Here is a 72,089-nt window from a genome sequence, read left to right as displayed (position 1 = left end):
CGCATATATTCATGGCTTAATATAACATTTGTTACTAAGCTGCACACATTTTCTTAATTTGGTACCTAAGCTTTTCTTTTTAGTTTTTAGTTTGATACCTAAACTTCACACTTTTTTCCTCATATGATGCCTAAACTTTTTTTATCCAATTTAGCACTTGAACTAGACACTTTTCCTAATTTGGTACCTGAGCCTTTTGGGTCCAATTTGGTATCTAAACTTGTCAAGCTAAAACTACTACAATATATTAACATTGTTATTTTTTAATGAGGTAGCAAAAATGACTATTGTATGATCAACATGTGACAACTTACATGGATTTTTTTTTTATTTTTTTTATGTTCAATTACTTTCAATTTAATTTATTTCAATTTTTTTTAAATTTAATATAATGAACCTATTTTATTTTTGGTTTTTAAAACTCTTGTTTTCTTCTTCAACATCCATTTGTTAAGCATACGTCAAAATACAAGTTTTGATCATGGATTTCCTTTAATACTAAAGATTTTTGTGGAATTGAGGGCTTTGCGAATACCATGTCATGCTTTAAGTATGTAGTCCCTCTTGAATCATTCCTACTATTAACAATCAAAGAAGTCTCAACTCCAAAGAAAAGTAAAATTCAAGCATATTGTGTAACACCCCTCGCCTGTATCCGATGCCGGGACAGGGTTCGAGGTGTCACCTAACTTAACTCAAGCATACGCATGTAAAACTGGGCTATAAAATTTTTATCAATTTAAAACTTCTCATTTCATACTTAATCTGTCCCTTAATAGGACTTACGAGACCCAAAACATACATTCAAGATGGTTGAAGTTTAAACTGAGAACTTAAGAAAAACTTGGAAAAGTTCATGCCTTAGGGTTCCACACGCTCGTGTGACTCGAGACACGCCCATGCCCTTAGCCCGTGTGCAACACTGACTTTAGGGCACGGCCATGACACACGTCCGTGTAGCCTACCCGTGGACAATACTGACTTATAGACACAGCTATGGCACATGCTCGTGTGGCCTACCCGTGGACAATACTGACTTAAAAGTTTAAGTGCAGGGGACGCACGGCCATAGCACACACTTAATGGGGTGAGCCGTGTGTCATACACGGCCTAGACACATGCCCGTGTGTCTTGCCCGTGTGGACAAACTAGGCTATCTTCCAAGCCATTTTGCACAACCTACACAAGATCATTTCAATATACTAATTCCATCCCAAAAGACATCAATTCATTCATAGAAGGAACATCACATACATTTACCAAAATAAATAATAGCCATTATCTAGGCTTAATACAAAATAAAATGCTTTTATCTTAAGCCAATATACATAAATAATTTCTCATTAATACAACTTCCTATTCTAGCCCTATACATGCCACAATCAAAAATATAAATCCAACTATACCGAGTATTACGGCTGATAGTGTGATCGATATCTCTGACTTCAAGGGATCCTTGAAAAATTTGGCAGTACTGAAAGAAAAGAGAAAGGAAAGAAAGTAAGCATAACTTGACTTACTCATTACCGTCCATTCAAGTCACATTTTCTAATTGAGATCATTACACATGTATACCAAAATAGGTACCTGTAACACTCAAAACATTATCATACTTTTCTGATTAAATCTCTTTCTTAACTCTTAAGGTTGAACTTTTTGGAATGCTATCGGATATTCTATAAGCCTCAAACATGGGTTAAGTTGCCGATGCCATGTCCCAGACATGGTCTTACACTGGGTATCTTCATTGAGGCTGATGCCATGTCCTAGACATGGTCTTACACTAGCTCTCGTGTGTAAGTGCGGATGCATGTCCCAGACATGTCTTACACTACCACGAAGCTTAGCCGATGCATGTCCCGGACACGTCTTACACTGGCTACCATCATTGAGGCCGATGCATGTCCCAGACACATCTTAAACTAGCCCTCGTCTCAATACCGATGCCATGTCCCAGACATGGTCTTACACTGGCTCTCACATAACCCAATGTTATGGCATGAACATCCGGTTTGTTCCCTGGGGTTCTCACTGGATCTTTCTACTTTCTCAATCATAAATATGCATACTCAGTTCAAAATCTAGAAATTCATACTATATCAAAATCAATAACAATCGAATACATGCATTTAACAATATAGTTGTATTATTTACATACAACTTACCTCGATTTACAAAAAGTACTTGACTAGACGGCTTAATCGGATTGCTTGGCTTTGCCCCGATCTAGGCTCGGTTTTCATAAATCTTGATCTATAATAGCAAAAATGTACTCATTTAGTCATTAATTACAATTAGTCATTCATAATTTCACATATTTGGTAAACTGACCATTTTGCCCCTAGAACTTTACAAAATGACCATTTTACCCCTATGCTCAAAAATCGATTTTTATCAAATTTCTTCATATTTCAAGTCTATCCAAACTCTTTTTACTCTTATAGCAGCCCCAAAACCTCACTATTTCACACACTTGCAACTTATTTTGCAACTTATGCAAAATTGTCCCTTTAGGTGTTTTCATGCCAACACCTTTCACAAAAGTTGTTTAGAACTCTTCTAAGATTTAGTTTCTTCCATAAAATTTCATGAAACAACATAAACTCTCTCATGTAAAATCCCTAGACTTATCACCACTTTTCAAAATAGTCCTCTCATATGAAAGCTCATGAAACAAGCATGCCAAAAATGTAAAAATCATCAAGAAAGTCATGAAGATCACTTACATTATGAGAGGAATAAATTTATGAAATTTTGAGAGCTTGAAACCCCTATTTTTTCTGGTATAATCGGCCAAAGAAGAAGAAATGGGATGAAAGAGATGAAGGCTAGGCAACTTAGGTATTATTTTTTCATAGGATTATGTCATCAAGTCACCTAACATTGTCTTTTTGACTAAATTTGCTTCCTATGGCCGGCCACCTTTCTTATAGGGGTCAAATTACTCTTTAAAATCCCCTATTTTTAGTTCTCTAGGTATTTAACTCTTTTGGGTGCTAAAAAGTAACTTTTACCTTTTATGCGATTTAGTCCTTTTTCGCAATCGGGCTCACAAACGTTAAAATTGACTAACCAAATTTTTCATGCACTATTATAAACATGTTATAACCTCATAATTGTAATGAAATAAATTTTCTAACTTTGGATTTGTGGTCCCGAGACCACTATTTTGACTAGGCCCTAAATCGGACTGTTACATATTGTTTAATAAAATAGAGGAAAATCCAAATAAATGTAATCATTCTTGCCATTAAATTCGATGTCATCTGCTACATATCAGTTATACATTAGCTATTTTTGTTGCTCATAAAAATAATTAACACCTTAGGTGTTTTAAGGTACTTTGTATAACATTTGACAAGTTTAGGTACCAAATTGGATAAAAAAAGTTTAGGTACCAAATTAAGACAAAGTGTCAAGTTTAGGTACCAAATTAGACAAAAAAAAAACTCAAGTACCAGATTAGGAAAAAAGTATCAAGCTTATGTGTAATACCCCTACCCGTATTCATTGTCGGAATAGGGTACGAGGCATTACCGGAGTTTACGAATTAATTTTTTTTTTATATTCAATATAACCCTTTTATAAATATCTAACCTTCCCTGTAATATTAAATCGAGACCAATCCACATCAACCAAATCAATTCAACATATTTTCATGATAGATTCATGCATTTATATAAGATAACGTCATCACATATCTATAACCAGGTTTGTTAACCATACTAATGGCTAACTTTACATTCATTTCACGTTAACATTTACTTTGTTAGCTTATACATGCCACTGATTTCCAAAATAAAGTTTCTTTATATACCGAAATCCTGAGGTTGACAGTGTGATGTGTCTCTGACCAAATCCGACCTCCGAGCTCTTAACACTACAAAACAGGGAAAAAGGAAACGGGGTAAGCACTTTGTGCTTAGTAAGCTCATGTAACAAGAATTATACTTACCTAATATTTTCAATACAATATAATAAACATTCATATATCCATTCAATGCATTATTACCCTAACATGCACAAACTCAACATTCAAGTTAGTACAATAATTTCCATGTATCAATAATATATACCATGATTGATGAGCTCTTCAATACCATGATTTCCATTTCCTTGTTATTTTTCCATATTTATCCCGTTGAATTTATCGAAATTTCGATGGATTTTCAGAGGTACACTTTTAGTGTACAATTTCGGGTCCGTCAATTCATATTCATGTGCGACATTTCCATTTCGAGAGCACACTCCTTGAACCTCAACCTTGCGGCGGATTACGATCGAGCTAAATCCGCAATATAAACTCATAGAGTATTGTCGGGATTACCGGTCAAGCTAAATCCTGCAACGACAATTACTCTAATGAGCTTGATCTGAATTACCAGTCGAGCTAAATTCAGACCCTAATTCGGATTACCCGTTCGGGCTAAATCCATTTTACACATATTCTTCGGAGGGCTATATCAGATAGGATCACCCGTCCGGCTAGATCCTTTTTACCGTCAATTCCTTTTCGAGATCCATCAAATTTTCCTTTCATTCAACCGGATTTCTTCCCATTTTATCAAATATATCAATGTTTCATTAATTTTCATACAATGAACACTCAAATCATATTCTCATCAATAACATACAATCTCAAGCATTTAGAATATAATTCAAGTTACACGAACTTACCTTGATACTTGTTTGTAAACAAAAAAATCTATTAATCCCGAACTTTTCCTTTCCTTGATCTAGCTTCAGATTTTAATCTTCTGGATTTAAATAAATAAATTTAATTATCAATTTAATACATTTCATGTTCATATGCAACATTCTCTATAATTCAACTATTATTTATAGTTCATTCAAAGCTGTCTACTTGAGTCATAGTCACTAAATTATTTATAACTTGAGCTACGGAACTCCAAATTAAGATCCGTTAATTTTACCTGAAACTAGACTCACATATATATTTACCATAAAGTTTTCAGAATTTTTGGTTTATCCAATCAGTACAGTTTATTCTTCAAACTAACCCCTGTTCTGTTGTCTAACAGTTCTGACCCTTCTTCACTAAAAATAAATTATCTCTTTATACAGAATTCAAATGATGTTCTTGTTTGTTTCTATTAAAAATAGACTCATTCATAATTCTAGACATATAAATTTAAGTCCCTAATTATTTTTATTCATTTTTTATAATTTTCAAATTCAGAACAGGGGAACCCGAATTCATTCCGACCTTGTCTCACAAAATTCATTATATCTCAAAATTTACAAATCCACTGCTTACAATATTTCTTCTATGAGAAACTAGACTCAATAAGATTTAATTCCATATTTTGTTCATCTTCTAATTCGATTCCTACAATTTTTGGTGATTTTTCAAAGTTAGTCTACTGCTGCTGTCCAAACTGTTTTAGTGCAAGCTGTTTATTACCATTTTTCCCCTAAGCTTTTAATAAATGATAATTTCGTCCCTACTCAATTAGCCTATCAATTGAGCTGATTTTTCTCAATTAACATTTTATTCTATCACCTTAAACTAGTTTACAACCTTTAGGAATCAGAATTTCAGCAATAGACTTTAATTCCAAACATTTTCACAATTAGGTCCCAAAAATCAATTTCCATTGAAATTGCCTAATAAAATCATCTCATAAACAAATTAAAGCTTTAATTTCATTCTATTTCATCATAAAATTACAGCACTCAACCATGGTGACTTTAAATTTCATCCATGAAATCAAAAAATAATGAATTTAATAGTAGGATCTAGTTGTAAAAGTCTTAGAAACACAAAAATTACAAGAAAAAGGCAAGGATTAACTCACTTGGTGCAAAAATTATGAAATACCAGCTTAGAGAACCCTCCTATGGCGTTTTTAGCTGCTGGAATTGAAGAGAAATGAAGAGAAATCTAGATATTTCCTATTTAGTCCTAGTTTTACTTAGTTAATTTTGCAATATTCCAATTTTACCCTTAATTTATCAATTTTCTGCTGATTTCATACCCTTGCCGTCCAGCCCAAATAACTTTTGGGTCTAATTGCCTTTATATCCTTCCTCATTAGACTAATAAGCTATTTAATCACTCTAGCAACTTTTACACCTATTACAATTCAGTCCTTTTCATTTAATTGACTACCCAAACATTAAAATTTCCTAACAAAATTTTAATACCACATTAATAACATTTCATAAATATTTATAAAATTATTTTTGACTCGGTTTTACGAGATAGAGGTCCCGATACCTTATTTTACCTAATTTCTTCAATAATTTCTTTTCTAACTAATCACTAAATTGATAAAATTTTCCTATCAATATTTTCATCGCTTTTCCTATCATATAAATTTTCAAGCAAAAATATTGAAATAAATTTCTCTTTAAATCGGATTTGTGGTTCTGAAACCACCGTTCGATAACATTGAATTTACGCCATTACAACTCTCCCCTTTTAAGGATTTTCGTCCTCGAAAATCTTACCGATAAAGAGGTTTGGGTATTGTTTCCTCATTGCCTCCTCCGGTTCCCATGTTGCTTCCTCAATCCCGTGCTTTTGCCACAATACTTTCACCAAATTTATCTTTTTATTTCTAAGCTCTTTTGTCTCCGTGCCAATATCTTGACCGGTTCTTCACTGTAAGTCATATCCGGTTGAATCTCTACTTCTGTCGAAGAAATAACATGTGAAGGATCTGATCGATATCGTCGTAACATAGATACATGAAAAACATTACGGATTCTATCAAGTTCCGGTGGTAATGCCAATCGATAAGCGACCGGTCCAATTCTTTTATGATTTCATAGGGCAGATAAATCTTGGACTCAATTTACCCTTTCGATCGAATCGAAGAACTTTCTTCCAAGGAGACACTTTCGAAATACCTTGTCACCGACTTGAAATTTAATCTCTTTTCGCTTAAGGTCGGCATATGATTTTTGACGATCGGAAGTCGCTTTTAGACTATCTCGAATAACCTTTACTTTTCTTACATTTCCGGATCAAATCAACCCCATGTATCTTCCTTTCATCGAGCTCATCCAATATAACGGTGTTCTACATTTTCTACCATACAAAGCTTCATACGGAGCCATTTTAATACTAGACCGATAAGCATTATTGTAAGCAAATTCAATCAAAGGTAGATACCTCTCCCAATTACCTTCAAACTCTAGTATACAACATCGAGACATATCTTCCAATACTTGAATTACACGCTCAGTTTAACCATCTGTCTGAGGATGAAATGCAGTGCTAAAATACAACTGAATACCCAAGGCTTCTTGCAATTTGTCCCATAAACGAGACGTAAATCGGGGATCTCTATCTGATATAATAGAGACAGGCACTCCATGTAACCTGACAATCTCAGATATGTACAGTTCAGCTAGTTTGTCTAAAGAATAATCCATACGTACCGGAATAAAGTGAGCTGACTTTGTTAATCGATCAACAATCACCCAAATAGTATCTTTTTTCCTCAGAGACAAAGGTAGCCCCGATACAAAATCCATAGTGATTCTTTCCCATTTCCATTCCGGTATAGTAATTGGCTGAAGTAACCCCGAAGGTACCTGATGTTCAGCTTTAACTTGTTGACATATTAAACACCTTGATACAAACTCAGAGATATCACGTTTCATTCCGACCACCAAGACATCTTTTTCAGATCATTATACATTTTATTACTCCCGGATGTACAAACATAGTACTACTGTGGGCCTCGAGTAGAATCTTACAGTATGAGCTCAATTACGAGGTACACATACCTACCTCGAATAATAAACAATCATCGAACCAATCAAATTCGAATCATTACGACTCACACTGTGCCCGTTTAACTCAGTAACTTCTCATCATTCTTCCGAGCTTCACATATTTGCTGTAAAATGTCGGTTTAGCTCTCAATTCAGCTAGGATTGAACCATCATCATCAATGATAACCGGGTATTCATAGCTCGTAAAAAGCAAAGAGATTTCGGCTCAAAGCATCAGCTACAACATTAGCCTTACCGGATGGTAATCAATAATCAAATCATAGTCCTTTATCGGTTCAAGCCACTGCTACATCTCAAATTCAAATCTTTCGTGTCATCAAATATTTCAAGCTTTTATGATCGGTATAAATATGACATTTCTCACCGTACAAGTAATGCCGCCATATCTTGGTATAAATACAATAGCGACTAATTCAAGATCATGTCTTGGGTAATTTCTTTCATGTGGTTTAAGTTGTCTTGAAGCATAGGATATTACTTTACCTTCTTGCATCAAAACACAACCTAAACCATTTAATGAGGCATCACTTGTAAATAACAAATTCCTTACCCGTTCAGTTTGCACTAATACTGAGTGCTTTCGTTAATAGGTCTTTCAATCGGTTGAAACTTTGTTGACATTCATCATCCACTCGAACTTTACATCTTTACGCAATAATCGAGTCATTGGAGAAGCTATCATAGAGAATCCTGTACAAATCTCCGATAATAACCACTAAACCCAAGAAACTTCTAACTTCGGATACATTCTTGGTGGACTCAATTGACAATAGCTGAGATTTTACTTGGATCTACCACGATGCCTTCTGGCGAATACAATGTGTCCAAGAAAACTCACTTCTCGAAGCCAAAATTCACATTCTTGAATTTAGCATACAACTACTTCTCTCGTAGAATTTGCAACACAATTCTCAAATGTTCTGCATGTTCTTCTTCATCCCGAGAATAAACCAAAATATCATCAATGAATACTACTACAAATCTGTCTAAGTACGGTCTGAATATCCGGTTCATCAAATCCATGAATCTGCAGTGCATTAGTTAGCCCAAACGGCATAACTAGAAACTCATAATGCCCGCACGGTTCTAAAGGCATTTTTTTGGCACATCTGACTCCTTTACCCGTAACTGATAATAACCTGATCGAAGATCAATCTTTGAAAACATAGTAGCACCTTTCAGCTGATCAAATAAATCATCAATCCGGGGTAACGGGTACTTATTCTTTATGGTTACTTTATTAAGCTACCGGTAGTCGATACACAATCTCAAAGACCCATATTTCTTTTTCACAAACAGAACCGGAGCACCCCAAGGTGAATGACTCGGTCGAACAAAACCCCTGTCAACAAGCTCTTGCAATTGGGTCTTTAACTCTTTTAATTCTATAGGAGCCATCCGGTACGGAGCTATGGAGATCGGAGTAGTTTCCGGAATCAAATCTATAGAAAATTTCACTTCTCTTTATGGTGGCAATCCTGGTAATTCTTCTGGAAACACATCAGAAAATTCACATACCACTGGAACTGCCTGTATCTTTGACTCAGATACCTTGGTGTCAAGTACATAAGCCAAGTAAGCATCATACCCCTTTTTGACATACCTCTGTGCTGTCATTACTGAAATCATATCAGATAACCCCTTTGTCTGATCAGATTTAACCCGGAGCAACTCACCATTCTGATATTTTAGCACAATATATTTTTGTTTACAATTTACTACCGCATCATGCTGGGTTAACCAATCCATACCCAATATCACGTCAAATTCATCAAATGGCGGTAACATCAAATCACCGGAAACAATAACCTCTTACCATCGGTGGACAATTTTTACAAATTTTATCCACTAACACAGACTGGCCCAGGGGGTTTGAGACTTTAACCACAAATTCAGTAGGTTCAACAGATAAATTTTTAACAATTGTAAGTTTAACACATATATGAATGCGTAGAACCAGGATCAATCAATGCAGTAATATCAGTATCAAGTAAAGAAAATGTACCAGTAATAACATCGGGTGCTGAAGCATCTTCTCTGGCACGAATGGCATATGTCCTAGTAGGTGCTCGTACCTCAAGCCTACCTATAGTATCTTTTGTAGCTCCTCGACTACCACTGACATTACCGGATGGTCGAGGTGGTCTGCCCCTCGAAACTAGATTACTCGGCTTCGATATATGTTCAACTTCTTTTTCAACCCTTTCTGGACAATCTCTGAGGAAATAGTCAAAAGAACCACATCGGTAACAAGCCCCACTCTTAAATCGGCATTCACCACAATGAGCTTTATTACAGTACTGGCATCTCAGTTTAGGAGTGCCAACACTGCCAACACTGGTCACTGATGGAGTAGAAGGCCTTGGATTAGTGCGTTGAGAACCTCGTTCTTTGCCCGAATACCCAATGGCTGAAGTAGAACGGTCCTGATATTTCTTCAATTTCTTTGAAGCAGAAAACTAGGATTTTCCCATCGGTCTTTTACTAAAAATTTGAGCTTCCCTCTCAGCCTGTTTCTTTTCTTTGCTCAATTCTTCTGCTTTATAAGCTCTCTCTGCCAATGTAGCAAACTCTCGAATTTCAAGAATTCGATCAAGAACTTAATGTCTTCATTCAACCCTTCTTGAATCGTTTACACATTTCAACTTCGATTGTACCCATTCTCGAGCATATTTACTCAATCGAACAAATTCTCTTTCATATTCAGAATCTTGATCTATTGCCTGTTTGACTTAAGAAATTCTTTTCTTTTACGGTCAAGGAACCTCTGGTGATATATTTTTTTTCGAACTCGATGCGAAAGAATTCCCATGTAATTTCTTCTTTCGGAACAACTGAAGCTTTAATATTCCACCAATGGTAATTTGTATCTTTTAGCAGTGAGACGGCACATTTCAGACATTCTTCTGGTGTACAAGATAATTCTTCCAGAACCCGAGTAGTATTTTCTAACGAATTCAGCCCGTTCGAATCATCATCAACTCGCTTCAAAATTCTTCTTTATATTTTCGAATTTTATCTCTGGAGCTTTCCTTTTACGATGATTCAAGTACCTATACCTTGTGGGATCTCGGGAACCAAAGAAGGAGCGGGAGGGGAGCTTGAACTTGCTGCACTCTGAGGTTAGTTCTTAAGTATTGATTAAACCATTCATTCATCATTTGAAAGAAGGCTGTTTTTGCCTCCTCCCCTCGACCCTCTGTCTCGGGCCTTCTACTGCTAGTTTCTTCTCTTTGTACTGAAGCCGGAGCATGACTCCCAGCTTCCTCAGATTGAGCTCAGTCGGATGACATTACTATAAGAAAAACACATTTTAAATGGTCAAGAGATATCACACTATCAATAATAATTAAATGGCATGTATAGCTAATCCCGTATTTGCTACATAGGTCCTAGAACCGGCTAAACCGTAGCTCTGATACCAATAAATGTAATACCCCTACCCGTATTCATTGCCGGAATAGGGTACGAGGCATTACCGGAGTTTACGAATTAATTTTTTTTTTATATTCAATATAGCCCTTTTATAAATATCTAACCTTCCCTGTAATATTAAATCGAGACCAATCCACATCAACCAAATCAATTTAACATATTTTCATGATAGATTCATGCATTTATATAAGATAACGTCATCACATATATATAACCAGGTTTGTTAACCATACTAATGGCTAACTTTACATTCATTTCACGTTAACATTTACTTTGTTAGCTTATACATGCCATTGATTTCCAAAATAAAGTTTCTTTATATACCGAAATCCACGAGGTTGACAGATGTGATGTGTCTCCACCAAATCCGACCTCAGAGCTCTTAACACTACAAAACAGGGGAAAAAAAAGGGGTAAGCACTTTGTGCTTAGTAAGCTCATGTAACAAGAATTATACTTACCTAATATTTTCAATACAATATAATAAACATTCATATATCCATTCAATGCATTATTACCCTAACATGCACAAACTCAACATTCAAGTTAGTACAATAATTTCCATGTATCAATAATATATACCATGATTGATGAGCTCTTCAATACCATGATTTCCATTTCCTTGTTATTTTTCCATATTTATCCCGTTGAATTTATCGAAATTTCGATGGATTTTCAGAGGTACACTTTTAGTGTACAATTTCGGGTCCGTCAATTCATATTCATGTGTGCACATTTCCATTTCAGAGAGCACACTCCCTGAACCTCAACCTTGCGGTGGGATTACCGGTCGAGCTAAATCCTGCAATATAAACTCATAGAGTATTGTCGGGATTACCGGTCCGGCTAAATCCCACAACGACAATTACTCTAATGAGCTTGGATCTGAATTACCATCCGAAGCTAAATTCAGACCCTAATTCGGATTACCCGTCCGGGCTAAATCCATTTTACACATATTCTTCGGAGGGCTATATCAGATAGGATCACCGTCCTGGCTAGATCCTTTTACCGTCAATTCCTTTTCGAGATCCATCGAATTTTCCTTTCATTCAACCGGATTTCTTCCCATTTTATCAAATATATCAATGTTTCATTAATTTTCATACAATGAACACTCAAATCATATTCTCATCAATAACATACAATCTCAAGCATTTCGAATATAATTCAAGTTACGAACTTACCTTGATACTTGTTTGTAAACAGTAAAAATCTATTAATCCCGAACTTTTCCTTTCCTCGATCTAGCTTCGTATTTTAATCTTCGGATTTAAATAAATAAATTTAATTATCAATTTAATACATTTCATGTTTATATGCAACATTCTCTATAATTCAACTATTATTTATAGTTCATTCAAAGCTGTCTACTTGAGTCATAGTCACTAAATTATTTATAACTTGAGCTACGGAACTCCAAATTAAGATCCGTTAATTTTACCTGAAACTAGACTCATATATATTTTACCATAAAGTTTTCAGAATTTTTGGTTTATCCAATCAGTACAGTTTATTCTTCAAACTAACCCCTGTTCTGTTGTCTAACAGTTCTGACCCTTCTTCACTAAAAATAAATTATCTCTTTATACAGAATTCAAATGATGTTCTTGTTTGTTTCTATTAAAAATAGACTCATTCATAATTCTAGACATATAAATTTAAGTCCCTAATTATTTTTATTCATTTTTTTATAATTTTTCAAATTCAGAACAGGGGAACCCGAATTCATTCCGACCTTGTCTCACAAAATTCATTATATATCAAAATTTACAAATCCATTGCTTACAATATTTCTTCTATGAGAAACTAGACTCAATAAGATTTAATTCCATATTTTGTTCATCTTTTAATTCGATTCCTACAATTTTTGGTGATTTTTCAAAGTTAGTCTACTGCTGCTGTCCAAACTGTTTTAGTGCAAGCTGTTTATTACCATTTTTCCCCTAAGCTTTTAATAAATGATAATTTCGTCCCTACTCAATTAGCCTATCAATTGAGCTGATTTTTCTCAATTAACATTTTATTCTATCACCTTAAACTAGTTTACAACCTTTAGGAATCAGAATTTCAGCAATAGACTTTAATTCCAAACATTTTCACAATTAGGTCCCAAAAATCAATTTCCATTGAAATTGCCTAATAAAATCATCTCATAAACAAATTAAAGATTTAATTTCATTCTATTTCATCATAAAATTACAGCACTCAACCATGGTGACTTTAAATTTCATCCATGAAATCAAAAACTAATGAATTTAATAGTAGGATCTAGTTGTAAAAGTCTTAGAAACACAAAATTACAAGAAAAGGCAAGGATTAACTCACTTGGTGCAAAAATTATGAAATACCAGCTTAGAGAACCCTCCTATGGCGTTTTTAGCTGCTGGAATTGAAGAGAAATGAAGAGAAATCTAGATATTTCCTATTTAGTCCTAGTTTTACTTAGTTAATTTTGCAATATTCCAATTTTACCCTTAATTTATCAATTTTTCTGCTGATTTCATACCCTTGCCGTCCAGCCCAAATAACTTTTGGGTCTAATTGCCTTTTATATCCTTTCTCATTAGACTAATAAGCTATTTAATCACTCTAGCAACTTTTACACCTATTACAATTCAGTCCTTTTCATTTAATTGACTACCCAAACATTAAAATTTCCTAACGAAATTTTAATACCACATTAATAACATTTCATAAATATTTATAAAATTATTCTTGACTCGATTTTACGAGATAGAGGTCCCGATACCTTATTTTACCCAATTTCTTCAATAATTTCTTTTTCTAACTAATCACTAAATTGATAAAATTTTCCTATCAATATTTTCATACGATTTTCCTATCATATAAATTTTCAAGCAAAAATATTGAAATAAATTTCTCTTTAAATCGGATTTGTGGTTACGAAACCATTGTTCCGATAACATTGAATTTACGCTATTACATTATGTGTTGAATTGGACAAAAAAAAAGCTTAGGTACCAAATTGAGAAAAATTATCAAGTTCTAGTGCTAAATGTTATAGTAAGCCATATCTTCATACAAAGAAACATGATCATATTGAATGTTTGCAAAAGAGTCTTTGCTTGACTTTATATTAAAATCATTATCTCTTTAATAAGTAGAATACACTAGGATTCATGAAAACTAATCTTACTTGATCCATTCTCCTTGGAAGATCCACTACTCAAAATCCCCAATAATAAATAAGTAAATAATCAAGACAAGTTGGTCAAACATGCTAACAGATAAGATAAGTTATATGTCCTGTCAACTTTTTCTTAAGTTACGCCTAGTGGTGTAGCATGTAGTTATAACTTACACCAATATATATAAATAAAAATAAGCATTTTTTTAGCATGTATAAAAAAATGTACTATAAAAAAAATTTCCCTATATATTTGAATCAAATGAATCATGAATTAGTTGTATTTATATGGTTAAAGCTATTGTTATATTGTCTTAAATCATAAAAGTACCACTAAAGTTTACTGTTCAACATCCGATTTGTTTATTTTGTGTGCAAGTATAGGTGGATTTCGAAGTTCCAAGAAGTGAATCAACATCCAATATGCAGCCTTCAACTTAACAATGTTTTTATAGTTATTTTTGTCTTCGATAAACGACATATACCTAGGTTTTGAGTCAGCTTGATATAGTAAATGGTCAATTTAGAAGTTTTGATTGTAAATGTTAAATTAAACTTGGGATATGACTTATTTTGTGTGACTAGAGTTGGCATATTAGTTGAAATGAATCAAATATGCAATTGTTTTAAGTGTTCTGAATTGGTACCATATGGACCTTTTGGAAACAGCGAGTGATGTCGCGATGTCAAGCTCGCAATGTCACAACGAGGACAAGTTGGTAAGTTGCGTCACGACCTTAAACCCCCGAAGTCACAAGTCAACTCGATAGTTTGAAATGCTTACATTTTAGTCCTAATTTGATCCTAAGCTATTAAAATAGCTTTCATAAACTCGTATACATATGATTATATATTATATTTTAATGATGTTTTGAACTTTTATAATTCCTTCCCAACAACGCTAGCTACCAGAACGCGTATCTCATTTCATGCCCACAATCCCAACTATTGCTCATCTGCATGCGTAATATATGTATTATACGGAGGAGGAATTAACTTTCATTAGTGTAAACTTAACTTAATTTTACATAATTGCAAAACTTTTTATACATTTATATTTATTTTATTTCATATTTTATTAAACTTAGATTACATAAGTCGAGTTTTAAAAAGTTATAAGGCTATAACTATTTATTCGATAAAAGAAATTTCAACCATAAGTATATATTAAAATTAATAACATCCAAAAATGTCCGATTGATTTAAAAGTTTACATAATTTATAGTTAAATTAAATTATAAATCATTTAAAAATTATACAAATATATAAAATGAAATTATGTTTACAGTGGGTTGCTTACGTAGAAAACTTGGAAAGAATATTCTTTGAAGCACACAATCTTTTTCAGCTAAATGGTTTTGGGCTAATACTTGATTGTCTCCATTTATCTCATTCACGAGCGAGATCATGAAATGATGGGAGAGGGCCGAAGGGGACCAGAATCATTGTAAAATTTATCCTGTGATAGCAACTTCAGAATATGTAAATGAAATTGCGTATATTTTTTCAACTTTTATTTTCTCTTAATATATAATCCTTATGTCGTCATATGTGCGTATGCATGAATTTTGTATAGCATAGAAGCTTGTGTATAAATTTTTGGATAAATCACATTATAAGTTATTCACCTATGTTTAAGTTTTTTCTTAGTTGCTTAACTTTTAAAATTTTCAAAATAATTACCTATCTAATCAAATTTGTTTTTGGTCTATTCTCGTTAAGCTTTTGATATAAATTTAGACCTTAATTTTTACATATTATATCAATTTGATCATGATTTTAAAAGAATTAACCCTCAACATTATAAATTATTTCAATTTAATCCTAATTTTAAATTAATAATAATATATAAATTTTTGGAGCCTGATGAAAGCAGCATAGGAAGATGAAGCTTGATGAACTTGGTTTCTTACCTGATTCAATTGGTTTTTAGTGCTCTGAATATTTTTTGGTTTGGTGGGATAATTCAATCTTCAAATCTGTCTATTTCTAATCTGATCGATTCAATTGGTCAATTTGATCCAACTTTAACATGAATAAAAAAAACAATTACTAATGCTCACAGAAGCAACAAATAAAAAAAAATCAATAAGAAAGCATAACACAAGTAATTCCTAAGAGTAAAATGGCAAGTGAGCAAAAATCAGGATAAGAAAGAAAGCTCAGTAAAATAGAATAAGATAAACAAGCCGTTTCTGGAAATTCCCTTTTGTTCCGCCTCCCTACCCATTATTTGCCAAACTCAATCTCAGCTAATTCCAATTATATATATCTAACCCCAGATTCAATTTCGACTAATGTTCTCATCTTCTTCACTGCCAACCATTTCTACAGTTTTGAATCTAATAATCGATTTGGATTCAAACCTCAATTCCAATTTGGTTTTCCTTGGGTCTGATGGCCCATTATCAATAGGCCTAGTTACTAACCTTGAACTCCGTCTTTATGGCCATTAAGGTTTATCACTGCTCTGTTTACCTGGAAAAAAACCTCAAATTGAACAAAACCCTTTCTCTTCCCCAACCTACTCCTTTTTACAAGGATACAGATATCGACAATCCTTCTGAACCTCCCAAAAGGACGATGTGATATTACTCACGAAGACTGTAGTCACCCTTTAGAATCTAAGGGCAATCCCAAGCCCAGTCCAGAATACCAATGTATAAAGTTGGTATTTCCCTCTTGCTCAATGGCTTAACTGGTTCTTCCTTTTTTTAATGCTCAGCTGCAGTTGGGTTCAAATGGATGCTTAACTCTAACACAAATGGAATCCAAGTCTCCACAATGCTGGCTAAACACCTACACTTTAAGAAAAAGGTACTGTTGACAATCCAACAACAAGAAGTTAAGAAAGGGAAGTGATGTGATTATAAGATTTCTCACTCTTTCCTTTTCGGAGGAACTTTCAGGCATCGATGAATCCAATATCAACTGAGCTTCACTAATCATTAATGCTTTAGCAGCGCCCATTTTACCCTAAGTGCATGCTATACTTGGTAATCTCTATTTTCATGTTCCTAATTAAGGATCCCATGATGCAAAATACAGCTAAAACACGTATGGTAATAAAAAGTTTAGGTGTGGAGATTGTTCACTTTATTTCTTAACTATGTGGTTAGAAGTTTGATCTTGTTTACAAGAATGAAGCACATATTTTATCAACCTGTCTATCTTTTCAAAGTAAAGCCGGAGCGAAAGAATTAGTCAGTGACAAAAATAACACTATAAAATAAATATTGAATACAAATATACATAAGATATACTCAATTCTCCTTTAATGTATAATCATATCATCAACTTTTTCCCGAGTATTCCAATGATATACGTCCCAACCATGAATAAGGTTCATATAATAATAGTAATTAATGACATAAAGACCTCTATCTATTGAAGCAGACCTTTAAAGCGAGAAGCAAAGATGTATCAACAAAAGTCAACCAAAATAATAAAAAATTACCCTAAGCTTTGATCCAACTCGTGCCAACAATGATCTTTTTATCCACAACTTTCTCAGTGTATGAAAAACGGATTGTGATAGTGGTCAAGCTCTCGCTGCAAATCATAGCATATTATGTCATTGAAAACTTTGTTTAGAGTGCAAGATACACTACATAAATCATCAACCGCCAAGAAGGATTAATTACACATTCCAATAGTTACATGGATGAGGGATCTATATAATACAAAAGTTGCCACTGATTGAGGCACAACAGCATTCAAGAGAATAAGAAGAAGGGGGCAAAAGAAAGAAAGAAAGAATGATGAATGTCAACAGGCTGGAGCACAAGGTAAGCAAAACCTAAACCACGACCGGAAAAAAATTTGCCAGCAAAAAGCACGCACACCCAAACACCACACGCACATATAAAGGCATGCAAACCAAATTTAACTCGTAACTGTAGTACATAGAATACATCGCATCCGAGGATCTCTGGCCTCGCTACCATTGTCATCCTCCTCCTCATCGTGCTCGTACTCATATAACCCCTCAAAGGTGACTCCAGTCCCTTTTTTGTTGGTGCTATTAGTTTCAGTAGAATCCATCAAACAAGTCGTGTGATAAGCATGGCAGCAAAAGAACACGACGACTGATGCATTTTGTATCGAGAAAGGATCAAAACACATGCAACATTTTTCCACCTCCCCTTGTTTTAGACTTAACCTCCATTTTTCCCCTCGTTTTGTGAAGCTCTACTTGCGTCCCTCTTAGATCGAGCATCATCTTCTTCATTGCTCAAGCAAACTGCTCATTTCGCTTCATTGTAGTATTTAATCGACGTATTAACACAATCAGCCTGTGTATATATATATATCACATTTACACCAATGTCGGGTTTCTCAAATCAGAATTCAAGTATTACAACAATCACTGCATGCATTGATTTGGTGACTCAGTTTTCTGATTCATCATCTTAGTTTGCATAAAGAAATAATTTGGCAACAAATTTGATAATAAAACTGGTGTCATTATGGTTAATTAAGAAAAGAAAAAACACGAGATGCAAGGCCCTTGGAGGCATTAGAAAGGCCCTTTCCTTTTCCACAATATGGTATGGATCTTTTCTGTTCCTGTAGGGATAAAGAAAAGTTAAAAGAAAGGGATGGTACACAAAGAAAGTAAGCTACTCTACCCCAAATGCTTAAACGACAGTAAAGTCGGTTTGTTAAAATCAACTGCCTTGACCCAAGTATGAACTAGACCACCTTCACAGTTTTTCAAGTCCTGGGGGAGGATTTAGAAAATACTAGAGATTAAAAATCGATCCGAAATGATACTATTTGGGTGGTTATATTTTATAAATTAAAAACTGCTTTCTATACTTTATTTAATTTATAATTAATTTTTTAATTATAATAAGATAAATGTTTTATATTTAAAATAATAAAAGTAACATAACAGTATTTTATAAAAAATTATTTTTCAAGATATTACATAATAGTTATTGATTATTTTTATTTATTTTTTGCTAAGCTGATTATATTTTATTTACTTAAAATTTTATGGTTTTTATAGAAATATTTATGAAAATTTTAAAATTTATCAATTAATATTCAAAAATTATAAAACAACCCTATTTTATCAAAATAAAATCTAAATTAAACCTCAAAATCTAAAATTAATATGAAACAATGCAGAATCATACTGAATAAAATAAAATTTTTATAAACAATTCAAAAATCTAAAAGACATGATACAGCCCAGCCAAACTCAGGAGCCGAATCCTAGACTTATGAACTCATTTCCTCCTTTTATCTAAATTTTCCTTTTATAAATAATAATAAAAGAAAGGTACACTATTTGGATAATCAAGTTTTAGCATGTTTTGGTTATCATTTTTTAATTAATTTAGTCATTCTTGTTTAAGTGACTAGAATATGAAATTAATTCAATTGGAATGACTAAATTAACCAAATAAAAATTTGATAATTAAAATAGGGATAAAAACTTTAAATTGAATTTCTTTATATATTAACCAAATAAAAATTCGATAATTAAAATATGGATAAAAAATTTAAATTGAATTTCTTTATATAATTATTTTTAAATGATGATATTTAATAAATTTAATATTTAAAGTTGCCATAATTTTCAAAATTATGGATTAAATTATAAATTAAGATCTAAATATTATATTTAAATTGATGAAGATTAAACTAATAGAAAATTCTTATTGAAACTACACCTTATTTGTGAATAAAATAGAAACATTTCAAAATTTGAAATAATTAATTTAAATTTTTGTTGAGGCAAAATGAGCGGAAAATAATTGAGTAGCACTTGGTAGTGTCAATTGCATGCCATCACTGAAGTGGTTTAAAACTTGCTTTATTTGGTTCTTTGAACTTGGTTATGTGCTATTATTTTCAAGATACTTTGGTTCATCTATGAAAACTAATACTTGAAGTTTGAAGATTGGATTCGAGTGAATCAATTAAATCCTTTGAATGTGAAGACTTGATTGAGATAGTGCTGTTGATTTTAGAGAGCGTATCTTCAAGTGATTTTGTTTTGATTATTCTTGATGTATTAGTTATTTTCAATGAGTTACTTTGTATTCAACTATATTCTATGTTAGCAAGCCAAAATTGATATATGCTTTGAGGCTTGTCTAGGTTATGTGATGAGAGCTTATTGAGTGCATTCTAATTTGTTTATTGAGGAGCATTTTTGTAAGAGAGTGCAAAATGTTGGTGAAGTGTTTACTGCCTAAGTTTGTAAAGGAATGATCTGAAGGTGAGTGTTTTAGTTTTTAGGTACAAAGGTGAGATCTCAATACTTGGGGAGTGATAAAGTATGATTTACTTGTTGTATTTGTGATAAAATAGTGAAATTACTCACTAAGCTAGCTAGGCTCTATAGACTTAGGGAAATCAAACTGCGCAAACAAACCTCTGTGTTATTTCTGTTTTGTTTGCATAGTTTTTTGTGATGTTAAACCGTAGTGATCAGTACATACTAACACTTCCATTAAATTTTCATTTTGAGCAAATAAACAAATTAAGATAACAAATAATTTAAAATCACCAGTAAAATTAATATAACCTCCCCAGCCTGGCCCAAAAGTTATGACCGGATTTTGAAGGTCACATCGACTGTCGAAATGGCCCAGAAGAATCAAGTGAACTCTCATTAACTTATTTTCAAAGCATTCGCTCATTTTTTAGAAGATCGTAATGGGCATTTCTTTTTGCCAAGTTCAATTAAAATTCCAATTAAAAGATTCACTTTAAGTTTAAAAACATATTACATATTTAACCATTATTTGTTATTCAAAGTTTCCAAAAATCCAGTTTTGTAATGGAAAAATCAGTGTTCACAATTTGTTAATAAAACCATAATTACTAACTTTAATGACCAATTATTAATACAGTCAATTATTTAACTTATCAAAGTCTTAACGTTCATGCATGCAATAACTAAATATATCCCAAAATCTAAACTCATGCCACAATTCATAAAAATTAATTATTACAAACCAATTAAATAAAAAAATAAAATAATTTATTTAATAAAAACCTAGATGAGACCTCCAAATTGCCGAATTTGAGCCTTAACCTTGTGGACAACTTGAAAAATCTAAAACTAACGGGATGAGCTTAAAAAGCCCGTGTGAGTCTTAATCAAAGACAAACAAAGTATGTAAAACTTACAAATCATGCAAGAAACTCATTTAACAATTGAGAACAAAAGCTAAGAGATTATCGGTAATCAAAGTAGTACACAGAATTCACAGAATCATGATGCCTTCAATCGTTTTGCATAAGCATGCTAAAGAATGACAATACAATAAGGTTTTACCCATCCATCAGCTACACACAATGAGTTCCTCTTAACCCGTCTACCAAATCACCAAAATAATTAGGAGTTATAGCTTAGTGTGGATAAACCACCAATAACAGTTTGTAGACAAGCTATCGGTAATGTGGATGAGCCACCAGATATGCAGATAAATTGTGAATAACAAATTGCGGTAAACCACCAATAATGCAAACAAGCTGTCAATAAGATGCAGATTATGTTGTCAATGATGTGGTCAAGCCTCCAATATCCAATACCTCCTACAATACTCCGGTGCAATGCACTAACAACAATATTGCGGACTTTAAATGCTACAAAAACTCCATAGAACTCTTCTATCATCCATCAATCCCAATTCTCATGCAATGCAATATGATATGCCATGAATGAAACACAATCTTGCATGACAAAAATAGTTATAGTGCAAAACAATGGCATGTTTAACATGTTTTCGATAAAAATTTCAGTGTATGACTTGTACACTTTTAATCAATCAATCAATGGCATCCATAACATGTAACAAACAGACAATATACAATATAGTCAGGGCATACTTAATATTCAATTCAAGCAGTGTCACATAGAGTCTCATGTTATACATGCATCTAATGAATATTAACAATTTTCATAATATACAATGCAGTGCACGTCACAAACACAAATGATCAACCTTAATAATAACAAACCATCTGTCAATCACATATGACAATTTCACATTCAGGCGATCCTAAATAGGGCCTTTAACATTTGGCCAAATTAGACAAAAAGTACTCACATTCACAATTCACATTTAACTAAGTCCCACACCTAAATTACACAAGTCCGCAGTGCCAATTGTGAATCCGCCATTTCCCATGACTCAAAACGAACGAATCTAAACACACACATGGACAAGTCAATGTTAGAATCAGCCTAAAACACCTTTATGGGGTTCGTCCAATCAATACGACATAAGCGACACTTTGGATCCAACTTCGGTAGATCAACTTACACTTTTTCGCTACTAAACAAAAATGTGAATTAGATTTGTCATCATTGCTGACCAAAGGAGTTTAGATTTGATCCTTCAACATAAAAATCATAAAAAATCATATGATACTAATGAAAATCGGCCATAATATAACATAATAGAGGAGAAAAATGACACAATATTTAACCAAAAAATAACACTTACGCTTCTCGAAGACTAGATCTATGATGACGATTTAAATGAAATCGAATGCGCACTAAAACAACAAGGTAATAGGCTTTTTAAACAAGGAAAAAGTGAAAAAAATGACAACAAGGATGTGCAACAAATGGAAAGAAAAACAACAACCAAAACAATGGTGCTCCAAGGGTAGCAACGCTTCCAACGGCGGCAACAAAGGGACTGATTTAGGATCGGCATAAGGAAGGATTTTCGGTAGCAATAGGGATGACTTTTAGAGGCTGGAAACAGTAATAAATTTGCTGTAAAAACATCATTAATAATTGACAACAGAAGAAAAAGAAAGGAGAGGGAAAATGGAACAAACAAGTACCATTATGAGTAGAGGAGAATGGTGACAATAGAGGTTTAATGGCATCAAGAAGAGGCTGATTTTGGGCGACACAAAGGAGGGTTTTAAGGCTTAATGATTAAAAATATTAGTAATATGGTTGGAAAAATGGCAGCAAAAATAATAGGCAAAGTGACGACACAACAATGGAGAGAGACACAATGTTTGGGGCGGCATTCAAAGCTCAACTGAATAAGAATGATGCGAGGGAATCGAACTTGGGTTTCAAAGATGAACTCACTAACTCTTAACCACCAGACCAATAACTCATTTTTTCCATAATTGTTGAAACATAACTTTAAAAGTTGGAACAAGTAAACTTCTAGTTTACTAACTCAATTTCTTCTAACCTAATTTTTGGGATGTGATAACTAACCTTTAAAAGTTTGTGTTTATTTTGTAGGTCATAATATCTTTTATAAAAGGCTTGATGACAAATTTGGCCACTAACGTTTACATGTTTTGTCAGAATAGTTCTAATTGTATTTTTGAGCCTTTTTCGGCCATCGATGTTTGTTTAGTTTTCAAACTATTTTTTCTAATAGATTTGATGAAAGTACTGTTAAAAAAATTAACGGGGATGATGTGGAATATTTTTAATAAGGCGTAATTTATTACATAGGTAACCCAATAAGATAATTACATGTGAAAAATAATAAAATAAATAAATCATGTAACACCCCTCGCCCGTATCCGACTCCAAAGTAGGGTTCGAGGTGCTACCTGAATTAAACAATAATTAACGAACAAAATTGAGTGATAAATCTGTATTTCAATTTAAAATTTCTCAAATTTCATCTTTAAGTTCCTAATATAGACCTACAAGGCCCAAAATATGCTTAGGAAATGATTTGGGACTAAACCGGAAACTTTGGAAACTTTTCCTTGAGAATAGGGGCACACGTCCGTGTGCCTTGGGACATGCCCGTGTGGCCTGCCCGTGGGGCTCCCATGGCCGTGGGGCCAGCCCGTGGGCAGATCTTCACACGGCTGTGGGATTAGCCCGTGGACAATTCTGACTTTGCCACACGGCCTGGGCACACGCCTATGTGACTTGGCCGTGTGAAAATCTCATTTTTCACCATTTTAAAGCTATTTTCACATATCAAACACACTAGATCATGCCCAAAACATTGACTTATAAAATCTTGATCAAATAACATTCATCTATCCATTTTCTATACTTAAACACAACTATACACTAATAGAATCCAACCAATCAATTATTTCAAACCAAAACATGTATATTTCATTTTCTAACATAAAACATCACATTCAACATGCTTTGCATACTTAATCATTCACACAATTACATTATCAAATCAACTCCTATACATGCCTTATAAATCAAAAAGTTATTTAACAAAATCTACCGGAGTAAATTTGGATAGTGTGATCCTTGATGTAGATCCGATCCTTCGTATGTATATAAGTCAATCTACAAAACAAATATCATACACAACTAAGCTTATAAAAGCTTAGTAAGCTCATAGGCATAAAAACACAAATCTTACCAAATATTGAACACAATTATATATCTATTAGTTTAACTAATTCATCCTACAAATCACAATTTCATTAATAAACTCCTTTGCATAATTTCCATGTTGCTATTCACAAATTTAACTCCTTTAGGCCCATTTCTCATTTATTTCCATTTTCAAATTGGGGAACAATAAGGGAATTGAGTGCTTTATTATCACATTGCCATAGTAAACTATGGACTTTCACATTGTCACACATCACACACAGAAGCCATAGCCCTGGCATAGTCTTACACGGATCACATATCATACCGATGCCATATCCCAGATATGGTCTTATACGAAATCACATTATCACATCACACCGATGCCATAGCCCAGCTATGGTCTTATACAGGAACACGAATCACATTGTACCGATGCCATAACCTAGCTATGGTCTTATACGGAAGCACATATCACATCTTTTCCGTTAATTCATTATGGTCATAAAATGAAAGCACTCAAACCATTGTTACAACTAATTTGTTCTTTTAGTTACACATTATTCATTAGTTAATACAATTTGATAGTATTCATCTACAATAAAATACTTTAACAATCATAAGATTTTCATATCAAAAATTGAACTTTGCCATATGAACTTACCTGGGCTAATTTGCAAAAGTCGTAGAAATTCAGGGACTATTCTTAAATTTTCTCCTTTCCACGATTCACTTTGTTTTCTTGATCTATAATTATAAAATCATTCCTTCATTAGCATCTATTTCAATTCCATTCTATTTCACAATTTATGCCCTTAAATTTTTTAAATTACGTAATTACCCCAAACTTTTCAATTTTTACAATTTAGTCCCTGCTCAATTCATTCATCAATTAAACTAATTCCTTTCAAATATCATTTTATCTAAACTCTACAAACAACTTCACAGTCTTTGACATTCCAAGCTTCAACACAAAACCCTAATTTCAACAACTTTCACAATTAGGTCCTAAAATTAATTTCTATGAAAATCTCTTCACAAAATCCTCATATAATAAAATTAAAACTTCAATTCCATGATAATTTATCATAAAATTTCAGATCTTACTCATAGTAACTTTCTAAAATATTCATAAAAGCAAAAACTAATGAATTAGATATTAGGACCTAGTTGTAAAAGTCTCAAAATCACAAAAATGACAAGAAATAATCAAGAATTGAGCTTACATGTAATAAAATATGAAATACAAACTTAAAAGAACCCTTAAATGGTGTTTTTTCTGGAGAAGATGAAGAAAAATGAAGAAAACTCTAGATTTTATCTAATATATCATATTTTACAATTTAATTTTTACCCTATTTCCAATTTTGCCCCTTGTTCATACTTGATTGTTATTTTTCCTGCACACTCATGCCGTCTAGCCCAACAATAGGTGTTTAATTGCCTATTTAGTCCTTTAATTATTACTAGAGTTATTTAATCACATTTCATAATTTTACACTTAATTCAATTTAGTCCTTTTTACCCAATTGACTATCGAAACCTTAAAATTTCTTGACGAAACTTTAATACTAACTTACTAACACTCCATAAATATTTCTAAAAATACTTATGGCTCTGTTCATGAATTTGAGGTCTCGATACCTCATTTTTATCTTATTTAATCTACACATTTCTTTTAATTCATAATTTCACTAATTCAAAATTATTTCTAAAACCACACTTAGCATTTACTTACTAATATCTAAACTCACATATCAGATTTAGTGATCTCGAATCACTGTTCCGATATCACTGAAATTTGGGCCATTACAAATCATACATGAAATTAAAAAAAATAAATCTTAATTTAAAGAAAATAAAAGTAATTATCTAGAAAAAGGTTTTGAAATGAATTCATACATTTGCTTACTAAAAGGTTTCAAAAGATAATTAATAAATCAAACTGAAAATCTTGAATGTGTGCATTCATTTTGAAACTTTTTAGATAATTACGTTTATTTTCTTTAAATTAAGATTTATTTTTAATTTCATTAATTAATTAATTATTTTATTATTTTCTAATGTAATTACTATATTAAGTTATCTAAGTAATAAATTACATCTTATTAAAAATATTTTATGTATGAAATTCCATATCATCCTGTTAATTTTTAATAGTACTTTCATCAAATCTATTAAAAAGTAATTTGAAAAAAAGAATAAAGATTAATAATAAAAAATACTCAAAAATATAATTTAGGCTATTTTAACAAAAACATGTAATTGTTAATAACCAAATTTATGATTAAGCATTTATAAAATCTATAAAAGGTTTTAACGATGATAAGTACAAAGAGTAGCGAATGTAAAATAGCTGCCATTAATATTGAAAGCTTTAAAACAAAGTGTTTCAAAGTGAAAAGATGACAGAAATAGATAGGCCAACAAATAAAGTGCTTTGACACTACAAGCCACTAGACAGCAGCCAAAGCTTTGGCAAAGGTCACGAGCAATAGGGTGGGGGCATGTTCTTTGAACTTTCCATTCCAATGGAGTACATGCATCATGTCTCTATGCTTTTGTCCAATATTTAAACTTCCCATGTCTCTATGCGATGGAGTATACTACATCAAATTCAATCATATTTATTAATCAATTACTGTACATTATTTATTTATTTATAACTTTTTGCCTTTGAAGAGTAATTGTTTTTAGTAAGGCACATTTTTATAAAAAAATCAAATCATATTTATAAATCACCTATAATTATATTAACGATTAATCGTAGTTTATTTTTTGAATTTGTCCAAAAGTACTTAGATGATATCGAAAAAGTTTTTTTATACTCCTGTAAAATGTCTTACTAATTTTTTTTTCCATAAGACATTTTCCAAATTGATAAGGCTCTATTCACTATAATACCTCCATACTTGACCCGAGCATCGGGTCAAAGCATCGGGATGTTACACTCTCTACTACATTCTTCACTTATCAAATATTTTCTTATAAACTTTCATAAATTTTCAATTTAGCCTATTTTTGTCATAAAAGTTCAACATTCACTAATTGATCATATTAAACTAATTTTCTTTCTCGTTACACTTTAATCACATAATTTATGTCAATATCTTGTTTCACATATCAAATTTCTATGTATTTCACTTCTATTATTTCATCCACATATTTTCTCAAGTTTACAATTAGTCATTGTCATCATAAAAAAATCCATATTTTTCCACAATTTCACTTTTACAATACTTTATGCATATTTCATCGTCTCATAACACATTCATTAAACTTTTATCATAATTTCCTTATTCACATATTCACACTTAAACTTTTTACTTTTTTCAATTTAGTACCTATTTCCATGTAATTTTTCACCATATAAGCACTTTAATCAAATAATTCATTACAATATCTTATTTCACATAACAAATTTTCATGCATGTAATTTCTTTTGTTTCAATTATAAATTTCATAAAGTTTACAATTTAATCCTTAACATCATGAAGATTCATTATTTACTATAGTTTCACATTAACATGACTTTGTAATGAATTCACTACTTATCATAAATCTCAAATATATGCTTGTTTCATTGAAAATAACTTTTATGAAATATTTTCAAGAAATTTGTCACACAACAGAAAATATTTTACACAAATTCATCCAAACACCAAAAAATATTAGCTTTTCCAAAAAAGTAAGTAATTAGTCATTTTCCAGAAATTATTTTCTAGAATCCATTTTCAGTGCAACAAATGAAGACTTAGTTGGTACCTGAATTTATATTCTGTCGTACACATTACCCAATTTGTTAACAACGTTAATTTTTTAAGGGTTAACATGTAGTTTGCCTATTGAACTTGTCCAAAAATGCCTAATTGGTACCTGAACTTGTCCAAAATATTATACTTCTTAAATTAATTTACATTTTTTATTGATTTTTAATTTATTTTAGTTTATGTCATCCACATGTCATACTGAGAGGCTACCACGTGTCACTATAGGATTGGCCATCAGTACCATGTCAGCACAAACTAACGGCGTTAATGTAGGGGTACCAACCTTAGTGAAAAAATACAAGTTCCAGGTACCAATTAGGTAAAGAAAAAGTTCAAATATCAATTAAGTACTTTTAAGCAAATTCAAAAAGCAAACTACCTTTATATTAACAACTCTTCCACATTATCTAAATTAATATATAGTAGCCAACATTAACTCAATGAGCTATTGATTAATAAATTGATTAGGTGAGTGTTAGATGAGGTTATAAACTGATTATGAAAAAGAAAATACTAGACAAGGTGGAACCAGGTCATTCTAATTTTGAGTTGGTTGATAAAATGATATGGAGGATATTGTAGAGTCTTAATATGCCTAACAAAATCAAGCACATTGTTTGGAGGTTATGTACTAACTCTCTTATTATTAATGAGCTCTTCAAAACAAAAATATCTAATAGTTTTATTTGCCCAATTTGCAATATAGAAGAAGGAAAAGGTGTTGAGCATATGGTTTTGAGGTGTGATCCAACAAGTGGTGTTTGGTTTGGAGGATGACATGGATTAAAGGTTGTGAAGGATAATATGGTGCATTTTATAATACCAACAGTAAAGAGCAATAATATGTGATAAAATTAATATGGCTATAGTTTGCTTGTACATAGGGTAAGGGAGGTGTGAATTTGTTCATGTTACTAAAGAATTAAATGTAATTGGAACTATAAGTAGGCTTAAGAAGTCCATGAATGAAATCTTGAATATGAGAGAGAAAGCACCTAAAAACAGGTTTAGGCAACTAAGGCTGCTGAGGTGGATCAAGTAAGTTAATCTCTGCTTGAGGAAAGTTAGGCCAAAATTAATTGTGATGGTGCATACAAAAGGCCTATCAAAAGAGAGGTCATTGGGTTGTAGAAAGGTATGTTTTGAAGGAAGTGATGATTGAAGAAAGAAATAGGTTTATGTGGAAGATGCATTGCTATACGAAATTTTTTTTAACATCTGTTATTGGGATGTAATTCTAACATGATAGTGGAGGAATTTAAAAAGTAGCTTTCTAATAGAAAATGGAGTATTAGTCCTATTTTGGATAACTTCGATTGCTTGAAGAAGAAATGTGCACAAGTGTGTATTTCTCTTGTCAGAAGATTTTCTAACAAAGTTGTTGATTTACTAGTAAAATGCAACAAGGATAGATTAGAGCTTGAAGGCTAGGTTAACAAATGTCCATCCTCGATGATGCTCATTCTCAATAAGGATGATCTTCCGTGTCCTCATTGAAGTGACAGTATTTGTCTAGTCTAATTATGAAGTTGTAGTATTTCATTACCCTCTGTAAACTTTTAGTATAGCTTGATTATTTTTCTTGATTAGAAGTTTGTACATTGACTAGTGATTTCATTTGAATACAATTGATACTAATTGGTTAAAGACAATGAAATGTTTCTTGTCCAAATAAATTATGCTTTATGATGTTTGAAGGGTATAATAAAAATTAATATTTGTATATCATTCTAAAAGCTACTTCCGTAAAATGATTTGAAATTTTTAACTTAAAATTAAGGACAAAAAACCCAGATCTGACTTATAAGGATGGATTTTTTACCCTTAAATGTCAAGTTTGAGGCAGGCTGGGAGGATTTTCAAATATGTTTTTTTAGGTTTAGGTTGGGGACAGATTTTGATGAAATTAGTACTACCATGCCCAAAATTTTTTTACCCTAATACCTCATTTGTAATTTTATAACTAATTTTATATATTTTAATCATTTTTAACTTTTGTAAAATTTTATAACATTTTAACTTTTAAAATATAGTTTAGTTAGCCATTTTAATTTTCATTTGATTTTATAATGTATATTTTATTTAATTTTTAAGAATTAAAATATAAAAATTATTTAATGTTTTAAGAAGAATAGACTAAAATTTAGAGATTTTTTTATTGAATTCAAATATTAAAATTTTAAATAAAATCAAGGTCAAGGATGAGAGATGCTATCCCTACCTAAAATTAACCCTTAAAGATGTAATTAATATGCCTTTAAATATCCTCAATATATATACATTCAATTCATTACCAATGGAATAAAAAATTCACAAATAGTGTTCATAAAGAAATAAAGAAGCTTATGAAAAAGATGAAAGTGAGTTTTGTTTTATTCCTGAAATGAGCATTTATTTATACACATAAACTATTAACAAAACTCCTAAATAAGAGAAGTTACTTTAAATAAATTCAAAGTTTAAAAAGAAGTCTAAGTGTAATATGACTTGGTTAGCCAGTATGCCCCCTCGAGTTTGAGGTTGTAGAGCAACACCTAGCTTGTTGAAGTTACGCATGATGGCAATTTTAGGTAGTGCTTTGGTACATGTGTCATCAATTTGATCAGTCGTAGAAATATGAGTGGCATCCAAAAATTTTTTTGAACATGATCATGTATGAAATGTAAATCCACCTCAAAATATTTTATTTTACTATGCAAAACTAGGTGTTGACTATAAGATGTTGCACCTTGATAGCCACAAAACGTTTTTGGAGGATGAGATAGTGGAAAGTTGAGCTCTTTTGTCAATTTCATAACAAAGAGTTTTAGAGGTAGCAATTGTGATTTCTCAATATTTAGCTTTAGTGGAGGACTGGGCAATGGTAGGTTGTTTCTTTGAGGACCAACTTATTATGTTTGGACCAAAATAAAGAATAAAACCAGTTGCCGAATTACGGTTAGTATGATTACTTGCCCAATCAGTGTTTAAGCACATATAAAGATTTGGATCCAAATGGCGAATGAATCGAAAACTATAGCTGGAGGTTTGTTTCAAGTATCGAAGAGTGTGTTTCATTGCTTTCCAATGTACGAATGATGGAGCATGCATAAACTAAGAAAGTTTGTTCATATTAAACAAATATAAAGTCTTGTAAATGAAAGATATTGGAGTTTACCAATAGTTCTTCGATATATAATGGCATTAGTAGTGTAATGACTCAATTTTGACTAGTATTAAAAAACGCGATTTCAAAGTCGAGTTCCATAAATCGAGTTAGTAAAATTATGGATAGAAGAGCTTATGTATTTAGTACAATAATATATTATAGAATTATCGAATTATTAAATCGAGGAAGTCGTTAATTATAGTACAAGGACTAAATTGCAAAAGTGAAATCGTAGTTAGGTTTTAATTTAGAAAATGCTTGAGGGTCTAATTAGTAATTATGCAAAGGATATAATGATTATTTAACCATTAATGTTTCATGAGTTAGTGGATGGAACAATCTACTCAATCCATTTCCACTATGTATAATAAATAATGATAATTCATTTAGTTAATTAATACTAGTGTCTTATTTAAGTTTAATTATTGCATTAATCTAAGTATATATAACAAGTGAGTGGGAGAGAGAAGAGAATATTAATTCTTCTTTCCCAATTTTTCGTCCAAGCTTAAGAAAAAGAAAGAAAGAAATTCTAAGTTTCCACAACCATTCGGGCATCAAATTGAATAAGGCAATTAAGCTTTTTCTTTGTGATTTTTATATATATTTGATCATCTAAGCTTAGTCTCACATACCGATGTTTTAGATTTCCAAATTGCTAAGTTAAATACAAGTTGCTATTAATGGATAATTGATAAGATTAAACTTGGTAGAGATAAATTTATGAATTATGAGTTCAGAATATGTTAGGACTAATTTAGAAAGTGGTGAAAGGTGTTGGATTTGATTAGAAATTTAACTAAGCTTGTTAGTTAATTTTATGGCATTAGGGACTAAATTGAAAACAATGTAAGCTATTAAAAAATATGTTATAGATTGAAAGCTTGGGGTTCCTAATGAAAGAATATGAAATTGGATTTTGAGTTGATATTAAATATCGAAAGATACGAACATTTTGACTATTAAGGCAGTGACTAAACTAAATAAGATGTAATTTATGTTCAATTGATGTGTTTTCTTATGATTGTGTAAAACTAATATCATGTTTACAATTAGATTTGTTATACGTAGACGAAGTTGGTTTGTCAACAGATAAAGGGAAAGCGAAAGCCGTCGAGGATTAGCGATATCAATTTGTACTTTCATAAATTGTTTTTTCTTTTTTGTGAATTTAATTAAGCAGCTAAGCTTATTGAATTGTAGTGATGATGGCACGATGAATGTGTTTGACTATTCCATGTCGAATTTTAGTATAAATGGTAAATTGATAGGTAAGTATATACAAAATCCACTACGATATTATGATGTTTGATTATTATGTTATCTTGATGAGAAGTAAGTGGCATAATATGTGTTTATTGAATTTATGTTAATGAATGATCATGAGAAAAATGATATATGGTGATTTGATAATACAAACTATATTACTTGTAACTACTATATTAATTTTCGTAATCGCCCTATTAAACGATGCTAGACATAGTCAGGGTAGAGTTGACATGCTATAGGATTTGTATATGCTATTGGTGGGAACATTCTAGCCCTACGGTGCAATTCATTCTATAGAGCATTAAAGAGATTAGTGCATTTATGCCAAATCAACACTTGGTACTTATTTTAGAGTGTTAAAGGTTAAATTTGTGTACCAGTACTCGTGTCTACATCTAGTTAATAGGGGTAAAAATAAAAGTTTAATATTCCATCATGATTCTGAAAAATGACAAGTTAATCTGATTTGTTGATAAAATGTCGTTCTGATCCTAATAATTGAATACTATTATGATCCTATTTATAAAAGGTTATTCTGAGCTTAATATATGGTAACAATCATGTTGAATTGATTATGAAATAAATTTGGTTAATGAAATTGATATAATGAAATAATGTCATTATATTATTAATACTTTGATTTAATGTACTAGTTATATGCTTATTATCTTAATAGTTTTATGATATGAATTCAAATTATGTTAGTACCACTGAGTATACAACACTCAACTTATGGATTTGCTTGTTTTCATGCATAGGCTTTATATAAGTGTTCGAGGAGGTTGGAAATCCGTCAGCATCCAAATCTCCAACTCTTAGCTCAACCAATCCTCATAATAATCTTATTTTGATTAGTTTATGTATGACATGTACCTAGGTTGAGTATTTTGAAAGTCTTTATAATGTTTTAAGTTATGAATACGTTATGGTGGATGTGTTGGTAATGTGGTGGACTTATATGCTTAATTTGGTTGGTTAAAAGTATGTTTTAGCTTGTTTTGCTATCCTATCATAATTGAGATAAATTGATGCTTCAATGCCATGACCATAAGTGGTTAGAATATGGTTTCATAAGTTAAATGAGTATGCAATAGTGAGTTATAATAAAACCATGATTTAAAAGACCATTAGGCATCATTTTTATGCTTGTGATTTTGCATTTTAGACCATTTGGTATGTTAGTCTCGAGACACTTTGGTCACGTCTTGAGACACTATGAAGAAAAATGACCAGATCATGCATTTATGTGTAGAAGTCTTGAGACATGTTGACAGGTAGGTCTCAAAACATGTACTTCATGGTCTCCAGACCAGTAAAAATTAAACCTAAATTAGTTTTTCCTTGTTTTAGGTATTGAGACAAATACCTTGTCTTGAGACATCCTAACATCGAAGCTAAAATTAAAAAAACATGGAAGGCATGTCTTGAGACTGGTATCAAGAAATGAAAAGCTTAGTATTGAAACATTAGCCTTGTGTTTTAAGACATAATTACTTCAAAGCATAAATAGTAAATAAGGAAGATCAATTTTAAGATAAGATTCTATTGTCTCGAAACACGTTACTGAATTTTGGTATTTTGAGTTGGATTCAAGTCTAATCTGAGTTTGAACTCATGTAACTCTAAGATTCAATAATTAAAGATATTCAACATTTATAATGCATGTATGTGGTAATGAATAATGATTAATTTGATATGATTGCAAATTTCAAATTAAATTCGTAATAAATGAAGTGAGTTAGTCTGAGTTGCTTCAGCAATGTAATATGATGTTACACTTTCGAATTCGACAGTTAGGTTGAGTATGGAATGTCACAAGTAGGGTCAGATTCATCTTGAAATTTGTAATGATGAGATAAGTGTAATGCCCCAAAAATTTATATATTGGTTTTGTCAAATTATGGTATAAATGTGTATCTGCTTCAGTGGTTATGTATTCTGGGTGTATATGTGAGGTCCCAAGTTCAAGCCTTAATTGAGTTAAATTTTGCTATTTTATGAATAAAGCCCTATCTCTGTTCAGTAGATTTTTATTCAATTATTTATGAAAACATGTCAAAATGGGTTTGCTGGTCTAGTGGTTAAGTAGAGTATTGGTGTGCTGAAGGTCCTGTGTTCAAATCTTTATATAGGCAATGGATAGTATTTTTGCTCCTAATTTTAGCTAAAGTTGTGCTGAACTAGGGTTCTGAGTAGTGGTTGTGTAGTAGGAATTGAGGGAGAGATATTAGGGATTTTGTGTGTGGTAAGTAGTGGGGAGTAATCTGATAGATTTCTGTTCACTTTTTTTTCCCCTAAAAAAACTATTTTTCCCTTTCTTTTTGGCGTTGGTGCTTCCCTTTTGCTGCCAAATTTCCTCCTGATTTTTCCCTCATCTTTTCCTTTTTCGATTATTTTCTTTCAATCCCGTTGTACTTTGTGGACTACACACATTCGGTAAGTTTAGTTTGGCTAAAATTTAATTAGGTTTGGTTAAGTGTTAAGAAGGGTTCGTTTGGTGTTTAGGAGACAATCAAAGGGCTAGAGATCTTTAATTGATGTTTCAAGTCTGCGAAATCCCCACTGTTCAACCAAAGGTAATGTTTTTGTTAGTTTAATTTTTGATCATCTCGTGTGTTTTCATTTGAGTATGGATATAAGTGACTAAATTGGTGATTCATTGGTCAAATGTAGGTTCTGGTGGTGTTGGAGTTGCATGTGCTGCAAAATCGAGACAGGTGTGTACTCGATAACTCAGAAAACGAGATTCAACAAAAGTCGAAAAAGCATTCTGTCAACGTCACATGGGCATGTGGTTGCTCGTATGGTAGGCTATATGGAGGGACATGGCCGTGTGATCGACGAGCCAGGCCGTGCGCGTAAGGCACGACCATGTGATGGCCAGGTAGGCCGTGCGCGTCCACACGGGTAGTCCACACTGGCATGTGGGATTCTGGGCCAGGTCATGCAACCTATACGGCCAAGGCTAATTTAGGCCGTGTTGGCCCACACGGGCAGGCTACATGGGTGTATGAGCCTATGTTTCTAAAAAGTTTCCTAAGTTTGCACGGGTCGTCCAAGTCGACTGTAAACCTACTATAGGGTCAGTAAGCATTACTTAGACCCCTAATTGTGTGAACTGTCTATACGACATCTGAACTGAACATGTATACTGATATGAATGTATTGACTGTTAACTGCATAATAACATGACATCTCTTGTATGTTGCATTGCATCGGGGTGGGTTGATGATATTTGGAGGAAGTGTTCTAAAAGACTCTTAAGCTGGTTATTTGGCAGCTCATTTTCAAATTTCTGATTGTGTGTCACATTTAGGTACAGCATGGTGTGTAAGGATGGGTGGGTATTTTAAACCCCACATGGTGTGTAAGGATGGTCGGAGATGGTGTGTAGAGGCTAGTGGGTAGGATTTTGATTTCTGATTTCTATTATCGCATACTGTATCTGAGATGGGCCGAGGCCATATTTATATTTGAGACTGTATCTAATTGGGCTAAGACCCAAACTGAATCTGTAATGGGCTCAGGTCCAGACTGTATTTGACTGTATTCTGATTGTATCTGTATGCATGTTTTCTGTGGGGATTACACACTAAGTTTACGAAAACTCACCTTTTTTCTGTTGATCTGTACAGGTAATCCTTAGTCTTAGATGGACCGATACGGTGAAGGACTCGACTGTGACCACCACTGTTTCGTGCTACTTTAATTCAGTTTTTGAATTTACATTATTTTTGGGTATTGTTGTGTAATTTTGGGACTTTGTACCGATTGGTTTTTAAATTTTGGATTTTTAACTGCATTACGATTTTATTACAGCTAGAAGGTAAAAACTCGATTTTTGCAAAAAATAAAGGTTTCCCTCAACACGAACAGATTTCCAAAAATAAAGGTTTCCAACGCTTCCGCTAAAAAGATACAATTTTAGACATAACAAAGAACTTGTATTTTACTCCGAATTAAGATAAAGGTTAAATAACTGGAACGGTTTTAATTTGACAAACTCGTTTTCCAATCTCATTCCATGTGACATCGACAGATTTGGCCATAACTCTAGGCCGTGTTTGGACTGTTACAATAAGCCTATAGGAGTAAGAGCCCCTTTACTATCTTACATCCTTATGTTATTTAAAATATCTTGGATGTATTTACTTTGAGATAAAAATAGGCCATCTGTAGTTGGTATTACTTCAATCCCAAGAAAAAATTTTAATGAACCAAGTTCTTTAAATGAATTTTTTTTTTTTGTAAAATAAAAGTAATAACCTATCAAGCAACTTTTAAATTACTGCTAGTCATGATAATGACATCGATATAAACAAGTAGATAAATTTAAAAAATACTAGATTCATCACGGATAAATAAGGATGTATCACAAGCAGATTGTTTGATGCCAGTTTTCAATAAAAATTCAGTGAGTTCTTTGTTCTATTTTTGATGTGCTTGCTTGAGTCCATATATCGCCTTTTTAACTAACAAACATAGTCAAGATGATTTAGGTCTTCACAACCCAGTGGTTGCCACATATAAACCGGCTCATCAAGATAGCTTTGTAGTAAGGCATTGCTTACATCAATCTGCTATAATGACAACTGATTTTGAACAACAATTGATAGTACAAGGCAAATGGTTATTGGTTTAATGACAAGACTAAAACTAGAATGATAGTCCACACATTCCTGTTGAGTGTACCCTTTTGCAACAACTTGAGCTTTGTAACACTTAATTGACCCATCTGATTTCTACTTGATTATAAAAAACCACTTATAGTAATTTACATTAGCATTTGAATCTTAGGGAACAAAGGTTCAGGTTTTATTGCTTATTAAGGAATCAAACTCCTTTTGTATAGATGCTTGTCAGTATGGATACTTAGTAGCTTGTTTGAAAGAGGTGGGTATGGGAGAAAGGCGTGCTAGAAAATCAAAAAAAATTTAGACTTGAAAGTTTGGTTTTGAAAACGAGTGATGACACAATTTGGCCGGGTAGAGAGAATGATAACTAGTGGAGATAGTTCAGGTTGGCAGATGTTTTGAGCTGGTGGATTGGTTAACGAAATGGTAAGGGTTTGGTGTTGGCATGTTAAGATAGGATTTGAGGTAGAAGGTAAATAAGTTTGAGTGGCAAAAATAAGATTAGATATAGTAGCTTGAATAGATAAACAATAACTAGATGTAGAAAAAAATGGGTTAGTTTTATTTCATCAAGAATAGGTGATAATAGAAGTTTGTAGCAAAGATGGGTGAGTTTCATAGGTAGGGTTGAAAGATTGATGGGAAGAAGAAGAGTTTAAATTTAAGTGTGAAATACCTAAATTTGAAAAACTTTCTCTATGCGCGACAAGAGCTAATGAAGTTTGGTGTCTTTCTAAAGTTTGTGTGCTTGAAGGAATGATGATGAAATTTGGAATATCTAGCAAAACAAATAGAGAGAAATCGATATTAGAGCTAGATATTGTTGAAGGGAGACTTTTAGATAAGGAATTAAAATCCCAATCAATATTTGGAATTCTTTTTCTTAATTTTAGAGAAAATATTTTCAAAAAGAAAAATGTTTTAAAAAAAATTGACATCTCTAAAAAACATAAAGCCCATCTTTACTCCGATCACAAACCATTAGAGTTCATGTATTCAAATCCTTCATACAAAAATGAAAAGGAAAAAAAAAACTCAATAGACACTAAATTTTGTTGACAAAATTGTGAAATTGAAATAAGATTTTGCTTAATAGGTGATGCAAAAAAGGTGATAGAAAGTGTAAAAGATGAGTTTAATGCATTTAATTTAGTAAAACTTATCTGTGTAATTGGAGCCATATTACCATCCCCCACATAAACTTCTTTCGTGCTTGGGTATATTTCTGCAAGTTGGAAATTTTAAGGATCATCTGTGATAAGATAGGCTGCACTAGTGTTGAAAATCCATAATGATGTTAGGCATCTTGTTTGATGCAAAGTTAACCTTTGCTTCTTGATCGTTATGAGATCTAGATCTACAAACCCAAGCAGTGTAGCCATAGCGATCACATAGTTGACATTAAATCTTAGGGGGTTGTTGCTAAGAGGGATGCCATTGCGATGTAAGGCGGTTCTACTATGAATACCATGGTTGTTATTGTTGTGATTGATTTTTTCTATTTTTAAGGTGAAACGAAGATGAGCTGGGAGTGGACCTTTGAGCATTAGTGATAGTAATGGAAATTGTTGGTTTGTAAAGGAGTAGAGTTTTGAAGGAATATCTCACGATTAATAAGCTTACCAAATAGCTCTTTTATGAATTGGCTTCATTTTAAGCCTGAATAGCTGCTGTGATAGAATCATACTAGAGATCAAGACCACTTAGGATTTTTAAAACCAAATTTTCATCAATTATTGAAGAACTGATAGTTGCAAGTTCATCTGCAATTGTATGGATCTCTCAAAGATATTCTATAATTGTCTTCGAGCCTTTTGTAATGACTTATAGATGGTTGCAAAAACTTAAAATGCATGTATGTGATTTGTTTGCATACAAAGTGTGGAAGTTATGGTAGGATCAACTCAGGCTAGTAATGCATTATGCATTAATTGATTTTGTTTGAATTAGAGTTTGTATTTTGCTTTGGGGATAACTTCATTGTTTATGGTAATGGTTGTGCCATCGAGAAGAGACATGAGATCAATCACAACAATAACAATCAAGTTTATTCTAGAATTGATTTCTTTTATGTTTATTTTTATTCTCTATAATAACTTTTCATCTGTAATAGCTATTGTAACATCTCTAACCTGTATCCGTTGCCAGAATAACGTTACGGAGCATTACCAGACTTATTTCATAAATAATCATACAATTCACATACAATATCCATTTCCAAATATAAATCATTCATAATCAATCACATTGTCCCTAATACAAGCCAACGAGGCCCAAATCATGCATTAGAAGTGGTCAGGACTAAACTAATAACTCAGTAAATTTTTTTGGAAAACATAGAAAATTTTATAAAATACAGGGGACACACGCCCGTGTGGACACACGGCCAAAGACAAGTCCATGTCACAAGCCGTATGGACATTCGAAATGGGATCACATGACCATATCCCAGCTCATGCGCAACCCTGTGTAACTCTCTGACTTGGGTCATTCGGCCAACCACACGCCCGTGTGACTAGCCCATGTACCCTTCGAAATGGCCTTACACGCCTGTGTGCCAGACCATGTGCTAGGCCGTGCCAAAACTGTAAGGTTTACTGACTTATGCCACATGGCCAAGTTATACGCCCGTGTGCTAGGCCGTGTGGACCATACTGACTTGGTTTCTAATTAAACACCAGGGGACACACGGCTGAGACACATGCCCGTGTCTCTGTCTGTATGGACAAAAATAGGCTATTTACCAAGCCATCTTGGTCACCCAAATTTGCATTCACCTACACAATTCAAATGACATATAACATGGCATAAATAGGCATTCAAACCAATCTCAAACATGTCTAATTCATGCCATCTCAATATTAACAACCACAAGACCCACAAGAATCACAATTATCCATTCCATTTAATACCAATTTCACATCTCAAAATCACTTAATTGATCACTTTCAATTATGCATTATTTTACCTAAAATCACAAGCATACTAATCTCAAATTTCAACCATTTGGTACTTAAAATACCAATTCACAACAAGCATTAACTTAACCATTATGCACAACATACCAAAATGCCATTTGCACATATATATACACATCACCAAGCATGCCCAAAGTAAGCCAAATCACATGGCTATATTCATAACTAAACATTCATAATTTACAAGCCAAATCAAATGGTTAAATACATTACCAAACTATAGACCAAATTCACCACAACTCCTATACATGCCATATAACCAAATATATAAGTTCAAAAGTACCAAAATGAAAGCTTGATAGTTTGATGAGATCTCCGACGACTCCCAAATTCGAGCAAGCTTCGATAATCACTATAAAACACAGAAAAGTAAACAGAGTAACCTATAAAGCTTAGTAAGTTCGTATAGTAATAAACTCAACTTACCATATATACACAATTTAAGCAATTAAACATATCATAGTATTACTCATATCGATCCACAAACCTATCATATATTCATTCATAAGGTTAGATATGAAATTCACAAGTTTCTTCGATTCAATGCTTGTATGATTCATGTACATACCTGTATCAACTCGTATCAATCTCATACTCATCCATATCCTTGATATACCCATTGAACCATTCAAAATAATATCGGGTACCCGAGAATCTCGCACCCTAAGTGCCAATACATAGCCGAAGCTATCTCAATTTCATATCTCATATAATGTTCACTCTCGAGCTATCAATGGATCTGCTCACACAAGCTGACGATCATGATGTAGCTACACGGTGTTGCTCACACAAGCTGATAAGAATCCGCAACACATGCCGAATAACTCAGCCACCGGTAGGACGTATGGACCAGCACCCAAACACATAAGCCCTAATGGCATGTCAATCGTATCCTAATCTAGTCCTATGGTTCAACTGGGATTTCACATTGCCGAATCTTTGTCGAATATATCCGTAAGGTCATATTCACAATTAATTCAATAATGAAGCATTTAAAATATAATTATATTAATGCTTATTAACATATGAACTTACCTCGATCGCAAAAACGACGATATGGATTGACTAGTCCAATACTTTATTTTTCCCCTGATCTAGATCCGAACTTCATTTTTTTCATCTATATAATATCAAATTTAACTTATTCAATTATCATTCTATTCAATTTAGCCCAAAAATCATATTTTGGAAAAATTACACTTTTGCCCCTAATATTTCAACATATTTACAAATTAGTCCCTAGCTCATAAAAATACAAATTCATGCAATTAGGTCCTTACTCATGCTAGCCGAATTTCCCTTATTAACATAGCAGCCCATATTTTTTTATTTATTTCACAATTTAACCTTGAAATTTTCACATTTATCAATTTAATCCTTATTGACAATTTTGTCAAAAATCACTTAACAAATGTTGTTTATCTAACAACAGCCATTCATTTTCTATCATCAAACATCAAAATACACACATATTCATCAATGGAAAAACCCTAAACCTTTAAAAAAAATTTCAAATTAGTCCCTAGGCTAGTAATTTAAGTTACAACGACTCCAAAAACATAGAAATTATTAAAAACGAATGAAATTTCACTTACATGCAAGCTAAGCAAGTGACCGAAGCTTCAAACTCTAGCTATGGCTTCTCCAATATGAATTTTTAGTGGAAGATGACAATTAGGAAGATGATACATTGTTTTTGTTTATTTTAATTTACTTTAATTATTAATTTAATTATTTAACCTTTGTTATAAATCATTAAAATTCATTTAATCATGTCCAAGAATGTCCACTCATATTAACAATGCTTTAATTACAACATAAGGACCTCTAATTTAAGGTTCCATAGTTATTAGACACCTTTAGCTATTAGAACACCACTTTTGCACTTGACGCGATTTAGTTCTTTTTATCAAATTGAGCATTCAAACGATAAAATTTCATAACGAAATTTTCACACAATCATACTATCATACTTTAGACCTCAATATAATAATAAAATAAAATTTTCAATTTCAAATTTAGAGTCCCAAAACTATTGTTCCGATTTAGCCATAAAATATAAAGTGCATTATTAACTAAAGTTCTTTATAACAACCTTTTCATCTTAAATTTTAATCAAATTAATTTTAGTTCTAAACGAACTAAACATAATAATTTTAGTTAAGATACTATTTCAATAAAATGTTTAAAATTTATATAAAAATATATTAATAGTATTTTATAAAATAGAAATAATTTTTAATAAATGAAGTTATATTTATAAAATTTTATTAGAAACAAAATCTAAATCTAACAAATTAATAATATTAATAATATATTTTAATTTTAAATTTTAAAATATGATTTATATTTCAAATAGTGTTTTTGCTTTACAATATGGGATTGTTATATAGAGATTAATAGGGTGTACAAATTTGAGTAAAACCGGTTTAATCAACTGAATCAAATTAATTCAGTTAATCAGTCAATTAACTAAATTAATTCAGTCAAAATTGGTTAAAATCTTTTGGAAGTTTAGGTAACAGTTAATTCGGTTTGAAATCGGTTAATTAATCGAAAATTTATATTTTTATTTACATTTTACATATATTAAATTTAGTTAATTTTGATATGTTTTATTCTTATTTTAATAAAAATAAAAATATATAAATTTTAATTAATTTAATAATTAATCAAAATTAATTTAATTAATACTAATTCAATTGGATTAACTAATTCAACACATCTATATATTATATTAATCAGGGTCCATCCATATGGAAAATCCCAAACAAAAAAGAGAAAATCAGAAAAAGAAAAACAGAGTAACATGACGGATGGCACGCATACCCAACATTCGTCACCGTGCCTTTGTTGCCTAGCTAATAAATAATTCAGATTAACTGATTTTATTAACTTAAACCAAACCAAAACCAAATCCAAAACCCGACTCAGATCCTTCCCTTTCCTTTCTCAATTCCAGGAACCCTGCAAATGTCTCCCTTCCCATCCGAAAACGGCGTCGAAGGAGACGACGAGAGAGAAGAAGAAGAAGACGAAGATGTAGATGATGATGAAGAAGAAGAAGAAGAAGCGGAGGAGGACGAAGAGGAGCCCAGGCTTAAGTATCAAAGAATGGGAGGTAGCATCCCTTCCCTGCTCTCAGGCGAGGCCGCCTCCTGTATCTCCGTCGCCGAACGCATGATCGCACTCGGAACGCACGATGGAACCGTTCATATCCTCGACTTTTTGGGAAATCAGGTGAAATTTTATCTCATTTCAGCACTTTAGATCTTATGTTTCGTTTCAATTCTTAATTTCTCATTTTATTTTTTATGTTTTTGGGTTCCAGCATTCTTTTTCTTATAATTCGATTTTTGAATGAAAGTTTTTTTTTTTGGATAAGCAAGTAATTTCGAATAAGTTAGTTAAGTTAAACTTTTTGCTGCGTTCAGTTATTAATTAGTTTTCAGAAGGGAAAATGTATTTTGTTATATTAAAGTTGTGTTCTGCTGTTTTCTAGGTTAAGGAATTTGCTGCTCATTCAGCTGCAGTGAATGACCTTAGTTTTGATATAGAAGGTGAATATATTGGAAGCTGTTCAGATGATGGCTCTGTTGTACTAAATAGTCTTTTCAGCGACGAGAAATTGAAATTTGAGTATCATCGTCCTATGAAAGCCATTGCACTTGACCCTGATTATGCAAGAAAAACATCTAGGAGATTTGTAACTGGTGGTTTAGCTGGTCACTTGTATTTTAATACCAAAAAGTGGCTTGGCTATAAGGATCAGGTTCGTGATACTTGCCTGACTTTAATTTATTTGAAAATTGAGATGTTCATGAATTTTGAATGTTGTCTATTTTAATGTGTTTTTAGGTTTTGCACTCAGGTGAAGGTCCAATCCATGCAGTGAAATGGAGAACGAGTCTCATTGCTTGGGCTAATGATGCGGGAGTAAAAGTTTATGATGCTGCAAATGATCAGCGGATTACATTTATAGAAAGACCAAGAGGGACTCCTCATCCTGAAATCTTGCTCCCTCATTTAGTTTGGCAGGTTAGTCAAATGATTAAAATAGAAAACATCTGAGGTTGTTCCAGGCTTTCTTATGTTGTCTAAACAACTGCAATATCATTTGCAATATTTTTCGTTCTTTTGAAGTTTTCACTTCTCCTATGCCCTAGTCTTTGTGAAGCATAGGTTGTTTGCCATTGCTCATTGTCTGAACCTCTTCAGGATGAGTCAAAAGATTAAAATGGAAAATGTCTGAGGTTGTTCCAAACTTTCTTATGTTGTCTAAACTGCAATGTTATTTGTTATTATTCATTCTTTTGGAGTTTTCACTTCTCCTAGGCCCGGGCCTTTGTGATGCATAGGTTGTTCAATCATTTTTTTCTGTTGCTCATTGTCTGAATCTATTCAGGATGATACTTTATTGGTGATTGGCTGGGGTACTTCTGTTAAAATTGCTGCAATAAGAACAAATCTGAACAAGGGAACAAATGGAACATATAAGCGTGTTATGTCTAACACGAACCAAGTAGATATTGTGGCATCGTTTCAAACTAGCTATTATATATCAGGGATTGCGCCTTTTGCTGATGCTTTGGTTGTTCTAGCCTATATTCCTAGTGAAGATGGAGAGAAGGAATTTAGCAGTGCAATGCCATCAAGACAGGTATGTGTCCTTTACAGTTATGAAAAAAACCAAGTTCTTGTCATGATTTATACCCTCTATTTTGAGTTTTTTATTTGCTATCTTTGGTACATCACCAGCTCCCATTAATACAAAATTGCCAATATTTCTGGATGGTCTGACTGTGGTTGCTATGCCATCCTTGTTATAATAAATTCCATTTGCCCATGTATAATCCACTGTAGCAGGGAAATGCACAGAGACCAGAGGTACGTATAGTGTCTTGGAACAATGATGAATTGGCAACTGATGCTCTACCTGTACATGGCTTTGAGCACTATAAAGCAAAGGACTATTCCTTGGCCCATGCTCCCTTCTCAGGTTGATATCTCTGTTTTTGATGTTATGGTTATTAGACAGAATTTTCAGGCAATAGTTATAGTGCTCTTCTCATATGAATGTAGGCAGCAGTTATGCCGGTGGACAGTGGGCTGCTGGTGATGAACCAATATATTATATTGTATCGCCAAAGGATGTTGTCATAGCAAAACCTAGGTTACTTCCGATTCTTCCTATTTTTGTTGCTTCTGAAAGATAAATATTGCTTTTCATAAAAAAGAAAAATTGAGAAAAGGATTGTGGTTTCTGTAGTAACGTGCAGTAATATATACTTAATTGTTATGAAATGTAGCTGTGTCGATTTGGCTCTGGTTGCTTATTTGCCCTAAATGGATTTGGATTTTCTGAATAACTCTCTTCCTGGATATTAATTTTTGCACCATGACTTCTATACTTCGAATTTACTTTCTGTCTTGGGACTATAAGTACATCTGTTGATGTATCATATCCCTTTAAGCTGATGCCAAACAAGCTTCCATTGGGCTTGATTTAAGGTCTCTGTAGTACTATTATAGATTTGCAGCCGGGCAAAACAGTTATAATAGTCAAATAAATACTTTTAAATTTTCTTAAGATGAACAATTATGTTGCAAATTCTTATAGAACATGCAAAATGTTTATAATAGTGAATAACTGCTGTAAGTTGCCATTAAATGCATATTATGTGGTGTGTTTTGTGGGACATAGTGAGGTTTGTTTGAATTTTGGTGTTAAGATTCTCCTAATATGGTCTTTGACGACTTGTAATAATACTGTATTTGTGTTTGTTTTATTAAATTTGTCTGATATATTATGTGGTACTTTTTTAAAATTATTCTTGCAAATTCTTCTTGATTTTCAACCTATGCATTTTTGACACTTTAGGGATGCTGAGGATCATATTTCATGGCTTCTTCAACATGGATGGCATGAAAAAGCTTTAGCAGCAGTTGAGGCTGGGCAGGGACGAAGTGAACTTCTTGATGAAGTATTTTTCTTCTTTTTTTATTTTGATATAATGTATTTGTAATGGCTTGATAATTGAGATGACTTATCATGTAAATTTACTGGCTTAATATATAATCCTTGCTTTATTTAAAAGATTCTTGCTGATTCCACTTGTTGCACTAAGTAATTGCTATTTCTTTATCTATGTAATTCTTAAAGTTAGTTGTTGCTTTCTTCATTTCTGTTCACCTTATGTGTAGGTGGGATCTAGATACCTTGATCATTTGATTGTGGAAAGGAAATATGCTGAGGCTGCATCCTTGTGTCCTAAATTGTTGCGAGGATCTGCTACAGCTTGGGAAAGGTACTGAAAATCATTATATGCAACTCTTTCTATGCATTTCCTGTTAATCAAATGCAATTGCTTTGACAGATGGGTATTCCATTTTGCTCATCTCCGTCAGCTTCCTGTATTGGTTCCATATATGCCAACAGAAAACCCCAGGCTGCGTGATACTGCTTATGAGGTTCGTCAGGACGGCAATTGTCTGCTGATGTACATGTAGTCTTCTTTTATAGTTTTTCATTTGTCAAACTTGGAATGAAAACCACCTGTTTGCTATGCTGCAGGTTGCTCTTGTGGCTCTGGCAACAAATCCATCATTTCATAAGGATCTTTTGTCAACTGTTAAATCATGGCCACGTGTCATTTATTCCGCATTGCCTGTCATTTCTGCAATTGAGCCCCAGCTAAATACTTCGTCAATGACTGATGCCCTTAAAGAGGTTCATAAGACTGTTTCTAGATGTCTGATGTGAATTGAATCTGTTGATGCTACATATGTTGAATGATCCTATCCTTTTTTCTTGATAGGCACTTGCAGAGTTGTATGTTATTAATGGGCAGTATGAGAAAGCTTTTTCACTGTATGCTGATGTAAGTATTTAATGTATTTGTGCTCAGACTAATTTATTTTTTCAAACTTAAAATTATGTATGATACAAATTGCTTATGGAAAATAGGTTTTCATCCATTCTCTAGTTGGACATTTCTTTGCTTCTTTGTTGATGTAACTTGTCTGTGATTTCAGCTCATGAAGCCAGATATATTTGACTTCATTGAAAAGCACAACTTGCATGATTCTATTCGTGAAAAGGTATTATTATGGGATACTTTGCTTTCTTAAAAATTATTGTTTTTTGTAGAGAATGTCAATACCTGTTCATATGAGGCCAATATGGTAAATTCTGAAACTGATTCTTTACAAAATTACAATATTTCACCACTTAGGTTGACACTTTTATTTACATTAGATAGATACATTTCACAATGCAACCAAAATTATAGGGGCAGAAATTAGCTCTTTCTATTCAATAGAGCTGTGGGGGAAAGAAGAGCAAAATATAATTAAAAAAGAAATTTTCTGTCATTTCCTTTCTTAACATTGAATGATACCAGCAAAATATAATTTTTAATGCCAAAAATACTATGTGCATGATGCAGGTTGTGCAGTTGATGATGGTTGATTGTAAGCAAGCGGTTAATTCGTTGATCCAAAATAGGGACTTAATTGCACCATCTGAAGTTGTTTCACAGCTTCTGAATACTAGAAATAAGTGTGATTCGAGATATTTCTTGCATTTATATCTGCATTCCTTGTTTGAAGTAAACCCGCATGCTGGCAAGGATTTTCATGATATGCAGGTATGGATAAGACAGCTACGTTAGTGTTTTAATAGCTTTTATGTAAATATTGTAGGCATCAGTTACCTTCAAAATTTCAATTTTTTATGTTCATTGTTACTTTCTAGATTTCATACATTTCTGTGGAGGTCAAATGCTTTACACCTTGTCTGTGTGTGGTCAAAGTTTGAACAAACAAATTGGCAGTAGGTTCCAAAATTACATGGTTTTGACTAAATAAGGCCAGCCATGTCAGCTGTACTTTAAACAGTTTTTATGGGTTCCGAAGTTTATCTCTTTTTTCTCTTAACTTTCTGATAAAAGAATAAGTGATATGCATGATTTTCTTTAGTTTTGATACGTTTGTTGGATGTTACGTTCTGTTTATATGTTATATAGTGAATTCATTTAATTGGTGTTTAAAGGTATTTGGATCTATGAATGATGTAAATCTTAAATGCTTCTGACTGTTAGTGATATTCTGTATTTAGATATATATTTTAGGTTGTTATATATAACATTGAAAACCCTGAAAACGATATATTGAAACAACTGGCACCAATATGTACCCCCTTTTTCTTAGGGAAATGAATGACCTGTTGAGTATGATATTAACAACCTTGGAATTTTTTCCGGTCAGTTGATGTTTCTTGTTATTTCTGTGCTACATTTGATGCCTTGTCAACAGGTTAGTTATTGCCTGTGAGCATGCTCTTGTCTAACTCAAATACTTATGGCTGTTTACTGGATATCGCATGTGGGCAAGGAGCTTCTCATGTTAATTGCATTTCTGACTATGTGTTGTCCTTTTCTTGCTGTGATAGGTGGAGCTTTATGTTGAGTATGAGCCAAAGATGCTACTCCCTTTTCTTCGCAGTAGTCAACATTACACATTGGAGAAGGTTTGGATAGTCTAAATAGTAGTTGTTATGTAATAATGGCATCATAACATTCCAAAATGACACTGCTGAATTTCAACTTCAGGCGTATGAGATCTGTGACAGAAGAGATCTTTTAAGGGAGCAAGTATTCATCCTTGGAAGAATGGGGAATTCAAAACAAGCTCTTGCTGTCATCATAAATGAATTAGGAGATATAGAAGAGGTACGTTGGTTGTTTTCAGTTGGAGCTTCTGCCGCTTTCAGCTCTTGTTCCCAAGTTTCTATTTTGTTCAAAACAAGCTATTGCTGTTGTTCCTTGGAAGGATTGGTACTAACAATAAAGGTCTATTTATTATCCACAGGCTGTAGAATTTGTGACCATGCAGCATGATGACGATCTTTGGGAAGAACTAATTCATCAATGCCTCCATAAACCAGAAATGGTAATGATGGAAAATGCAGACTGGAAATATGGAGATGTTGTCTAATGATTAGCCGTATTTCTCTTTTTCTTAGCTCTCTCTCACTGATTGGCAGGTGGGCGTCTTATTGGAACACACTGTTGGCAATCTTGATCCTCTCTATATTGTAAATATGGTGCCCAATGGCCTAGAGATACCTCGGTTAGTATCCTCTTTTCTCAAGGGAAGTTTGTGAATTGCAGTTGAGTAGAATTTTCTATTTCCAAGTAATTTTCATCTACAATATTATAGAGGTTTCTCAGTTTAAAAAGAAAAAAGGAAAAGAAAATTAAAAAGGGAGAAAGGAAAAACCTTAGCGGGTTTCAAGAACAGCATTTATCTGATAGTTAACTGACAATGCTGTAATTCATACTTGGATCAAGCTCAAATTTAGTTGGAGCTGTTGTTTAATAAAGTGACTTTATTGTTGGTTAAGCATTTGGTGCCAAATCTAGGAAGAAAAGCCCGAGGTTTTGCATACTTTCTTTCTATATCATCAGTTGCTTGTGTTGCAACACAATAATTGTCTTTAAGTGAGCCTTTTTATAGATATTCATGCTGCCGTACTGATCTGTCCCATATTCCATGTATGTGATGCCAACTATATATCTTCTAGTAATATTTCATTTAATTGTCCTTTTTATGCCTCCAAATATGCCTGGCATCTCATGATTTTTCTTAATGAACCATAATGAAATCTGTTCTATCATCCATTTTTATGTTGCTATAAACTATTTCTTTATGCAAACCAAGAAAGAGAAAATGAATCAGAAAACTGAAGGTCACTGAATGACTGCAGTATAATTCTACTACTGTAGTACCCCGATATTTCATGATTTTGACCTTAATTCATGTCCCCAGGCATTCCATAAGGAGCATCTTATTGGATGCATAAAACTTGGAACTTCAAATTGCAGATATCTAAGCTGAATCACCTTATCTGCTTCCTGAATCTATTTCAGTTTAATTTGACTCAATCATCTATTTTATTTTTAGGCTGAGGGATCGTCTAGTCAAAATTATTACTGATTACAGAACTGAAACTTCTCTCAGACATGGCTGCAACGATATACTCAAGGTACTACTGTTCCTCTTACTCTTAGCAAATTGTTGTAATACTCGGAATTCTGATTTGAGAAACGTGACATTTGGTGTAAATGTGAAATATACAGGCTGATTGTGTTAACCTGTCGGTAAAATACTACAATGAAGCGAAACGAGCAGTTTGCTTGAGTAATGAAGAAGATGATGCACGATCCAAGAGGGATGCCAGTAGAGCTTCTCAAGTCATAACACCTAGTGTAAGAAATATGGAGGTTAAATCTAAAACAAGGGGAGGTGGCAGATGTTGCATGTGTTTTGATCCTTTCTCGATACAAAACGTATCAGTCGTCGTGTTCTTTTGCTGCCATGCTTATCACACGACTTGCTTGATGGAATCTACTGAAACTAATAGCACCAACAAAAAAGGGACTGGAGGTCCCTCTGAGGGGTTATATGAGTATGAGTATGAGGACGAGCAGGAGGATGACAATGGTAGCGAGGCTGGTGGTCCTCGGATGCGATGTATTCTATGTACTACAGCGACGAGTTAAGTTTGGTTTGCATGCCTTTATATGTGCGTGTCGTGTGTGGGTGTGCGTGCTTTTTGCTCGCAAAATTTTTTTGGGTCGTGGTTTAGGTTTTGCTTACCTTGTGCTCCTGCCTGTCGACATTCATGATTCTTTCTTTCTTTCTCTTGCCCTCTTGTTCTCTTGAATGCTGTTGTGCCTCAATTAATGGCAACTTTTGTATTATATAGATCCTCATCCATGTAATTATTGGAAAGTGTAATTAATCCTTTTTGGCGGTTGATGATTTATGTAGTGTATCTTGCACTCTAAACAAAGTTTTTAATGAAATAATATGCTACGATTTGCAGCGAGAGCTTGACCTCTATCACAATCTGTTTTTTATACATTGCCGATGTTGTAGATAAAGAGATGTTTTTTTTGGCCCTTTTTAATCCAATAATAAAAAAAATTAAAAATTAAAAATTAATAACTCAAATGGTATATGGTATGCTCATGAGATTTGTCGAAATCATCTTTCGAAATTTTAAGTTTAATAAAAAATTGGGGAATCGACTTTTTGAAAATAAAACATGGAGTCGCAACTAATCCTTTTTGTTTAGGTGTGATCGAATCACCTAGAAATTCGGTTATTTTAATAAAATATTTCTTTTTACTAAAACAACGATTTTGGTCTTACGAAAATATGAGAAAACGGGCTCGGGAGTCGGTTACGTATGAGGAAGGATTAGCACCCTCACTACGCTTAAAATTGGTACCAAATCGATTAGATACTGTCCTTATGTCTAAGATTTGAAAAAGAGTTTTTGAAAGGTGATTCCTTTTGAAATATTTGAATGGCTCGAGTTGGTTGCCAAAATTCTCTTATTTCGGAGGAATGCAGTACCATATCCAGAACGGTAGGACACTATCCTTTATACCCCGAAAACAACGATAAATTTTGACTTAGAAAGTTTATCGTTGAAAATTATAAAAGGATGCCCAGTTATTCAGTCCTAACGAAAATCGAAGCCCAAAGACGGTAGGGCACGATTCTCGAATTTTCAAACATTGAACATTGCCTTGCTTTAGGAAGCACGAGTGAAATTCAAAGGAATATTCGATTATTTTGAACAAACAGAAATCGCAACCCAGCACGATAAGGCATGATTCCCCGAATTGCCAAACATCGAGTATTACCTTCGTTTTGAAGAGTTTTTTAAAGACATGAGTGCAATTCAAAAGGACCTTCGATTATTTTGAACAATCGAGAAATTGCAACCTAGCACGATAGGGCACGATTCATGAATCGCCAAATATCGAACATCGCCTTCGTTTAAAGGATTTTTTAAAGACATGGGTGAAATTCTAAAGGGACCTTCGATTACTTTGAGCAAACGAGAAATTGTAACCCAACACGTTAGGGCACGATTCCGTGAATTGCCAAATATCGAATATCGCATTCGTTTTAAAGAATTCTTAAATAATTGTGAAACTAGCTTAAAATGCATTAATTCGATTTGAAATAAGACGAAATTAATCATAAAAATTGGGATTTTATAAAACCACATTTCAAAAACCAAGTGGAAAACAATGATATGGGGTAATATACGTACGCATAAAATACGACAATGGAAGAGTGGAGGTAATGCAATTTATTTAATCAACTAACAAGCACTTAAGCAACTAAGTATAGCTAACTTGGAAATACAACTCAATTTCGAACATGCATAGAGAATAATTAACATGACAATGAATAAATAATGTGCAACGACAACATACATGGCATAATAACAAATGATTACTATTAGTCGCACGAAACAAAAATGCAAATCGAAGAAGCAATATGGTATAAAACTATTTTAAACAATGGTAAATACGCGATGCACACTATATGAATTGATGGATTGATAAATTAGAAACTATTTATAAAACAAACTTGGTATATACATGCAATCATCAAAACATATATTGTAGAATGAACATTTTAAAACACATAATGTATAAGTTGACAAATTTATGAGAAACTAAGAATATATAATTACCGAAATTAATATTATAGAATAAAAGTTTGAATCAAATTGCATGTAAAATATTTTAAACACAAGTCCATTTAAGAGTTTACAAAATATATGATAATTCAAATAATATATAATATGAAAGGATAATAAAATACATGATGAGATGTAATTCACAAAATAGATTTACAAAATATATGCATAAATAACTTTGAAAATAATCATTCAGTAAAAAACATAGAAATACATACGAGATTAAGTTAATTTTATAATAAACTATGTAATGGATTTAAGAACATGCTTATATAAATATGTATATCAAGAAAACTGTGTGTAAAATACATAGATTTAATAGTAATATATATACCAAATATAGGTATCGATAAACATATGTACTTACGTAATAATAACCTAAAAAATATATTATGTAGGATCATGTAATAATATATAAGAATAAATTTAAAAGGAATTATGTATGTAAAATAATATAAGATTAATAAAATGCATAAAAAGAATTAACCTTATTATAAAGTGTATACGTATGTATATATAAAAGAACATTTTAAACAAACAAATTTAAAAGAAAATAAACAAATAGATATATATAGTTACATGTAGAGATATATTTACATATATAAATGAAAATATAAATAACAAACTAAAACCATGCAAAACTTAATAAAATACTCCAAAATAATATATTAAAAGGTGAATAATAAGTAAATTTTCAAAAATAAAATGGTTTCAAAGAATAAAATATGCTGAGAGTAATGAGTAAATAAAAAGAAACTCAATTGAAATAAAAATGAAACTAAAAGGATAATTAATAAATACAATAAATTACTGAAATTAGAGGAAGGACCAAAGCTTAACGCGCGCGGACTCATAGGGGCTAAAACTGGCAATATACCATATCCCTGAGTGCTGCGTTGAAGGGTGGATCAAATTGATTTCACTTGTAAATTAAAGGTATAAATTAAAAAAACAAAGGGAAAAGCTGGTAGAACTCAATCATGACACAACGCCGAATAAGTGGACTTAAGGTGCAAATATCCTTTTCTGACCTAACACGCGGGTCTTAACCAGGCGTGGGTCGGGTCATTAGGTGAAAGCCACCATACGATGCCGTATCTAGACCATTGAAATTGGTCAAAACGGCGCCGTTCCCAGTCTCTTATATGGACTAAACCAGCCGAATCAACAAGCACCCATTCTGCCTATTTTCAAATCCCTAATCCCCTTTGCTAAATGCCGATTCATCTTCATCGTGTGGGACTCTTCGAGCCTGAGGGAATCTTAGCCCGAAATCCCTCCTCAACTTCGATTTCGATGAAGAAGGGAGAAGAAAACTATGGCTCGCTTGCACGGTAAGGCTCCTCTGTCACCGTTCTTTTGTTTATTTTTTTTTAAAACAATAATGGTGAATGACCCAAACTGGAAACGAAACGATGCATAGAAAACTAAAAGAATTCGAGGAAGAAAGAAGTCACCTCTGCTTTTTTGTATTCTCTGTGCATATATTTTCGTTCGTAACCGATTACAAGGATTGAAATCTCGGCTTTATAGCCGAAAAAGAGAGAAAAGAAATTTAACAAAATAATCATACAATATTTTTCTTTTGTTTGTATTTGCTGTTGTTGCTTGTTTGTTTCTCTGCAGTCTTGGATGTCTTTGGCGCTCAAGTCTGTTATTGTCTTTGGCGTGGCGTGGTTCTCTTTGATTGATGCGGAGTATGATGGCATCATCGTCTGAAGTGGTGGCGCACGTGGGAGGCTGAGGCACAAGCAGGAACTGTTAGGGTTTCTGTTCTAAAATTTTCGGGCCATTTAGGCTGATGTAATTTTGGGATTGGGCTTGTATTGGGTTTTTTTTTTGAATTTGGGTCATGTAACTGAGCTATAGGCCTGTTGGGCTTGTTCTTGTAGTTGGGCCACTAGTTTCTGTAATTGGACTATAAGGATTGTTATAATATTTTTTGATTTTTTTGTTTTGTTTTTTGTTTGCTCGGGCCGGGCAAATTTGGCCCACTATAGCTGCCCCTCTTTGCTCATTGTCGTGTAACGAGAATAGAGCAAAGACTATAAATGGGCCAATTTTGCCGGGACCTGCTGTGTCTTGGCTCTTCTTGGTGCTTCTTTTCTTCAAGTAACTTCAATATGCTCCACTGTAATTTCAGGGAGACATGGTTCGCATGTTTCTATCCTGCTCTACTGCAACTTCAGAGAGATAAGGATTGTGACTTCGATCTGCTCCACCGCAACTTCAGGGAGACAAGATCTTGCAATCTTCGGCCTGTTTCCCTACTACTTAGGGGGTTAAGGCTTGCTTTCTTCGATCTGCTCCACTGGAGACGAGATCTGCAATCTTCAGCCTACTCCACTACAACTTTAGGGAGATAGGATGGTGGTTTAAACTTGCTTCACTGCAATTTCAAGAAGACTAGATTCGCCGTCTTTGATCTGCTCCACTGCAACTTCAGGGAAACAAGATCTGCAATTTGAGCCTACTCCATTACAACTTTAGGGACCTAGGGTGGTGGCTTAAATCTGCTTCACTGCAACTTCAGGAAGACAAGATCCACCGTCTTCGATCTGTTCCACTGCAACTTCAGGGAGACAAGTTCTGTAGAATTCACCAATGTCGCTACATCGTCTTCTAAAGACATGATTTGTAGAATTGGTTTCCTGTATCTATGTTTATGTCAAATGATTAGGATGCCATGATCGAAATGAGTCAAGTGCTCCTAACTAGATGTGGTGCTTATGTCAAATAATTAGAATGATATGATCGAAACGAACCAAGTGCTTCTAACTAAATGAATAATTATGAATGTAGAAATGTCATGAGAGTAATTCCCTTTTTAAAAGCCTAAGGCATCATTGCTCATAATCCATCCGGGTTCTATATTGATGTGTTATCGCGTCTTCTTGTCTAGCTGTCATCTTTGGCAGAAAATTTGAAGAGATAGTCACAATTAGGACTATTCTTTTTCGAATGTTTCCAACTTTTGAACCTGGTTAGTCCTGACTAGTGGCCTTGTTTCAGGTTATTGTACTATTTAGAGACCTTTTAGAGTAATATGCATAACTTCTTTTGTGTGAATGTTATAAGTCCAAAAATCGCGATTTCAAAAAAATACTCGAAAGAGACTATCATAATGGACAAGATGGAGTTTTATTGAGCAAAACTTGAAGTGAATACATTAAACAGGATTGCAAATCTGCTAAGGCACAAAATAAAATGAAAAAAAGGTGCCCCAAATATCGCAACACGAGCTTCGCTATTCCAATTTCTCAAAGGCTCTTTCGAACTAAATGTGTGTTCAGGAGATCCCGTGTATTTTATTGATGCTCCAAGATGTATTGTTCTTCCCTCTTGTTAATTTTGGGAGGACAAGACTACCATATGCCCTACATTCAAAATTTGAGCTGCCCATTTTCGGGTTTTCAACTCAAAATCCCCTTTAGTCTCAAAGTGCCCTTTTGCGGGTTTTCACATTGACCTCTCCAATTTTTTTTTAGAGCGTCCTTTGCGGGTTTTTACTCTGGCCTCTCCTTCTTTAGGTAAAATATTTCTTGACCGAATCTGAATTTACGGGATTGGGCAAGTTTTTACCATCCATCTCGGCTAGAATCAATGCTTCTCCAGAGAAAGCTTTCTTCACCACGTAAGGCCTCTCCCAATTAGGCATCAATTTTCCTCGAAAATCCTTCTGTATGGGAAGGATCTTTTTCAAAACCAGGTCTCCCTCGTGGAATTCTCTAGGGCGAACCTTTTTGTCATAAGCCCGCATCATTTGTTTTTAGTACATCTGACCATGACGGATAGCTCTTAGTCTTTTTTTCTCAATTAAGTTCAATTGGTCATATCGAGACTGGATCCACTTTACTTCATCCAACTTTAGTTCTGACAGCACTCGAATGGACGGGATCTCGACTTCAATTGGCAAAACCGCTTCTATTCCGTAGACCAAAGAGAAAGGGGTTGCCCCAGTTGAGGTTCTGACTGATGTTCGATAAGAAAAAAGGGCAAATGGTAACTTCTCATGCCAATCTCTGTAGGTTTCAGTCATCTTCCCCATAATCTTCTTAATGTTCTTATTGGCCGCTTCTACTGCCCCATTCATTTTCGGGCGGTATGGTGACGAGTTGTGGTGTTTGATCTTGAATTGACTGCAGACTTCCGCTATCGTACTATTGTTCAGGTTTAATGCATTGTCAGATATGATCCTCTCCGGCATTCCATATCGACATATGATCTCCTTTTTTAGGAATTTGCTCACTGCCGACTTTGTAACATTAGCATATGAAACGGCTTCTACCCATTTGGTGAAGTAGTCGATAACCAAAAAGATGAACCGATGTCCGTTAGAAGCTTTAGGTGATATTGGTCCAATCACATCCATACCTCACATAGAGAAAGGCCATGGGGAAGTCATGACATGCAGTGGTAAAGGAGGCACATGAATTTTGTCTCCATAGATTTGGCACTTATGACATTTTTTGGCGTAATTGACACAGTCTCCTTCCATAGTGGACCAATAGTACCCGAATCTCATAATTTGCCTGGCCATTGTAAAGTCATTAGCGTGTGTCCCACAGATGCCTTCATGGACTTCTTCTAGGATTTTCTTAGCCTCTACAGCGTCTACGCATCTTAATAGCACTTGATCCTTTCTTCTTTTGTATAGAATCTCCCCATCTAAGACATAGTCGATGGCCAATCTTCTTAACGTTCTTTTGTCATTCTCGCTTGCCTGGTCCGGGTATTCACGATTCTTCACGTATTGTAATATATCGTGATACCAAGGGTGATCAACTTTTTTTTCGTCTTCTTCAATATTATAATAGTGGGCCGGGGTTTCATAAATACTCTTCCGGATGGGTTTGACATCTTCTTGCTTGTTCACCTTGATCTTGGAAGCTAAGGTGGCCAAAGCATCGACCATTTGATTTTCGTCCCGTGGAAGGTAGCAGAAAGTAATGTCATCGAACTCTTTAATCAATTCAAGGACCAATTTTCGATAATTGATCAACTTGGGGTCTCTGGTCTCCCATTCTCCTTTGAGTTAATAAATCACTAGCGCAGAATCTCCGTACACCTCTAGCACTTTAATCTTGCGTTCTATGGTTGCACGGATACCCATGATGCACGCTTCGTATTCTGCCATGTTATTCGTGCAATCAAAATCCAATTTGCTAGTAAATGGATAATGATCTCTGTTTGGGGATACCAAGACTACCCTGATTCCATTACCCACAGCATTTGACACTCTATCAAAGTTTAGTTTCCAGGGTAGTTCTTCTGGATCACCTTCTTCAGCGGTCACAACACACACCAGGTCTTTATTCGGGAAATCGAAGTTCAAAGGCTCGTAGTCTTCCAAAGCTCTACTGGCCAGAAAATCTGCTATTGCACCCCCTTTTACTGTTTTTTGGTTCACATAAACTATGTCGAATTCAGAGAGCAAAATCTGCCATCGGGCCATCCTTCTATTCAAAGCTGTTGACTCTATCATGTACTTTAAAGGGTTCAATCTTGAGATGAGCCAAGTGGTGTGATACAACATATACTGCCTCAGCCTTCGGGTTGTCCAAATTAGGGCACAACACAACTTCTCTATCGGCGGGTACCTTGTTTCACATTCCGTGAACTTTTTACTAAGATAGTAAATAGCTTTTTCTCTCCTCCCTCACTCATCATGCTGACTCAGTACACATCCCATAGAATTTTCAAATACTGCCAAATACAGTATCAATGGCTTATCAGGGTTAGGTGGCATCAACACCGGAGCATTGGATAAGTACTGTTTGACCTTGTCGAAAGCCCTTTGGCATTCTTCATCCCATACACCTGGGTTGTGTTTCTTGAGGAGGCGAAAAACAGGGTTACATTTCTCGATTAATTGTGAAATGAACCGAGTGATGTAATTTAATCTTTCTAGAAAGCCTCAAACCTCTTTCTGAGTACGCGGCAGAGATAGCTCTTGTATGGCTTTGACTTTGTCTGGATCGATCTCGATCCCTTTCTCACTGACCACGAATTCGAGAAGCTTTTCGGACTTGGCTCCGAAGGTACATTTGGCTGGGTTGAGTTTTAGTTGAAACTTCCTTAACCTCAAGAATAATTTTCTCAGGACTTGTATATGCTCCTTCTCTGTTCGAGACTTTGCGATCATATCATCGACATAAACCTTGATTTTTTTATGCATCATGTCATGAAACAAGGTTACCATGGCTCTTTGATATGTTGCCCCCGCATTTTTCAGTCCAAACGGCATCACCTTGTAGCAGAACGTGCCCCACATGGTTACAAATGTGGTCTTCTCCATGTTTTCAGGATGCATCTTGATCTGGTTATATCCGGAGAAATCGTCCATGAATGAAAACAGTGAGTGTCCTACCATGTTGTCCACTAGGGTGTCAATATGAGGCAGTGGGAAATTGTCCTTCGGCTGGCTTTGTTCAAATCTATGTAGTCCACACACATTCGTACTTTTCTATCTTTCTTAGGGACGGGAACAATGTTGGCTACCCAATTTGAGTATTTTACCACCTTCAGGAATCCAGCGTCGAACTGCTTTCGAACCTCTTCTTTTATTTTTAGCAAGACGTCGGGCCTCATTCTTCGGAGTTTTTGCTGAACTAGCTTACATTCTTCCTTTATGGGGAGTCGATGCACCACAATATCAGTGCTCAATCCGAGCATATCTTGGTATGACCATGCAAAGACATCTTTGAATTCTTGAAGTAATTCAATAAGGTCTCGCTTCATCTCCATGGTGATACAAGTTCCAATCTTCACCTCTTGTCCCTCTCCTAAGCGCACAATTTTTTCTAATTCTTTGTGAGGTAGGATTTGTTTCTCGTCTTGTTCTACCATCCTCAAAAAATCAGGAGATAGGTTACACCCTTGGTCATCTTCGAAATCTTGAGAATCCTCCATACACACATCTCGCTCAAAAGGAGATTCTGAGCCACTAGCAGTGTCACTCATATCTTTGATATCTAGGGACCTGTTATGAGGATGAAGGAAGATACAAAAAATCAAAAGAATTCAAGAACACTTATCCGTATGGTATGATTATGAATGAAGAATAAAAGAATATTTAGAAGAATGTTCGAAGAACAAAAGAATCCGAAAGTAAACGTTTGTATAATATAATTATAAATGAAACTGAAAGAATGAAAGAATATCTGCTCAAAATGATAATAACCGTGCATTTCATTGAAATAACGTTTTTAAACATCAACCTATTTCACAAAAGATTCTTATTACTCCTAGGCCTAGAGTAATAAATGTGTTTTGGACATTACTCTGTGTTAGTTCTAAAAACTACAGAAATCTCTTCCACAGTCCAGTTATCCAGAACACTTCCAGGTAGGTAGGGGCAGATGCCCGACAAATTTTCTCTTCCAGTCTCTTCGTCATATGTGGCGTTGATGTCCAAGCTTTGTAGCCTTTCTTCTATGGCTCCCTTCATTGGCGTGCCTCTCTCGGGATGAATGATTCCTCCGGACACAAAGGTTTTCAATATGTGCGGGAATATCATTGGTTCCCATTTGATTTCCTCCCCCGTTAACCGTGCTCTCCTTCTTTCTTGCTACTTTTCCAGCTCCCTTCTCCTTTGTCTCGCATCCGGCTTAAATCCTAAGCCGAAGCGGTCTCTCTTGTCCTTCAGTACTGGAGTTTCAACCATTCCTTGGAGATGTCTCCCAAGTCCTCTTCCGGGTAAGGCCCCTTTTTCAACCATCAACCGTAGACTCATCCTCGTAGTTTTAGACAATTTTGGCATAAGAATCTTGCTTCCCTCGGTGATGAACGTCGCATTAATGAATTCCAGAGACCGAAATGAACATTTGGTTGCTTCGTCATCTGTCTCCAAATAGGGCGCATTATTGCTTACAGTTGCAATGATATCCTCTTCAGCATTGATCGTTATCAACCACCCATCTGAAACCAGTTTCAACTTTTGATGCAACGATGAAGGTGCTGCCCCAGCTGAATGTATCCAGGGCCTCCCCAATAAGCAATTGTGTGAGGGCTTGATATCCATTACTAGGTGTACAAGCCCAATTTTGGGCCCAAAACAACAGAAACCCACTAAAGACCCAAATACTCCAAAACCCATACGCACACAGCCCAAATACAACCCAAAATCAAAAAGAAGAAAAAGAAAAAGAAAACCCTAATCTATTCACCCTAGCCGTTCAGACTCTGACCCCTGTCCCATCCACCACCGATGCCTGCAGCACCGCCCCACCGTCGTCCAAGTTACACCCCTGCGAGCATTAAACGGGGATTGACATAAAGCAGGAATAAAAAACATGTAATGGCTATTTAAAGCCGAATAAAAGAGCCATGTATCGATCGGCATTTTTTTGAACAGATACAAGTATTTAGCAGTCATTTTATCAACAAGTATTAGATTCAAATACGAATATAAAAATCGCAGCAAAGAAAAACATCAAAGGAAGTTCAAAGATTTCAAACAAGGTTTATCTATTTTTCCTATTTTTCTTTTTTTGGACCGATTTATATGCATCTTTCTTTGTTTTATATTTAAAAATAACATATACATACATATTCATAAACTAAAAAATACAGCAAAAAAATATATAAAAATCTTACCTTTGGGTGATTTCTGGCCACCGTGTACGGTGGCTGACACGGCGGGCCACTCGCCGGATTCTGGGCTCCCCTAGAGAGAATTCAAGCCCCTTCCCCCTTCTTTTCTTTAAAACCCAGAGAAAATGAGCTTCTGCTCAGATTTTTTTTTGTTTTTATACCCTCTTTATACGGCGTCGTTTTAAACTAGTTACCCAGGCGTTAAACGGCGTCGTTTTGACGCGAATCGGATCGACCCGACCCACTAACCAGGGGATCCGCGTGTTTCCATTGTCTTTGGGGTATTTACGCCCCTAATCCCTCTGCTTTTTTCACCTCCTTCAATTGGATCCCTTTCCTCTACTTTTGTCTTTAATTTGGCCCACGACTCCGGCCTTCGATTCACTTTGGTCCTCATCGAAACAGTGCGTTTTGAGGTTTTGGAATAATTTCCTGACCGGTCCCTCCCTTTACCTCGCGTGTTTCATTCGGTCTTCTCTTTTATTTTTGTTTTGAATTGGCCCTGGATTTTGGTTCTACATTCAATTTACCCCCTTTAGTTATGTCTATTATTTTAGGACTAAAATTACTTGATTATTATCATTATCATCATTGTTGTCATACTTTTATTATTTCCATCACCATTATCGTTATTACTACTATAGTTTATTATTATTATTATTATATTTATTATTTATTATTTATTAGCATTGGTATTATTTTCATTTAATGCTTATATATATATATATTATAGTATTATTAATAGTTTTTATTTTTGTTAATGTATTTGTATGTCACATGCGTATTCTTTTTAATATATACACATATATTATACCCCATACTATGTATATACATATTAACATTATTATGTATGTTTTTAAATATTATACATATATATATATATATTTTATATATTATATCGTGTACATACTTCTAATATTATCATGTATCCACTTTCAATATACATGTATATATCTATGAAGTATTGTTAATAATTGTTTTTTATATTGTTACCATTTTAACATATTATGTAAATATTTTAAATATTTTTTTGTTATGTATATTTTTAATACGGGTACATTTTTTTGTATTATGTATATATATATATATATATATATATATTTATATGTGTTGTGAATATAGGTTTTTTTACATATATTTATTATTGTTATTATGTATATATTGTAATATTTTTAGTTATGTCTTTTATACTATTGTATGTCACATATATGTACTTTTAATTATACCCCATGCTACGCATATATGTGTATCAATATTGTATATTTCACCTTTCCTAAATACTATATACATATATATTTTTATACATTATGTGTGTATTTTCCGATATATTTATATATTATGTACATACTTTGAATCTTATCATGTATTATTATACTTATTATTCCCACTATTATTCTTATCAACATATTGTTATCTTCTTTTATTATATTATTACTCCCTTTTTACATATATCATTATTGTCATTGACGTATGTTATTATTATCAATTTACCATTAATCTCACTTTTATTATTATTACTATTATTATTATTATCATTATTATCATCTTTTATGTTATCCTTTTATCACTATTCTTATCAATATTGTTAATATTATAGTTTTCTTTATCAATTGTCATTTTAGTTTGTCATGTCTTATATTTATTCATTTACTTATTTAGATATTTGCTTATTTCATTTTCCCTACGCGTTTGTTTATATTTTGCTAACCCCTTTTTATTATTTTATCTTTTTGCTCATACTGTTACATTTGACATTATCGCACCTATCATTGCGTCATTGTATGTGTTAATACCATAATTTGCTTTTTTATTTTACTATAAATCACATCATGTTTTTTCGATACCTTAAAATAACCCTTTCATAAAAGTGATATTCTGTATTTGGAAATTCGAGAAAATCGTGCCCTAACTTACTGGGTTTCGATTTTTCTCATTTAATCTAAATAACGGAATATTATTTTAAAAAATCACAATATGGTTTTTGAATAAGAAATACTTATTCTCGGAGATACGAGGTGTTGTGCCCTAACTTACCGGGTATGACATTTTGTTACTTCGAAATAAGATTTTTCGCGAATAAAGGCGATATTTGGTGTTCAGAAATTCGAGGAAACGTACCCTAACTCACTGGATTTCAATTTTTCTCGTTCACCCTAACTAACCGAATATCTTTTAAAACACGTTAATTTTAAATAAAAGGCAAGCTCGCTCTCAAAAATTCAAGATGTCGTGTCTTAACTCACTGGATGTGACATTTTATATTTTGAGACGAGAAGGTCTTTAACACTAGAACATTTTCATAAAGAAGGATCGTATTTCAAAAGTCTTCAAAGTTTTCAATCTTCGATCTTAAGACATTAATTAATCAACTAGGTACCAATTTTGGGCGTATCGAGGGTGCTAATCCTTCCTCGTGCGTAACCAACTCCCGAACTCATTTTCTGATTTTCGTAGACCCAAAATTATCATTTTAGTAAATCTTAACTTTTATTAAAATGGTTAATTTAAAGGTGACCCGATCACACCTCATCAAAAAGGATTGGTGGCGACTCCCATTTTTTGTTTTCGTTTTCAAATCCAAGTCGATCCCCATTTTTCAAAAAAATGGTTACGAAACTAGGAAATCCACCTCATATGTGTTTGGCCTGATCTGAAGAGGTACCTCGATTTTGCCCATCACCTTTCTCTCCGTGCCATCGAATACTTTCACTATGTTCTGGCACTCCTTCATATGAGAGTTGCCTATAGGTAACCTGTTTAGCGTGGTCAACGGCAGGACGTTCAAGGCCGATTCGTTGTCAATCAGTACGCTTGGCAACGTATACCCTTTACAATGCGTGGTGATGTGCAAAGCTTTAGTCGCCCCCATGCCACCAGGTGGTATCTCGTCGTCATTAAAAAAGATACAGTTGCCGGTACTTATATTGCTAACCAAGCGGTCCAGCTTATTGATGGAGATATCATTAGCAACATATGTTTCATTCAAGACCTTCTTCAGCGCGATGCGGTGGACTTTCGAACTCAGGAGTAAAGCTAATACTGAGATGCGAGCTGGTTGCTTACGTAGCTGTTCCACCACGCTGTACTCATTGTGCTTCAGGAATTTTAGAAACTCCTTAGCCTCCTCCTCGTTAACTGGCTCATTGACAGGAAGTTCAGACTTGGTCGCTTTTCCTGCATCTCTTCGACCACTGGGGCTTTTCCTTTTATGGGTTGTGCCTTTTCGCTTGTTGTATCGTAACGTTTCCCGCTACGTGTATAGGAGCCCCCATCTTGGTTCTCTTTTGAAGTGTCAACCGGGCTTTCCTTTCCCGGAATCGTCACGTTGCAATCATAATTCCATGGGACCCTTTTACTGTCTTTATAGGGGAAGATTGCAGGTCTTTGGATTATGACCCTTGGTGGCATTCGCACTCCAGCTTCATTATTTTTGGGTCGCGATATGATGACCACGGGGTAGTTAACTGCTTGATTCTGTGTCATCGATTCTCCCTCTGATGCGCATATATCTCCCTCTCCGGGGTTTTTAGCTTCTTCATAAAACTCCATCTCTTTATTGTTTATCATGTCTTGCACGAGGGCCCTGAACTCCACACACTCTTGGATTTCATGCCCCACCTCATTGTGGAACTTACAGTAGTTCCTCTTTTCTTCGGATTCTTTTCTTGAATCCAACGCGATCAATCCTCTCTTGACCATTTCCTTTCACACCCATCTCAACGGGGTCCTGACTTCTGCAACCTCACTTTTGATCCTCTTGTTCCTGCCTTCACTTATCCCGTTCACTCCTTGGTCGGCATGATTGGGGAGCGGATTTCCTGCTACATTAGGTACAGCTGGGTCGTTAAACCTTACGATCCCTATCTTAATGAGTCTTTCGACTATTTTCTTGAACGCAGTGCAGTTTTCGATTGAGTGCCCGGTGATTCCCGCATGGTATTCACATTGGGTGCTTGTGTCATACCATTTGGGATACAGGGCTGTAGCAGCTTCAGGTAAAAAGGGGACATTACATGAGCGTTGAACAGGTTCTGGTACAGTTCTCTATACGTCATGGGTATAGGGGTGAACTGTGGTCTTTCTGTGTTCTCCCTCGCGTTGGATTCTTGTCTCATAGTGCTATGTTGATTGGTGGTCACCGTCTTGGGTTGATTTACGGTGAATAACTTGGACTGACCCTTATCGAATGCGCTCGTGTTGTTCACCTCATTATCTCTTTTCCTCGGGGCCGACTTCCTGGTACTTTCTTCTGATTCTATCTTACCGCTCCTTACAACATTTTTGATCATTTCACCCGTCATCACTATGCCCAAGAAGCTTTTGGTAGCGTTTCCCAACATATGAGTGATAAAAGAGGCTTTCAAGGTGTTGATAAAGAGCATCGTGGTTTCCTTTTCTAGAAGTGGCGGCTAAACTTGTATGGCCACTTCTCTCCATCTTTATACGTACTGCCTGAAACTTTCATTTGATTTCTTCTCCATGTTCTGGAGAGTGATTCTGTCGGGGGTCATGTCCATCACATGATTGTATTATTTCATAAAGGCCTGAGCCAGGTCCTTCCATAAGTTAATTTTAGCGCGGCTTAATTGGTTATACCACTTTAATGCCGCCCCAACCAGACTATCTTGAAAGTAGTGGATTAATAGCTGGTCATTGTTAACATATCCCGTCATCTGTCTGCAAAACATAGTGATGTGAGCTTCAGGGCAGCTCATTCCATTGTATTTCTCAAATTCGGGCATTTTGAATTTAGGGGGAAGGACCAAATCTGGGACCAAACTCAGGTCCTTAGCATCAATCCATTGATAATGATCTGTGTATTCCATAGCTCTAAATTTCTCTTCCAGCCATTTACAACGTTCTTCTAATTATTTTTGCGATTCTACCCTCGCATTCTCTTCTTTTGCAACCTCGTCCAAATTGGGAACGGGCGGATAATTAGGGTTATTAACAAGGTTAGAGCCTGAGCCGGCTTGGAAATTCATCGGTATTGAAGCTTCTGCCTGAATCTACTGAGGCATGATCGTGATAGATGGTTTTTGTAAATTAATCTCGGGCTTCGGCGGTACATGTGTTGGAGTGAAGCCAGGGGGGTATTGAGGATCTTCATTAGCTTCTTCAACATTGTCCATGGGGCTCTTTCCCTTATCCGTTCTTCCCATCAGCAATTGGGTTAACTGACTCATCATTTCCCTTTGGGATTTTATCATTTGCTCATTCATCTCTCATTGAATCTTGGCTAGCTACTCTTGCATCTGAGACTGCATTTGTTCCTGCATGTCCTTTTGCATTTGCTCTAATTTCTCAAGTCTTTTATCCATTGACTTTTTCTTTGTACCGTAGGGGTGTGTAGTTGGTTGGTTTTCGTTGGTTTCCAGGTTATTGAAATGATTTTTAATTAATTAATTAGAAACCTTTTATGGCTTTTAATGCATAATGATATGATGTAATGCAAATGCATGAATGCAAAGGAGGCATCAATTTTGATTCAATTGCCTTTAGAAAACTTCACTAGAAAATAAAATTCTTTTACATAAAGTTGAGTTATAAATAAAACTTTACTCTAACGCTTAAAGTCTTAATTTTCCTAAGCAATGAGGCTAGCTCTTGCACGCAATCTGATTCCAACTCGTACTTCACGCTCAGTGTGTCCGCCTGTACCGCTAAAGCTTGCAAGTAGTCAGCTACCTCCCGGATCTAGGTTATGGCTTCCCCCATAAGGTAATCTCTGTTTCTGACTTGGTCTTGCGTACGGTGAAGCTGTTCTTTCCAATGGTCCTCATTTGCCCCGAAAAACTGAATCCACATCTCACAGTCTTGCAGTGACGCCTCTAACTCTTCTATTTTTCCTTTCATTTCTTCTATCTTGCTCAAGCTTGCCCTCAATTGCATTGCAGTGTTACGGTTTCGGTATTGATGAAGAGACTTCTCAAGTTCTGCCACTCTAGCCTTTAATTCACCTCGCTCATTTTTTCTTTCTGACAGACTCTTCTCTAGATCTTCATTTTGTGCTTGAACCTCTCGGAATTTCCTTTCCCATCGGTCGCCCTTGGTCTTTTCTTCTCGAATTTCATGGCGCCATTGTTCGAAGTCTTACCTGACTCTGCAGTCCTCATAGATAAGCGCAGCTTCTTATAGCCAGTCTTCAAGCTGTCTAGATCTTCTTCGGCTTTAGTTTTCCCTTTTCTCCACTTTTCAGCCTCTGACCTCTGGACATCATCGTCTAATCTTAGGTGCATCTTCTCTTCCTCCAATTGTTCAATCTTTTTCCCAAGCTCTGAACTCTTCTTCTCGAAGTCTTACTTTATAATTTCTAACTCTGACGGGGTGATTTGTAATTGTTCCACCATAGGTCGAGTATTCTCCAAGCTTGGCCTAGGAACGTTATCAATAACCCTCTTTTTAAACCATCCGTCATACTCGGGCGTTACCATGGAATCGACGACCAACCTTTTCATCCAACAAGTTTGTTTCCAAGCATCCGATAGCTCCCGAACTTTCTTCTTATAGTGAGCACCTTTAAAGGAGAATTCACACTGAGCAAGTTTATAGGTCGTGGGTACAAACAGCCTCGATTTATATTGCCTCAATGCAAGCAATGGAGTATACCCGGTAGCTCCCCAAATTCCTAACAATGGCACCCAATCAAAGTTACCACATTGGTACATGATCTCATCAGGAACCATCCAATAAGCTCTTCACTCGATATCCCCCTCCTTGAGGTTTTGAAGAATTTCCATCCACTTCTCCTCTGAGATATTCTCTTTTCTTAGTATAGCTGCATCCTCTTTTAGCGAGAAATAACCTTAGGAAAAGACCCGATAAGAAACCTTATCTACCTTCGAAAACTGCCCATGAAACCATACCATCAATAATTGTGCACATCCAATAAACCGCCCCTCGCCTGTCTTCCGACATGAGCTCAAAGATCTAAACGTCTCAGCCAATATCGCCGGTACCAGTGTGATTCCCTTCTCAAAGCGATCGAATAAGTTAATGACTACCTCGTCCACGTGCCTCAAAGCCTTAGGAAAAATTACCAATCCGTAGATACTTAAGGTGAAGATATCGACCCTCTTTCTTTCATCTGGATGCGTCAAAATCAAATCTCACAAATTCTCCCAAGGGATATATTTACTATCTCTCTTTTGTTGAATTCGAGCAGTGACCCAAGGCTCACTCATCCCTAAAATGCTCATCAATTTATTCACGAAAGTCTGAGCACTAAAAACCCAGGCATAAGTCTTTCGGACCTAAATTTTTGGACATCTGAGCAAAGTAGCGTATTCCTCGATGGTAGGTACTAAATCCACTTTTCCAAAAGTGAAACATTTGTAAGCAAAATTCCAAAACTGCACCATAACTCGGAACAGATGTTTATCCACTCTAATGTTTAGCAAGTAGGATATATCACCATAGCTTTGATAAAACAACTGCTTGGTCCCTTCATCCCAACTAGCCCAAATATCTCTTAACTCTTGCAGCTCATTCTGTGCTACATTGACGCGAGTGAATTCCTGTAACTCTGATATATATCCTTCTGCCAGGCTATCCCTTTTTTCTGATTGTAGCTTCTCTAACTATGCACGAACAAGCGCATTATCCTTGACTTTACTAAGAAATTCATTCTCCATGTCAAACTTTCTAACTTAGTAATTGAATACGAATCAACACCTCCTTTAGTATGCAATGCCATGCAAAAAACAATCAAAACAAAACACAGGTTAGTATCAAATAATGGTGATAAAATACAAGCACATAAACGATAATTACAACATATATACGGGTAAGTACTAAGGCTTGACGCGGCTCCACCTAAGGATAGCTCCTAAGGTTCACTATATGTGATTCAATTCTAGAGATAAGGTACCCAAACCAGCAGATTCCTCAATCCTCACCCATTATAGGCTCATATAGATCGAGTCCGGTTCAGGGGGATACATTTCCCTATGACCATGCGGAGATGAAAATCTCACGAAATCATAGGTACGGATGTACCGCGGAAGTAATCCACTAGCCCATGCGGAGGTAAAAACCTCACTAAAGCCTAGTTTTTTACTCTCACTTAGAAGGTGTGACCACAACGGTCATGCAATGAAATGCAGTATTATTCTACGAGATCTGAACCATAACAACCATACAAACAAATGCATTTGGAAGACACATGATCTTTAAAATAAATTTTTGGTTTTTGACAAAAGGACAGCAAACAATCAATTTTATAGCTTGACTCTCGATCGGTCTCCAGTGGAGTCACCAAGCTGTCGAAACCATCTTTCGAAATTTTAAGTTTAATAAAAAAATGGGGAATCGACTTTTTGAAAATAAAACATAGAGTCGCCACCAATCCTTTTTGTTTAAGTGTGATCGTATCACCTAGAAATTCAGTTATTTTAATAAAATATTTCTTTTTACTAAAATAACGATTTTGGTCTTACGAAAATATGAGAAAATAGGCTCGGGAGTCGGTTACGTATGAGGAAGGATTAGCACCCTCACTACGCCCAAAATTGGTACCAAATCGATTAATACTGTCCTTATGTCTAAGATTTGAAAAAGAGTTTTTGAAAGGTGATTCCTTTTGAAATATTTGAATGGCTCGAGTTGGTTGCCAAAATTCTCTTATTTCGGAGGAATGCAGTACCATATCCAGAACGGTAGGACACTATCCTTTATACCCCCGAAAACAACGATAAATTTTGACTTCCGAAAGTTTATACGTTGAAAATTATAAAAGGATGCCCAGTTATTCAGTCCTAACGAAAAATCGAAGCCCAGCACGGTAGGGCACGATTCCTCGAATTTTCAAACATTGAACATTGCCTTGCTTTAGGAAGCACGAGTGAAATTCCAAAGGAATATTCGATTATTTTGAACAAACAGGAAATCGCAACCCAGCACGATAAGGCATGATTCCCCGAATTGCCAAACATCGAGTATTACCTTCGTTTTGAAGAGTTTTTTAAAGACATGAGTGCAATTCAAAAGGGACCTTCGATTATTTTGAACAATCGAGAAATTGCAACCTAGCACGATAGGGCACGATTCCGCGAATCGCCAAATATCGAACATCGCCTTCGTTTAAAGGATTTTTTAAAGACATGGGTGAAATTCTAAAGGAACCTTCGATTACTTTGAGCAAACGAGAAATTACAAGCAACACGTTAGGGCACGATTCCGCGAATTGCCAAATATCGAATATTACCTTCGTTTTAAAGAATTCTTAAATAATTGTGAAACTAGCTTAAAATGCATTAATTCGATTTGAAATAAGACGAAATTAATCATAAAAATTGGGATTTTATAAAACCACATTTCAAAAACCAAGTGGAAAATGATGATATGGGGTAATATACGTACGCATAAAATACGACAATGGAAGAGTGGAGGTAATGCAATTTATTTAATCAACTAACAAGCACTTAAGCAACTAAGTATAGCTAACTTGGAAATACAACTCAATTTCGACCATGCATGGAGAATAATTAACATGACAATGAATAAATAATATGCAACGACAACATACATGGTATAATAACAAATGATTACTATTAGTCGCACGAAACAAAATGCAAATCGAAGAAGCAATATGGTATAAAACTATTTTAAACAATGGTAAGTACGCGATGCACACTATATGAATTGATGGATTGATAAATTAGAAACTATTTATAAAAACAAACTTGGTATATACATGCAATCATCAAAACATATATTGTAGAATGAACATTTTTAAAACACATAATGCATAAGTTGACAAATTTGCGTAGAAACTAAGAATATATAATTACCAAATAAATATTATAGAATAGAAGTTTGAATCAAATTGCATGTAAAATAATTTAAACACAAGTCCATTTAAGAGTTTACAAAATATATGATAATTCAAATAATATATAATATGAAAGGATAATAAAATACATGATGAGATGTAATTCACAAAATAGATTTACAAAATATATGCATAAATAACTTTGAAAATAATCATTCGTAAAAAACATAGAAATACATACGAGATTAAGTTAATATTATAATAAACTATGTAATGGATTTAAGAACATGCTTATATAAATATGTATATCAAGAAAACGTGTGTGTAAAATACATAGATTTAATAGTAATATATATACCAAATATAGGTATCGATAAACATATGTACTTACGTAATAATAACCTAAAAAATATATTATGTAGGATCATGTAATAATATATAAGAATAAATTTAAAAGGAATTATGTATGTAAAATAATATAAGATTAATAAAATGCATAAAAAGAATTAACCTTCTTATAAAGTGTATATGTATGTATATATAAAAGAACATTTTAAACAAACAAATTTAAAAGAAAATAAACAAATAGATATATATAGTTACATGTAGAGATATATTTACATATATAAATGAAAATATGAATAACAAACTAAAACCATGCAAAACTTAATAAAATACTCCAAAATA

At 34.0% G+C, this 72,089-nt stretch overlaps 2 protein-coding genes and 1 long non-coding RNA gene across 4 annotated transcripts; 1 reads left to right on the top strand and 2 right to left on the bottom strand.

Annotated features, from left to right (window-relative positions):
* Positions 1 to 3,651: 3,651 nt before the first annotated feature.
* Positions 3,652 to 5,910, bottom strand: LOC128280581 (uncharacterized). The gene is made up of 2 exons (XR_008270675.1): positions 5,820 to 5,910; positions 3,652 to 3,880 (listed from the first exon to the last, which is right to left on the bottom strand). It is a non-coding gene; the product is annotated as an uncharacterized LOC128280581 (long non-coding RNA).
* Positions 5,911 to 43,213: 37,303 nt separating this feature from the next.
* On the top strand, positions 43,214 to 51,322 carry LOC108453276 (vacuolar protein sorting-associated protein 41 homolog). 2 transcript variants are annotated; one of them, XM_017751287.2, is made up of 19 exons: positions 43,214 to 43,704; positions 43,967 to 44,236; positions 44,323 to 44,502; positions 44,870 to 45,124; positions 45,331 to 45,463; positions 45,547 to 45,637; positions 46,346 to 46,448; positions 46,669 to 46,772; positions 46,842 to 46,935; positions 47,039 to 47,194; positions 47,283 to 47,345; positions 47,500 to 47,565; positions 47,913 to 48,113; positions 48,917 to 48,994; positions 49,077 to 49,196; positions 49,336 to 49,416; positions 49,511 to 49,596; positions 50,431 to 50,512; positions 50,607 to 51,322. In XM_017751287.2, the coding sequence occupies exons 1-19, from the start codon at positions 43,438 to 43,440 to the stop codon at positions 51,027 to 51,029; spliced, it is 2,853 nt and encodes a 950-aa protein (XP_017606776.1). In that variant the 5' UTR covers positions 43,214 to 43,437; the 3' UTR covers positions 51,030 to 51,322. The 2 variants fall into 2 exon arrangements, with proteins under 2 accessions (XP_017606776.1, XP_017606775.1); XM_017751286.2 differs by having other exon boundaries at positions 45,328 to 45,463.
* A 9,283-nt stretch (positions 51,323 to 60,605) lies between these two features.
* On the bottom strand, positions 60,606 to 65,329 carry LOC108451099 (uncharacterized). The gene is made up of 4 exons (XM_017748833.1): positions 64,928 to 65,329; positions 64,293 to 64,880; positions 61,225 to 61,284; positions 60,606 to 60,971 (listed from the first exon to the last, which is right to left on the bottom strand). The coding sequence occupies exons 1-4, from the start codon at positions 65,327 to 65,329 to the stop codon at positions 60,606 to 60,608; spliced, it is 1,416 nt and encodes a 471-aa protein (XP_017604322.1).
* Positions 65,330 to 72,089: the final 6,760 nt, after the last annotated feature.

This window comes from Gossypium arboreum, chromosome 9, assembly GCF_025698485.1.
Source record: "Gossypium arboreum isolate Shixiya-1 chromosome 9, ASM2569848v2, whole genome shotgun sequence".
NCBI classification, from domain to species: domain Eukaryota; kingdom Viridiplantae; phylum Streptophyta; class Magnoliopsida; order Malvales; family Malvaceae; genus Gossypium; species Gossypium arboreum.
The sequence above is the reverse complement of the archived record's forward strand: the minus strand, read 5'-3'. Positions and strand labels throughout refer to the sequence as shown.

What these genes read in the sequence shown, in the direction of transcription:
- LOC108453276 (XM_017751286.2), top strand. Translation starts at nt 43,438, where the DNA reads ATGTCTCCCTTCCCATCCGAAAACGGCGTCGAAGGAGACGACGAGAGA. An exon ending in TGACTGATGCCCTTAAAGAG is followed by an intron (nt 47,195 to 47,282) that starts GTTCATAAGACT and finishes TTTTCTTGATAG; the next exon opens with GCACTTGCAGAGTTGTATGT. An exon ending in AGGATTTTCATGATATGCAG is followed by an intron (nt 48,114 to 48,916) that starts GTATGGATAAGA and finishes TTGCTGTGATAG; the next exon opens with GTGGAGCTTTATGTTGAGTA.
- LOC108451099 (XM_017748833.1), bottom strand. Translation starts at nt 65,329, where the DNA reads ATGGTCAAGAGAGGATTGATCGCGTTGGATTCAAGAAAAGAATCCGAA. An exon ending in TTCCGGGAAAGGAAAGCCCG is followed by an intron (nt 64,881 to 64,927) that starts GTTGACACTTCA and finishes CTATACACGTAG; the next exon opens with CGGGAAACGTTACGATACAA. An exon ending in AGGTGATGGGCAAAATCGAG is followed by an intron (nt 61,285 to 64,292) that starts GTACCTCTTCAG and finishes TAATGCTCGCAG; the next exon opens with GGGTGTAACTTGGACGACGG.